Consider the following 72,089-nt stretch of genomic DNA (forward strand, 5'->3'; position numbering starts at 1 on the left):
AAAATCCACTATCCTCTGCCCTTCTTCATTCCTCTCCTTGACACCATACCTACCCATCACCTCCTCGTCTCCACTGTTCCCTTCACCAACATGTCCATTGAATTCCGCTCCAATCACCACTTTCTGTCCCTTGGGTACATTGTTCACTTCGTCCAACATACTCCAAAAATCTTCTTTCTCGCCCATTGCACGCCCAACTTGCAGTGCATATGCACTAACAACATTCATCATCAAACCTCCAGCTTCATAATCATTACTCTGCCTGACACTCCACCAAAACACTCTTGACTCTGTCGGACACTTTTCACCTCCAGAACACTCTTCACATACTGTTCCTTCTGAATAACCCCTACTCCATTTCTCCTCCCATTCACACCATGATAAAACTATTTGAATCCACCTGGCCTTACTCCTCTTCCACTGCCACCATTCAAAGTTCCTATCCTCAGTTCCACTCTCTTTGCCTTCTTCCTCTCCTCCTGCCTCCGTACACGTCTCCCCCCTTTTCTTCTCCTTTTTTGGCCAACAGTAGCCCAATTTCCACCAGCACCCTCATGACTAACGGTACTGGTGTCAGTCGTCGTTGACTCAGAGCTCGACCGATCCGGTATGGAAATTTGTATTGTCTGCATATTAATTTGGCAAAATTTTACACCGGATGCCCTTCCTGTCGTAACCCTCCCCATTTATCCCGGCTTGGGACTGGCTCAAAGAAACACACTGGTTTGTGCATCCCCTGTGGCTGGGTTTAACTAGTATTAAATACACCAATACAATAAGCTTTGAAGTGTGCAATGCCTTTAATAACCATTTAATACTGTACTGGAGCCTCATAAGTTTTTTTTAATCTTGCGCATATGGTACATATCCAAGACTTGTTTAGCAAGGAAGTGGCTGTCTAAAATGCCTTAAAATGTGTGTGACTTTTTTCAGATAACAGAACATGAAAGCAGTGTTCTTTTTCTGTTTCCCAAAAGGCATGGTTGATGTCCTAGAGGACAAAAATGGAATGTGAATGTAATGTAGATGCTGGCCATCTGTCAGTGACTAAAAATGCTTTTAAACAAAAAAAGGAATGCTAGTCACCACTCTCCAATTACCACACCACCAGATACTTGCATCCATATCCATTAGCAAAAAAGAGAGAAGTATTCAGAGTGGGTCAAATTAATCCTGGGGTATCATTCCTTGTGGCCTTTGTGTCCATCTCCACTAGAGCAGCATACACTAAGAAAAAAAGTGTTTGTGCCAGTGCAAAAATAAATGTTATAAATGTATGCTGCTATTCATCATGAGGGTTAGAAAACTCATGTTTTCTGCTTTACCAAATCGTTACATGTAAGATAACTGCATCAAAGCCTTAGTTTTAGTTATAAAAGTGTTATTGTTATGTATTAAATCTAACAAATATGTATAGTTCTTTGTTGATTAAATTAGTGGGTTATTGTATACAGGTGAGTTTCCTGATACTTTTGTATTCTTTCTTTTTTCAGTAATTACCTGGCTATTTTTTTCCATTTTTTGTTTAATTATTAAATATAATCTATGTTCATGCTGTCCATAACACGATTTCTAAGGCAGAGTTACAGTTAGGATGAAAGCTTTAAAAGCTGAAGTGGTTGACAACTTTAGCTGCAGTGAATTTAATAATCTACTTCATGTTTAATGACACCTCTTGCAATGCTGTTCTTACACTTAGCAGCAGCACCATGTGGTTTACTTCTCTTTGTATCAGTTGTATCATACATTCCCCAGGAGGTAGCCTGGTGGTGCAATGGTTCTTCCCAGTGAGTTCATATAGGCTCCTTCCACCATGACTCTGAACTAGATTAGATTGGTTTGAGTATATTTGACTCAAGTATATTTGACTCATTCATGGTCAGAACTGAGCACCTGTGAACCTCTGAACTGTGTTTTATGAATCTATATAATAAGATGAACATTTTAATATAAATTCTGTTGCTATTTATTAGTCCATCACTACATGTCAGAGATGTATTTTGTAAGAGCTAAAGTCAAGAGTTTACCTGAAGAAACTGCTTGCATATCTTGACCAGAATGCCGGTCCTGATGTAGAACCTTAAACGAGAGGATTATCTGTAAAATTATGCACCTGTGACATTTTCCCCGTTTTTGAAACTGAAGAGCCCCCAACAAGTCCCAGAAGTGAATTTCAACAAAGTGTCAGTGTGTATTCCTGCTTATATACTTTATCATTCACATTCTTGAAAACAAAAAACTGAAGGATGTATAACTGTGAATAGAAGGCTTTCTTTAATTTGGTCAGCTTTTATACCTTAGAATCAATGTACATTTTTATATTGATACCATTATCTTTGCCACTTGATTTTTCACTTCTGCATTAGGATGTAGTAGCAGTAAGGACAGTTTTTGATAAAACTGAGAGGTTTCTCCATGTAGAATGAAGTATAAAGAATCCTTTTTAAGTTTAAGAATTTCTGTTATGTGGATAGAAGCCTCCGAGTCCTTCAAATTTCCAACAAAGGTCAATGCTCGAACAAGAACCTCTGTGTTTGTGCAGCTGTCAAACAATAAAATAAGTGATGCTGGTGCCTGAAAAAACAAAAACGCCAACACATTAATAAGGCTAAAATTGTCCTTAACAGTTAATCAACAGCAGATTCTGAATCATGTACATAATGAGGCATTTCAAAACAGACTGTACCACATACTAATTATAGAAAGTATCTATGATTGTGCAGTGCAGGTTAATTTTGCCACTAAGAACAGCTTGGATGGTCATTAGGGACTGACTAAACTGGTTCAGGCAAAGCAAAAAAGCTAGAAATATAGACTTACTTAATGGTGATATCAAAGTTAAGACCTGTTGACAGTTTAGTCCTATATTGCAAAATTTAATCAGAGTTGTAACTATATGCCTGGCATACTCAATTTAGTAATATTACTTGTTTTATTTTTATAAAAGTGAGAACAGGGACCTGTGTCTAAAATGAAGCTGTCAAAAAAATGAATAACTGAAAGTGGCTTTCAACACCTTTATCATTCCACCATGGATGATGTGGACATTCTCCAAGAGAATGGGATTATCCCACTACTCAATTCAAGTTTATTGTCCCAGAATCTGATGTAGCTACGTATTTATCTTCATAGATGTATTTTTAGCAAGCAGTATGATGGTGATGCTTAGGTTGCCATTTCCCTCCCCACTTCTGACTTGGTGTGAGACCCTTAGCAAGTTATTTAACCCATAGTAAAGCGAATGTATGGTATTCTCAACGTGCAAGTCACTCTGGGCAAATACATCAGTTTAAGGTACAGTAAGGAGAATGTTTAGCTAATATCTTGTGGTATTCCAGAAGTATTTTGAGGAAATACATTCCAAGTAGTGTTGCAGCCCCTGCTACCTTGGGATGTTAGATTAAAATATGGAGGCTTCGTAATATAGCATGGGCAATACACCAGGGAAAAATGTAACAATTTCCAAACATCACTATTTGAACACACAGTCCGATCCAATCTATCATTATATAGATATAGTCAGATCCTCTATGATTATGTTGACGGCCAGGATTAACTTCTGACAACCTCCAGTTCTTGAACCTAAACAATGCATATCAGCCTGCCAAGCTTAATGGGTGTTCACCTGGATTACAAAAGCTCAGAGTCTGTGACCTGACAATACATACTTATAGGGTAGCTGTTACTTATAACATATGGTGGTTAATACAAGTTTATTTTCATGATTTCCATCAGGATGAAAAGAAAACCCCTAACTTGTTTGTGCTTATATCAAAATGAGTCTTCACTGGATTCACAGTAAATTGTTTTAATTCAATATATAGTCTCTTGCACAGCATCCTAATCTCTTTGAATTACATGTACCTATTTATATAAAAAAAATCTTAGTCCCAGAAAGTCAAATCTTTTACATATATGAGGTTTTGAAATTTATAAAAGAAGAAAATCACACACACCATACTGAAAAAAGTAGGTATAAGTGAAGCTGATACATTATATGAAGAGAAAATTTTTTTATTACATTCCATTGTTGAGTTATGTGGCGTTCCAAAATTGGAACACTAGGCAAATCCACTTCTTACATTATACATAACATATGTTACTCCAACGTGACTGTCGTTCCAATAATGGAACATGAGGCATAAATGGGTTAATAAAGATTCTTTGAAAAATCCAGAAAATTTCTACTTTGTCTGATTACTCTCTCGTTTGCTACTAAAGTAAAAAAAAATTATAATTAGGTATTTCTCATTTTCAGGAGCTATTTTGCAATCAACTACCTAGTATTTAGTCACAATCGCTGATGATGCAGTGGTGCCAGTGTGGATCAAGAGCATACCATGTGCCGTAATGAGAAGATTAAACGATTAAAAGCAGGAAGGCACATGCATTGCTCTGGAATGTTGGTTGTGAACAATACACTAACTGCTGAAAGTCACGTCTCGCTTGCCTAATTACCATATATTTAGGATCATGACTGCATATTTTGAAAACTGTCGTGCTAACAAGAGACTTATCTTTCACTTATTTTTTTAAGCTTTTAAAATAATATTGTACAGTAGTATTTATGCTTCATTTGCAATAACAGTAATCAGTATTAAAATGCAGAAAAAGGAAACTTCATCCAGCCTTTAGTAAGCATATACTGTAAAGGAGATTTATTAATTTAATAAGACTTCAGCTCTTACCTGGGCTTTGAGGATATCCTCCACCAAGTCTGGATTGGCAGATAAATTCACCAGAACTTTTAGCACTTGAATCTGTATGCAAGACAAAATATCATGTTTAATGTATTGTAGAATATAGAAATTGCTAATTCTCTGACAATATGTTACACTATGTATTATGGAAACGTAATCATTCCAAATCCTACTACAGTATTTAACTTTCTAATACCAAGTCCATTTATTTCATTTTCATGTTCTTTTTCAAATGAGGCTATTCCCGTGTTGTATGGTGACACAGTGGGCAGTGCATAGCTTCAGTTTCAGCTTCTAAAATGCTTAAAGTGATACAAAATATGAAAAACAATGCAGGATGTTGTTCAACAAATTGGATGAGGTCTCACTTTTATTCATTTCCAAGCCAGAGCAGCAGAATCACTTGGAGAGAGATCTCAATTTATGAACAAAGTTCATAAATAGGCAAAATGGCCCATGAACACTTTCACTTCCTCTGCTTTGTGGTTTAGTCAGACTATTTTTCCCACAAAAACTCTCAAGTGGCCTCTTTAATAATAAAAAAATACTACCATTTATACAGAACACAAGGATCATTATAAAGTGGATATATGTAGGTATATACGGTGCAGGTACTGGACAATAATCAAACAACATGACATAAATCTAAGTTGGCTTGGTTTTGTTTCCCTCTTATGCGCTTAATACAAAGGGCATAAACGTAAAAATTACGCATCTCCTTTCTTAATTATTGTCTAAACAGTTGCCCAGGAAAATGTTATGTATTTGGGCACATCTTAATATGGTTTGAGATTTCTGATCTATTAACCTTCTAAATGGGTACATGTTTCTTTTAAAGGTTTCTCAATGCCTGCATACATGAATGTAGAAGTGCTTGTTTGTGCAGGAGTGTAAAATGCATTGCATACAAGTTTACATTCTGTGTGAATGGTACCGGCAGCTGGGGTCTTGCACTCTCACAAGTTAGCTTTTCTATGAAATTGGAGGGAGAGACTTTCTGTATTAATGCTAAAGATTATCCAAACACACCATTTTACTCAATTTAAGTAACCCCAAAAAACAGAAATACACCTGCTAATATGTTTGCTTCTAGATTATAAGCACTATTAGCCTCAGAATCATGCAGTGATGGTATTTCTTCTATTGTTTGACTCCTGCCATCTCAAGCGATGGAGCTGATGCTTTGTCTTGAAGTCTTCAGGGCCTCAAGGAAATTTTTACTGGCAATAAAAAAAAAAAAAATAGCACACTTTGTTTCTTTGTCCAGGTCTCTCTGCGTTTGTTCACTCTTTGTGGTGGGCTGCTGTATTACAGCTACAAAGGTTCATGTAGTGAGCGTGTTTTAAAAATAACCTGTATAAAATATTTGAAATGAAAAACTAAGAGGGCAATGCCACTTTGTCCCACACTGTGGAATTTGTATGTGTTTGTGCTCTGTACTAATAGTTCAATATTTATAGTATAATAACAGCAGTGTTATAATAGGGACTCAAAGGAAAACTGCATCATCCACTGCACTTTGTATTGAAGTAGATGCAAGATCAGTAGCCATACTGTATCTGTGTTTGTACTCCACTTGAATAGCAACATCTAAGGCACCACAGTGGCACTTTTGCTGCCTCACTGCTCCAGGAAACTGGAATCAATTCCTGGCCCGTCTCTGTTTATGATCCCCCTCATGACTAAGATGCGTAGGTTTTGTTGCCTGACATGGTATTAGTCATTGTACAAGAACTCCTCTGGTAATGGACTGGTGCTCCAGTCATCGTTTCTGCCTTGTTCCTGATGTGGCCAAGATGGGCTATTGTCTCAGTAAACTTTAGACTACAATAAACATAGCATTCTCAAACCCCCTTAATCCAGTTCATGGTCACAGGAGGCCACAGCCTATCCTGGTAGCACAGGGAAACATGCAGGGTGACATTTTATCATAAACCCCATTCACCAGTTCTAGAAAGCAGCTGGAACTTGAATTAAATATTACTATATGCACCTTGCAAACTTTTCACAATCTGTTGCTTTAATTCAAACAGAGATTAATATTATTGTACCTTAATGTGCCACATGCCAAACAAGACTTGAAATTTTTAATGAAGAGAAAAATGCCTCCTGCATATGTTACTATGATAGATTTAAATATTAATGTAAACGGGGTTTTTTTTTCATGCATGTATTTGTTGAACTGTAGCATTATGTCTGTAAACTAATGTAATTTGAGCAAGCAAAAACAAAACTTATGAAAGACTTGAGTACATTAGTAAGGCTCTGAACATTTTTTAAATTTCAACAAGGGTAAATATAGCGCTTGAACCACAATAACTGAACCTCAGACACCATTTCAAGAATAAGATTTGATATCATATAATAGACAAAAGGATACAAAACCCAAAAAATATTGTAAGTTGTTATTGAGCAGAGTAATAAAATAAGCATTGCTGCTTTGGATAATACCTTTTCACTAAACACTCAATGCCTTTGCCACCTTCTGGTTTAACGTCCATTGTTTAGAAGATTAACATATTTGCCACTATGAAAGGCAAGACTGTTCCAGATATGCTGAATGACACATTTTTGCCATGTTTTATGAAACTGTGAACTGCTGAGAAAACAAAAAGCACTATAAACGTATCTCGAGTTTATCTGAACCTATCAGAAAGCTTTTGCTGTCTAACTCCCATATAACTATGAGGAACTCCAAATATCAATATTATTAGGAAAGGGGGAAATGCAGAGTTCTAGTCAATGCTAACCTGACATTAGTTTATAACAGCGTGGCATAGGGCCCGCAAGAAATCACAGGAAATGGCGTTAGCATTTTATTTACAAATGATAAAAATTTCTAGTTGTAAAATAACACAAAGGAAAATGTTATCACAATAATATTGTGCATGTATAAAAATATGCAAATTTAATGTAGAATTTGTAACAGTTGGGCTTCAAATTATGATTCCAAAAATTGGTATTCAACATCAGGGCATAATGAATCCTCAGCAGAAACAATCTGGCCTTGTACAGTATTTGAAGTGTGTTTTCACACCATGAAGACATTGCATGCCACCCTTCTGCAAGTCATACTGTATAGATTGATGGGGGTGATACATTGTGTTTTACTACTGAACGCTATACATTGTGATTGTTTCTAGACAATAGGAATTGGGATGTTAGTCATTGTGAGTCTAGTTAGTCAAGATGTATACTCTGCTCTCCTGTATATAAGTAACCATTAAGTTAAATGTGAGTAGTTTACAAAATGCTAATTCTATGTAGATTAATGTGTCACTCTAGTTTGTGCATTTAACAAACTTTGCATGGATACATACGTAACCTGCTTATAAAACAGATCAGGTCAGATATTTACATGAAAACTTGTCATTTAAATTTCATGTTTAATTTTGAAATGTGTGTTTATTGTGATTCTGAATGATTCTGAATGCATAAGCCATATTTTGAGTTTAGTTAATTTATTGAAAACCATTGTTTTTAAGGAAAGTATGCATGTGTGCTTGTGTTTTATTTCTATTAATTACTATTTATTTTCAATTATATAAATGTTGTATAAAAACCCTATATTTTGTTTAAAATATGCACAAGTAGTTCATTTTTTAACAAATACATTTTGGAAAGATTTATAGAAATCTGTTTATTTCGAGAAGTACTATTTCATGAATTTTTGTTTTTAATTTCAAACAATTTTTTAAAAATCCAACTAATCAATTAATCAACAAAATAATCGACAGATTAATCGATCATCAAAATAATCGTTAGTTGCAGCCCTAAAGGCCAGAATCATAAAAATAGAATACTACTATTAGGAAAGAAAAAAGTTTATAATTTTTTTTAGATCCGGCCTATTCAAATGGTGGCCCAGAAGCAACCTCCAAGTGGCCCAGCCCATGGTCTCACCAGAAACGCAGGCAAAAATCGAGAAAAACACATTTCACGAGCCTTCAAAAATTCCTACATAAACTCCTACAGTAGTACAGTCCATGAATGCAACACTCCACATAGCCGAGCAACATTCAACCCACAATGCAGCATGTTGTTGTGTCTACAAGTGGTGATAGTAGTCTATGATAGTGATTTTTTTTTTTGTGACAGTACGCGCTGGTATGTTGTACTGGCACCTCGGCCACAACAGCTGGTCGTGGCATCAACTATATATTAACTGATTCTATAATCAATTCTGTCCGGAGACTTAGTTGTATTCCAGTTTCATCAACTGAATTTGAAGGTGAGTTTTCACAAATGAATCTAATTGTTACTCCAATAAGTGCCTCATTACTGACAAGCACTGTTTCTGCACTTCTCTTCATACAACTGGTTGGCCCTCCACTCACACGCTTTGATCCTATGGATTCATGGATATTATGAGGACAACGATCAGCCATTAACAGTCAAAGTAAAGAACAAATTAGAAAGACTGCATTTGATGAAAACATGCAAAAAGTTTGGAAATTTCTTTAAAACTCAAATTAAGTACTGATTGTTTTACAGGACTACATAACTTTTTTGTAGAATGTAGAGCTCATTATTAACCTGCAATTAATAATATTCTTCAATTTGGGAAGTTCTGTCTTTGTAACTTTAAACTACCAACATAATATTACGAAATAGAGTACAGTGATCCCTCGCTATATCGCGCTTCGCCTTTCGCGGCTTCACTCTATCGCGGATTTTATATGTAAGCATATTTAAATATATATCGCGGATTTTTTGCTGGTTCGCGGATTTCTGCGGACAATGGGTCTTTTAATTTCTGGTACATGCTTCCTCAGTTGGTTTGCCCAGTTGATTTCATACAAGGGACGCTATTGGCAGATGGCTGAGAAGCTACATTGCTTACTGTTCTCTGTCTCTCTTGCGCTGACTATCTGTGATCCTGACGTATGGGGATTGAGCAGCGGGGCTGTTCGCACACCTAGACGATACGGACGCTCGTCTAAAAATGCTGAAAGATTATCTTCACGTTGGCTACCTTCTGTGCAGCTGCTTCGTGAAGTGACATGCTGCACGGTGCTTCGCATACTTAAAAGCACGAAGGGCACGTATTGTTTTTTTTATCTGTCTCTCTCTCTCTCTCTCTCTGCTCCTGACGGAGGGGGTGTGAGCTGCCGCCTTCAACAGCTTTGTGCCGCGGTGCTTCGCATACTTACAAGCCAAACAGCCCTATTGATTTGTTTGCTCCTTTGATGAGGAAGATATGTTTGCATTCTTTTAATTGTGAGACTGAACTGTCATCTCTGTCTTGTCATGGAGCACAGTTTAAACTTTTGAAAAAGAGACAAATGTTTGTTTGCAGTGTTTGAATAACGTTCCTGTCTCTCTACAACCTCCTGTGTTTCTGCGCAAATCTGTGACCCAAGCATGACAATATAAAAATAACCATATAAACATATGGTTTCTACTTCACGGATTTTCTTATTTCGCGGGTGGCTCTGGAACGCAACCCCCGCGATGGAGGAGGGATTACTGTACATCTACTCAGGTGGCGTAATGGTAGCACAGCTGCTTTGTAATAAGGAGATAATGGGTTATTTCCCAGGTCGGGTCCTCCATGAGTGGATTTTGCAAAGCGCTTTGAGTAGTGAGTAAAGAGCTATATAAAGGTAAAGAATCTATATATATATATATATATATATATATATATACAATTCACTAAGGCAGCCGACCATGGCAGGCAAGACGCAAGACAGGGCCACGTCCACCAACAATTCACTAAGCAGTCAACCATGGCACGCAAGACAGAGACCATGGGATCCGCACGACAGGGCCCTGCCCGCCAAATCTAACCCTCTTTCTGCGTCCACCCTCGCTCTCGAGGCATGCACACTGCCTGCTCATGTGCCGGCATGCAAGACCTCACCAAACACCGCCTCAATCGCTTTCGTCTCTGCTACAGTCCACTTGCACCTCTGAGCCACGTTGACTTTTCATTGTTCTTTTCAGTTCCGGCTGCTTTTCTATATATAATCCACCAAGTCGCCTGACCATGGGATACGCACGCACGCACGCAAGACAGAGCCCCACCCGCCAACTCTAACCCTCCTCCCGCGTCATGGGATACGCATGACCGCGTCCACCCTCGCAAACTGTTTTACACTCTGCATACAGCGATTCCCATCCGCGACAAACATGCTTCTTCTTAGATGGTTCTGCAGGAATGGGGAAAACCTTTGTCTACAAAAACCTGATTCATACCATACTAAGAGCATAGTGTTTTTGTTGGCTTGCCCGCCTGCCTGACTGTTACCAGCATTCACCACAATGTACTGGAGTGTAAAACTATCGCAGCTGCTACCTCACAAACTGTCCTTATTCCCCGGATTTCCCTGTATAATTCACTAAGCAGCCGACCATGGCACGCAAGACAGAGACCATGGGATACAGGATGCTAAAAGCAGCCGGAACCGAAAAGAACAATCAAAAGTCAACGTGGCTCAGAGGTGCATGTGGACTGCAGCAGAGACGAAAGCGACTGAGACGGTGTTTAGTGAGGTGTTGTGTGCGGGCACATGAGCATGACGCGGGAGTGGGGTTAGAGTTGGCGGGCGGGGCTCTGTCGTGCGTATTCCGTTTTCAGTCACGGACAATTGTATGTTGCTCTCTCCAGAGTTCCATCTTTTCATTCACTAAGTTGTATCCTCAAATCCACCCCATTTGGACAACTGTGTCTTTCAGGAAGTGTTCACCCATCAATAAATAATTATGCGGCGTATGCTACGCTGCGGGTTGGCTAGTTGTTATTATTTCACTTGATTATTTGTCAATTTCAAATTTTAACCATTTTTTTTCATCAAATAGGCAAAACATGTGGCACCAGGACTTTCAGCCTCTATATACCTTCACAGTACCTCAAACTTGATCCAAATGCAACGTTATGCGTACCACAACCTTTTTGTATGCAAAAAAGGCACAGCTAATCACATGTGATTTAAAACAAATCAATGTTTCCTCAGTGTAGTAGGCGTTGTATTCATGTGGGTTAGTTACTGTTATCACTTGTTATGGGTTTGTGCACTGATAGCTTTGATTGCATTGATAGTTCTTTTTTTATTCTGTTAAATGCACTTTGTGATGTGCCTGGGTCATATATGACCAAAATATCTATATTAATTCAAAAGAGAAACAAATGCCATTGCTAACACTGTGCTCTATTTTGTTTTTATGTACTTTGAGATATGCATAGGTCTGTTATGACCAAAATGTTTTTTTTTTTTTTTTACTTCAAAAGTGGAAAAACAAAGTATTGTTAATACCTCAGATTTTGTTAAGTTACAGCTTTTTTATTTATTGTTTGTTGATTTTGATGCCTATGTCAGATGTCACCAAATTTAAAAGGGAAACAATGAATAAATATTACTTGTTTATCAATACATTCATTTGTGTTAGTTTAAAATGTACTGCCTGCTGCTTACCGGCTGCTGAATATGTCTGGCCCACCTAGATTTCTTGGTTTGAAAATCTGGCCCAAATGAATTTGCAATTCAATAACCCTGTTTTAGATTATGGCAGGATAGATGGTGTGTGTGCATGTGCAGATAATAAGAAAAGAAAGAAAGGAGGACAAAACAGTTAAGGATTGGAAGATGGGCAAACCACAGAGGAACAGTGAAGTACAGGAGAGTAATGAGAAAGCTGCTTATCTGAGCTGATAGTTGTATGATTTAGAAAATTCTCAACAGGTGGTTGGGATAAGAATGCAACACTACATGAGCAAAAACATAAAGTTTAAATTCATACATTGTGTAAGGCATGAAGCTAGAGTAGCAACAGGTCAAATAGGAGACAGTGTTGCAAGATGTAATAAAAACAAAAACCTTACTGGACTTAAGTTTAAATAGCACACAACATGGGATTTGCGTTAAGGAAATACTATTATGACATTATATTACTGTATATATGTTTCAAGTTCAAAAAATACTCTTTAACCTCATCGGCATTAACCCTGAGCATGGAATTCTATGTTAATTATAGTTGAGCCCATGTGTAATGATCCTCTTTTACAGTGTAATGACAGAATCACTCTTGGGTCAATACAGTATTCTACTGCCATATAGAAGATAAAATAGCATTATGTTGCAAAAAATTATTAATATAAATTTGTGCTTTGCCACTCTAAGGTAATTCATCAATATTCACGAGTGGGGCAGAGCCTTCAACCAAAACACAATAACATGTAAATGAGAAACTATAATGGTGTTTTTAGTACACACTGAAGCTGAACTATTAGTTGAATCAAGTGAAAGTGATGACAATGTGAATTGGTTAGACGTTGACATGGATAGTGAAACTGATGCATATGGCACTAAACAATCAAACCTCCATAATATGCCTGGTGAAATTGGTTGATGTTTGTATTAGAAAAAGATTGTGATCAATTTAAAATACAAGAAAGACTGTCACTTGGGTCAGGGAAATTATAAAGCTTTGCACCATGGTAGCCTACAATAATATAAGGGGCGCCTCAATTGTGCATATCAGGCACTGTCATCCTACCAGGCTCAAACAAAAGAAAAAATGTAAGAAATGTGACTAAGAAAAACACTTCTGTCCCTGCTGTGTGTTGGTGACTGTTTCAAAACATGAAAAATGTGTACTAAATCTGAATCAGTACAACAGTGGACACTAGACATACCTTTCCTACTGTAATTATTTTGATATTTTGATATCTGCACATTTCTGTTACACAACATTTTTTTAATACTGAAAAATAGTCAAAATTTTTAACTTGTTTTTCTGAGGGCAAACTAAATGCTAAAAGGGAGGCTACAAAAAATCTGCTCCTTGCTTTTTATCATTGTTCCATCGAGAGTGTGCTCACGTATGGACTGTGTGTATGGTACGGCAGCTGCACTTCCTCAGAAAAGAAAGCGCTCCACAGGGTCGTCAGGATAGCGGAGAGAACAATTGGTTGTACCCTCCCCACTCTGGAACAAATCTACACCTCCCGAAGCCGCAAAAAAGCAATAGACATTTCACAGGATGCATCACATCCCGGTCATTGCCTCTTCCAGCTTTTGCCATCGGGCAAGAGATACAGAGCTATGAAAACTAGGACAAACCGCCTTAAAAACAGCTTTTATCCGAAAGCAATCATGGTCCTGAACTCAGAATAAAACTGCTCCATATTATTCTTCCAATGTGCAATATAGACCTTAAGTCAACCAGTGCAATTTGTATATTTATTACTATTCGGTTTGTTATTATTTTCTCTCTTCTTGTCTTTTTGTCTTTTTAACTCTTATTCCTCACACTGAGTCGATTGCACCTTCAATTTCGTTGTTCCTTTGTAAAAGTGACAATGACAATAAAGATCTATCTATCTATCTATCTATCTATCTATCTATCTATCTATCTATCTATCTATCTATCTATCTATCTATCTATCTATCTATCTACTTGTATACATATGTGAATAGTTCATATAAAGATTTTTACATATTACCTAAGGAAAAGTGTCATGTTGGGAGGTACATTCTATAATGTATTCCGTGGCCACAAGCAACATGTCTACATGGATAATAAATAAATACATCTATTGAAATAATGATGCTTTGCTTTCAATTGCATGTCACTATTATCAAGCACTTGTATAGCAATCATCTGATACTGATTTTTAATTCAAAGTTTAGGTTTAGAAAATAAATACATTAAATGGTATATTCAAGAAGATGTAGAACAATAAACAATAATGTAAAATTTAAAAAACGATTGCAGATGTCTATGAATTTACCCTCTGGGATCAATAAAATATTACTAAGCCAGAAATTTGTTTGCAACACCTGATTCCATTTTGTGTTTGGCAGAAGAAAGAAAGACTGGGGAAGAATCAAGCAACTGCTCCAGGTTCAAATTTCTTGGCAATGTTATTGTTTCAATTCTCTATAATAGTAAACTACCAAAGCAAACACTGAAATACACTTGCATTTTGCAAAGAAATTACTGTTTATATGCATATGAAACAGAAATACTCAAAGATGATTATAATAATTATTGTTGTAAAAGAAGCCTAAAATAGATTTTTAAAAAAGGAACTACAAAGCAAAGTCCTAGGATTGTTCTAATTATAACCTTTTCAATCTCACCAAAACTGGTTACATGTATCAAAAATTAGTTAAAAAATTTACTACTGCTGCAAAAAGTACACAGTAAAAGTAGGAAAAATAAAGTATACAAAGAAATTACACATTTTGCTTAAAATATTATATTAAACCACCCAGTGGTTGCATCAGTACTAAAAAATAAACAGTAATTTGTTGAGCTGTCCAATAGATATCTATCTGTTGTCACATTGTCCATGCCAGTTTTCACTCCTATCCATATTACTAACTGAGAATGCTAAACCGGATGGACGCAGGGACATCCGGCCATGGGCCGTGGCCACAAAAGACGTACTGCGCAGGCGCCCCACAAACCCCCCCCCCTCCAAGCAATGGAAACTGGCCGGATGGAATGCAACGTAAACGCACAAAGCCATTGCACACGAAACGGGACACACACAAAGAAGAGGATTGAGACCCACGACACCCAAAACCCCCCTCCAGTAACTGAAATAAGAAATGAGGCCACGCGCCACTAGCACACCAAAAACAAAGGAGTCACACGCAGGCACACATAGCACACGAAACGGTTCGCACACAAAAAGGACGATTCAGCCCCACGACATACAAACACCCCCTCCACTAACAGAAATAAAAACTCAGGCAACAAGCCCCCAGCACACAAAAAAAAACAAGCCACGAGCGCCACACAAAGCCCATTGGACACGAAACGGGACAGACTACGGACATAGCACGCGAAACGTACACAAAAAGGACGATTCAGACCCACGACCACACTAACGATTGCGCCAGTTAGCTGACAGCGCGTTCAATAATAAGTCCACTTTTCATGAAAATTCATTGGGATTAATGAATGTCATTTGCAATCATTCTTATTCACTTAACTTCCCTGAAGAAACAACTGGCAATACAAGTAATGAATTTACACGTTGTTGTCAAAAAAGTCAAATTACACTGCCTCCTTTACATTCATATCCTGCATATCTACAGAAGCTTCTAACTAACGAAGTACCTGAAAGTAAAAACTTTATGAACTGCATTACATCCTACAATAGTTCATTTGATTTTGCATCTACCGGAGTAAATATCAGGTCACCAAAAGGCAATGACCCATACTGCTTTCGCAAATGTGGACAAATATTACATCGCATTGGAACAGTGCACCCTGAAACAAATCAAGAACGCAAATCTGCACAAATCACGTCGGCACCTACAAAGCGCTTCTGAAACCGCGGAAGAAAAAATGTCTCGGCTCCAAAAACACATGTCACTCCTTATTCCAAATACCGGTCCCAATCACAGAAACATCGGTATCCACTATGACAATGCACAGTAACAATACACGTGACATCCGTCTTGCCACACTATTAATTATAGATGAATGTACAATGGCATCCAGTCACTTACTCAACACCATTGATAAACTTCTACAAACGTTGATGAATAATAATATTCCCTTTGCGGGAAAGGTACTTTTATAAGGAGGAGATTTTAGACAGTGCTTAACTATTACTCCACTTACAATGCGCTCAGCTATTGTTCAGTCCACCTTAAAATACGCGGACAATTGGCATTGCGTTGATAAACAATAATATTCCCTTTGGAGTAAAGGTACTTTTATTAGGAGTAGATTTTAGACAGTGCTTACCTATTGCTCCACATGCCATGCGCTCAGCTATTATTCAGTCCACCTTAAAATACGCGACGACGTCATATAAACAACACGAGACCGAACTACAATACATATACAGGCGCGAGACCTGATTGGTGATAATACGAAGAAACGAACAGTCTGCATATTAACAGTAAGTTCGATCCTACTTATTACTTATCCATATTCCTAACGATAAAGATCAAACAAGTCATCAATTCACGATCACGGATACAAAACTAGACGGCTCGAGTAACGGGACCACAAACACGAACCCGCATCAAAAAAAAAAATTCACCTCGGCGCGCTTCTAAAACCGCGGAACAAAAAATGTTACGCGAACAATTGCCATTGCTTTCTAAAGATACACTTGGTACAAAACATGCGATTTCCAGATCCCGAATATAACAATTGGTTATTACAACTAGAACATTGTACACTCACCAATACAGATGGACTTCACCCAGATATTATTACAATTCCTCAACCCTTCATCTGCGACGACTTACTTACAGAGATATTTGGAACAGCGGTCTCATTAGACCAAATGCCCTTTTTACACAACGAAGTATATTATGTCCAAAAAATATTACTGTTGATCACATTAATAACCAGGTCATTTCATTACTTCCTGGAGAGTCACACCTCTTTCTAAGCTCTGACAAAGTTGACTCTGATCACGACAATGACCATCTTAATTTCCCCTTAGCATATTTGAACACTATTAACCCAGCCGGATTACCACAACACAATCTTAGCCTTAAAAACGGAACAATACTCATGCTATTAAGAAACCTTAACACTAAACAGGGTTTATGCAATGGTACACGTTTAGTCGTCTACACCATAACACACAATGTTATTCAAGCAACAGTTCTTACAGGATCACATGCTAACAATACTGTTCTAATTCCTAAAATTGACCTTACAAGTTCTGACCTGGAATTACATTTTACACTGTGTCAGAACCCTTTGGGGGGCGGGGGCGTTAGTATGCATCAACTGCGAGAATGAAAAGTAAATTAAACAAACAAAAAAAAAAGCTAACCTTTACCAGTATCATAGGTTACACCGGCTGTTACAGACTGAAATTAAATTTATGTTGTTATTCTAAAATTGTAAGAATAAGAGCAGTTCATTTCTCGAAGTGGAGCCGTGCAGGAACGAACTCGCCACCCTCTGATCCCCAGTCAGGAGCTGATACCATTACGCCACCGCGGCAGTTGTAGTAAGAGTGTCAATGTGGCATGCTAACGCGGCTTTTTTTTTTGTGCAGTTATACTTTTGATGAAAAGCGCACGTGTTATCTTATTTGTACCTTTTGTGAAAGTGTTTCTTTGATATATGGACCTCAGGTTTCATACATTATATAGTTTATGCCTACATTTTGTCATTTACTATTAGAATATGAAAAACGTTTCTGTTTTAAAAATGTGTTTGCACAGACTACTACTATACTGTAGAAACGGAACACACATGAAATGCGTGTATTCCAAATAACGCTCGAATTATTTCCACTGTAAAACTCCACTTCAATCCCAAATAATCAAAACAAGGCAAGGCATGAGCTAGGAGTTCATTCTAAGTCGGTGGGGGGATGGAATAGCTGGCTGCTAGTAGCTTTTGTTTATCAGCAAATTTAGATGACAAAAGACTCTGGCGGAGATGTGCAAACGGCTTTAAGACGCGATTTAAGGTGGGACGGATTTACGAGTTTTTTCGTAGGCTCTGGTAATTCTAGTGTTAAATGGAAACAATTCCCCATTAAACCTGCCTTTGCCATGACCATCAACAAATCACAAGGACAAACCATGCGCAAGGTTGGCATCTACCTATCTGAGCCCGTTTTTGTACATGGACAACTTTATGTGGCCTTCGACATTCATCTGACGTTAAAGTTAAGGTCATAAATGCTCCATGCCAAGGAAAACTCATTCAAGGACAACACACCATCTTTACTACTAATGTTGTTTACAAAGAAATTTTCCAATAAACCTTTACACTATGCCAAACACTTTATTGTTGTCTTCCTATCTGCGTCATCTACACCTTCACACTATGCTATATCTCATTCATACATCACGCTCTTTGTAATTCCCAACACCAGGGGTTGGCGAGCGAAGCGAGCAGGGGGCGGAGCCCCCTAGTCAGCTAAGAAGAGAAAAAAATGAGGGTACTGTGGGCATGTAATCACAAAACGCAAATAACTAAAAATATTAGGAAAACTTGCCTGGCCTGAATAAGGTATTCTAAATTGGCCCTAGTGTGTGCTTGGTGTGTGGGTGTGTTTGTGTGTGTCCTGCGGTGGGTTGGCACCCTGCCCAGGATTGTTTCCTGCCTTGTGCCCTGTGTTGGCTGGGATTGGCTCTGGCAGACCCCCGTGACCCTGTGTTCGGATTCAGCGGGTTGGAAAATGGATGGATGAATGGTAAGGTCAGGCATACTTTGGCATAAACAACATGGATTGAACCTATGTAACAATACAGGCTGGTCATGGTTGTGAAACAGTGCAGGGAATGTTTTCTTGGCGCACAATAAGAGTCTTAACTTTAATCAATGACTTCACCTACCCAAACATTGTGAACGTTACTTTATGGACACAGCCTACTCTTTTTCAAATGCATACTTTCATAGTAATGACTAGATGACAGAATTAATGAAAAAAAAAATAATGAAGGACATAAAATGTTAAGATGTTGATTGTTGAAATACAGGATCAAGGTAGCAGGCAGAACACATTAAAAAACAAGGTAAACTTTAAAAAGCAGAGACTAAGGTAAAAAGTTCAGGTAGAAAATGAGCTGCAAAATGTGCACAGGTCCAAAACAAAAGATACAAGATACCAGAGCATGAGAAGCTAGAAGTGCACTTAGTGACAAAATACAGAATTGTGAAAAGAACTGAAAAGTACTGAAGTCCAATGAAGTTGGACAAACTTTGTTTTACAGCATAGTAACTAAAGCAACCAGGCAAGAGACGAGATAAATATGGCAAACATGGTCAAGGCATGCTGTAAATAATAAATGTCAGTAGTATCTAAGGTTAAGTGTCAATCACAGAACACCATCCAATAAAACCAGAACTTATGAAGAATATACCTGCAATGATTCACTTCCTACCACCAAGAGTGAAAGGAAGAGAGTAACTGAAGTCTTCATCATGTATTGGTAATTATTTGTAACAGACATGTTTGTCAGCATTCTTAGTCCTGCTAACTGAAGCTCTGAGCTCAAAGGAGCAGTCTCTATGATATCCAAAGTTTCCCTTACATACACCTACAATATCAACAGCAGAGAAATAAACACCATAATTAAAATATCATACAGTACATTAAATTTAACACATACTGCATATACAAAACTCTATCAGTCTAAAAGTGTGAATGCCCTATACTATTTGCCACAATAGAGGAGTTCAGAAAATTGGCTATACAAGATAACTGAGGTATTTAATAATACTGTTTGCTTTTTTAAGGCAACATGCGTTATACAGCATATATCCAGGACAGAAGGGAGCTGTTTATCAGTAGTCTTTGCTGCCTTCACATTATTTGTAGTTACCAATATTTTGTGGTCCAGAGCTGATCAGGTACCATGCCAGGATGTTATGCAGGTTGGACACAACCATGCACCTGTAGAAATTAATGAGATTAGGTATAGACACCCTCTCTTACCTCAGATGAATAAATAAATAACACCAATAGCAAAATAATTTTAAAAATAAACATTAAGTAGATAAGAACACTAGAAATTTAAAGCTTTATTTTTGCCCACTACTACCAAACTGTTCAATTGTTTGCACTGACTAACCTTTCTAATACATTTCTAAACCTTTTTTAAATCTAAATGGAATCATCCAATCATGTGACACATATACTGAAAGACACTGGCTGCTGCACTTTCCTAATTTTGTAAAATGTTTCAATACATACTGACAAGAGATTTTTATGTATGTATTTGTTAATTATAAATATTCACTACAACCTCACATACCATATTCAGGCAAATTATCTTTTAAATCTAAAATGACTGAGCGATACAGAAAAGGGTGAATGACAGGCTTGAATGCATTTCAGTATCTAGAACATATTCAAATAATTTCCATCCACTTAAAATTTTAATTCTCATAATAAATATAAGGACTTCTTTTGTAAATCCATTTAAAACTGAAGTGTATAAAATTGTAAACTTGTAAAGCACCTCAGATTTACCTTTAATAACTCTTGGTTTTTCACATTCATACTTAGGTTACTCAGGGCATTCAAAGCCTGAACTTTGATGTCGGAATCATGATCTGATAGAAAGCCTCCAATGATATGAAGACCACCCATTTCACGAATATAGTCCTGTAAGTAAAATCAGAAACCTATATTAAAATAAGGAATAAAACACTTCCAACAAGGTATATTGCTGATTATTATTTCAAACATCTGAAATCTTGTAAGAAATGACCATTCATTTGAAAGAAATACCACACATTGAACAAAATATAAGATACGATGTAGTCAGTTTCAGCAAACAGTCTTGTTTCTTTTAACTGAAAGTTATATACAGTATTTTTTAAGGCAGTCTGATTATATATATATATATATATATATATATATATATATATATATATACACACACAGTGGTACCTCGGTATACGTCCGTTTTGGAATAAGTCCAACTTGATTGGGCGTGAAAAGTTTGCTTGGTATATGACATTTGTTTGGAATATGATTCGCGTAATAGAACACCGCATGCTACCCTTGTTTACCTCTCTTGAGACAAAGCCACGACTGCCCACGAGCGTCAGTACTCCAGTTGCTACCATTCAATGAACAACCCACACTGTAACTCTGTGAATTTTCACGTGATTTTGTGTTTTTTTCACGTACATTTTTAAAATTCATTAACCATGAGCTCTAACAAAGTTAATGAGAAGAGCCAAGCACTGAAGAAAATGGTTATGATCACCATGGAGGTGAAAAAGGAGATTGTTGAAAAGTATGAAGGTGGCATGCGCATCCGGGACTTGGCTGCTGCATATCGTATGCCGAGAACGACGGTATCTACGATTGTGAAAAACAAAGACGTTATTAAATCGACTAACACGACGGTATCTACGATTGTGAAAAACAAAGACGTTATTAAATCGACTAATGTTGTGAAGGGGGTGAAATCGATTACCAAACAAAGATCAGGGACATTAGAGCATGTTGAAAAATTGCTTTTGATCTGGATAACAGAAAAACAGTGTGCTGGCGATAGCGTATCGGAGGCAATGATCTGCGAAAAGGCAAAACTGATGCATGCCGATCTTTTGAAAAACAAGTGTTTAAAGGCAGCCATGGCTTGTTTGATAATTTTAAGAGGAGGACTGGCATTCACAGTGTTGTGAGGCATGGAGAGGGAGCCAGTGCTGATAAAGACGCCTCCAATGATTTTGTTACAGAGTTTGGGGAATTTGTGGAGGCCGAGGGTTTTGTTCCCCAACAAGTTTTTAATTGTGACGAAACAGGCCTGTTTTGGAAGACATTGCCTAACAGGACCTATATTACACAAGAGGAGAAGGCATTGCCAGGGCACAAGTCAATGAATGACAGGCTAACTCTCTTGTTCTGTGGCAATGCAAGTAGGGATTGCAAACTGAAAGCCTCTACTGATCTACCACTCTGAAAACCCGAGGGCCTTTAAGAAACATAACGTGCAGAAAACTCAGTTACCTGTGATGTTAAGGTCAAACAGCAAGGCTTGGGTAACCAGAGAATATTTCAACAAGTGGTTTAATGTTTTGTTTGGGCCAAGTGTAAAAAGTTAGAGGAGAAAAACCTGCCTCTGAAGGCCCTCCTCATAATGGACAATGCTCCAGCTCACCCTCCAAGCCTGCAGGACTATGTGCTGCCGGAGTTAGACTTCATCATTGTAAAGTTCCTCCCACCTAACACGACTCCTCTCATTCAGCCCATGGACCAGCAGGTCATCAGTAATTTCAAGAAACTACACACTAAAGCACTATTCCAGGGGTGCTTTGAAGTGACCTCTGACACAGAATTAACCCTGAGAGAGTTTTGGAAAGATCACTTTACTATCGTCCATTGCATAACCAAAAGCAGTGACTGAAAGGGACTTTGGGAGCTTTGAGGCTGTGCCTGTAGTGGAGGATATTGTCTTTCTGGGCAGGTCCATGGGTCTGGATGTGAGTGATGGTGATGTGGAGGAGTTCGTGGAGGGGCACAGGGAAGAGCTGACCACTGAGGAGCTGCAGGAACTTGAGAAGGAGGAGCACAAGACTAAGATGGATGCACTCTATTCAGGCTCGTCGGAGGAGGAGATAGAGGAAGCCCCTACTTCATTAATCAAGGAAATCTTTACCAAATGGATGGATGTCAAAAACTTTGCAGATAAGAACCACCACAACAAAGCCCAAACAAGCCATAATAGTACTGTCTAGAATGACCAGACAATGTCACATTTCCGAAACATCCTGAGGAGAAGGCAGAAACAAAGTTCTTTGGACAGATTTTTAGTAGAAGTCAAACCTGGTGAGCCTCAACCAGGTCCAAGAAGGGAAAAGAGAAAGAGAAAAAACACCAGAATTTCAGATTCCTGAAGTTTTATTGGAAGGGGACTCTTCTTCCAAACAATAACATCTCCTCCTCCTCCCTTCTCAGCACCATCCTAGTAGGCACTCGACTCTTCTCAGCAAGGTAAAGTGAGGTTAAATTTTCATTTATTTCATCTAATTGCTTTTGTATTTATGTATTTTAGTATTAAGCAGTGTTTAAATTATTTTATACAACCCCATCAATGTATAATATGCCAATAACAATAGGATTTTTTTTCATGGGAACAGATTAATCATTTTCCCTTTATTTTTTATGGGAAAAATTCATTTGATATAAGTCCTGTTTGGTATAAGTCCAAGGATACCGAGGTACCACTATATATATACATATATAAAAATATATATTAATTTTTCTCCCTTTGTGGATCTCCAGCTGCTAATATATATATATATATATATATATATATATATATATATATATATATATATATATATATATATATATTAGCAGCTGGAGATCCACAAAGGGAGAAAAAATTAATCACGTATCATAAAGTACTTTTTATTCCTGAGCTTTCAGCCCCTACCAGGAGCCTTCATCAGAGGATAATGCTTAGACTTACAAGAATCAAAGGCAATATATAGCACAATTTGTTGGGGGTGGCAGGGATAGTGGGGGGGAGGGTACAAGTCATAACGTTTTATTTATTATGAACATTAAGTTTGTATATGCTGGGTTTATGTCCAAATGTCTGTTAATGGTGTTTTTGTCTGATAGCCAAGATTCAGCCAGTTCTCTGGCACTTTTACTACTGGCCTTAAATCTTACTTGTACACTGTCCCAGTTAAACGTATGTCCTGTTGATTTTGTATGTGTATAGATCTGTGATCGTGAGTCCTTCCTTCTAACAGCATTGCGATGTTCCTGTATGCGAGTTGTAATTCCTCTTGATGTTTGTCCTATGTATATCACAGTTCTTGCCCATTATTATTAAAAATAAAAAGGGAAATCTTAAATTGCACATGTAGCTTATTGGGCTTTACACAAGAAAAAATGTATACACACATACATTTGAAGTTGAGTTGCTGTCATTTTGACTATCTTATACAGCATGTACAGCCTATTACTATTTAGTTCTTAGTTGAGGGTCTTTGAGATCCATTCTTTGTTGAATGCCTGGACAATCACTGAGGGGTACCCCCCTTTCAGAATAGTGGGCGATTGTAATCAAGGATACCATGACCCCATTACCACTACATACAACGGTAACACGTGGCCCAATGGCGGTAACCGACTACTGTCCAATTGTTTAAAAAACCCTGATATATATTATTACATAACTACTGCAAACAAAGATTTCAAAAGTGTAACTGCAAGACAAGATATTAAAATAGACTAGATCAGTGTTTCCCAAACTCGGTCCTGGAGACCCACTGTGGCTGCAGGTTTTTGTTTCAACTGGATTCCTAATCAGTGACAACACACTAATAACACTGAGCTCATTTAATTAGCTGGTTTTTTTTTTTGACATTCAGGAAAGCATAGCAGCATTTTTACATTTATAAGACATTTAGAAATAATTCTCCTTTTGCTATAGATTTAAATGATTAACTCTCTTTTGTTGATTTCATTATACTTTGCCCTTTCTCTGTGTAGTTTTTCCCCCTTTGTTGTTTCTTATTAATGACAATTTAAAATGAGCAGATCAGACACCCAGGCAAACAACACTTAATAATCAAAGGCTGCAACTACTTTAGAGTCAGACCCACTAATTAGTAAATAATGGATTAATTAAACAATTGGAACAGCTAGAAAAGCAGAATGAAAATCAAGATGAAAATACTGTTAAAAAGAAAAAAATACATTATTCCTATATAACTGCTTGGTACATTTTCATATTATGTTTATTTATTTATTTATTTTGCAAACTTAGTTTTCTAATTTCTATATTGTTCCCTAAACACAGAACTTGGGAAATATCAGTTCACTTAATTAGCCCAGGAGTTCAATTAAAAACAGAAGCTGGTTAGAACAAAAACCTGCAGCCACAGTGGGGCCACAGGACCGAGTTTGGGAAACACTGGACTAGATACTTTTGGACAATTTAACTCAAATATTTATTTTTTGTTTGAGCCTGCAAATGACACGCTACTTGACTGCCAAAATGTAGTCAAAATATTGTTGCACCTTAACCTCCACACAGTTACAGAGACTGAAAGACTGCCTCAAAATGATTAAAGACATTTTGAATTTTATTTTCTAACAATGAAACATTTTCAAGTATTCAATTAATTTGTAAAAGCTCTGAATTGAAGCATGATAGTGCCATATACAGTTTTTTTCGGCAGTTACTGACTGCAATATTTGGAATAAATGTAAATATGTTTTGAGAATAACTAGTGAATCCAAATTAACCCTGTATGAGTGAGAGTGTGGGTGCCCTGTAGTGGAGTGAGACAGGTGAGAACATCTGCTCAAACCTTGATGGGATTGAATAATTTCATTTTTATCAAACACTCTTGGGTTCATATACTGTCATGTAAAATGTAAGCATACTCCATGAAATATATTTTCTTTTTTTAACATATGTGGACATTTCAAGATTTGATCTTCATTTAATCAGTACCTATTGGGTGATATAATATAGCAAACATTATGCCACATTTACATTATACAGTCCTTTATATAATATAAATGAACATAAATGCAAACTTTGTATATGGAAAAATGTAAGTACATCCATACATTTACTGTATCACTATCTCAAATACCTGAAATTAAAATCAGGTGTTCCAGATTAAGTGGAAATGATTAGAGCCTCATTACAGAGGATCTTGGTGGAACCTGTTTTATTTAAACCTCAGATATTTAGTTTGTTTTGCTGTTGTTTAAGTTTGTGTTATCACCATGCCTAGATCAAAAGAGGTCTGTGAGGCCTTCAGTTGCCTAAGAGTCTGGGAAGGCATTTAAAAACATCTCCAAACAACTGGAAATCAAATATTCCACTGACTAGAAGATCATCTACATGTGGAGAAGATTTCAAACAACTGCCAGCTTGTCCAGGCCTGGCTGTCCCAGCATGTTCTGCCCATGAGCAGAATACACGATACTATAATAAGTCTTTAATGACCTCAGAATTTCATCACATGAACTACAGGAAGCTCTTGACACTTATTCAAGTCAAAGTGTAGGTATCTACCAATTGAAAGAGGCTGCACAAAGAAGAGTGTAGGTATCTACCAATTGAAAGAGGCTGCACAAAGAAGATCTACATGGAAAGTGTGCTGGTAGGAATCCTTTGCTCTTCAGAAAACATCAGGGCAAGACTAAAGTTGGCCAATGAGCACTTGCACAAAACCCAGGCCTTCTGGAACAATGGGCTCTGGACAGGCAAGTTAGTTATTTCGCCACAGTACCAGAAGTCATGTCTGGAAAAAACCAAAGACAGCATTTGATCAGAAGAACCTGCTACCAACTGTAAAGCAAGTTGTTGAAAATGTTATTTATGGTTTAGAGCTGCTTTTCTGCATCAGGGTCTAGGCAGCCCACCACCATAGAACTCACCAGAAGGTTCCTTGAAGAAAATGTGAAACCATACATCAGAAGACTGAAGCTCAGTCAGGAGTTTGCAATACGACAGTGGCCCTAAACATACCAGTGAATCCTCCAAGGAATGGCGTAAAAGAAATAAATGGAGGTTTCTGGAATGGCCAAGTCAAACCCTGGATCTGAACCTCATCAAAATGGGATTTGAAATGGGCTGTAAATGCAAGACAGCACTTAAACTTCACATAGCTGGAAGAACTCTTCAGGAAGGAGTGTAAAAAACCTTCTTACAATTGAATGCAAGAGGGACTGGTAGACACAGCAAACACTTACATGAGGTGGTTTCATTCAAAAGGGGCAAAATTATTACTTGTTATTTGGCAGATGCCTTTTATCCAAGGTGACTTACAACATAAGAGATACGACTGGTTAAATTTCTTTGTTTTTACAATTGGAGCACAGGCAAGTCAAGTGACTTGCTCATGGTCACACAAAGTCAGTAGAAGGATTTGAACTCACAACCTCTGTGTTTGAAGTCCGGAGTCCTAACCACTACACCACATTGGTTGCCTTCCAATTCCAGCTATTAGCTTACTTTTTCCCACAGTCAGAAGTGGCAGATCTGTTTTGCATTAATGAAATTATTGCAAAGTGAATTTTTTCCAATTATATCACCTTTATCTGAAGATACTTTTTAAACGAAGATGAAATCTTGTTATGTCCATATATGCTGAAAAAAGAAAACATCATTCCATGGGGTGTGCTTACACTTTCACTTGAGTGTAATTACTCTGGGGGTCATGATTAATGATTAATCTATCATGATAACCCACACAAGGAAGTTGTATCTTACTCAATTAGAAGAACCCTAACTCATCTATCTACTGTATCAGAACATAAAAAGAATGTTATATATTTTACTTAAAATTATGAACAATTTAAATCCAATTTATAAAGAACCATCCAAACCATTCTTAAGAATCCTGAATGCATTTATTAATGCTTTTTACAATTAACTCAATCACTGTTGAAATGTACATATTTTGTGTGTTTATTACTTCACATTAGAACTTTCTTTCTCTGCTTTTTCGATGGCTAGGGGAAGAAGCTTCTGACCTGAACTAATCTGATTAAGATGTTGTGCTATATACTGATCAGCCACAACATTAAAACCACCTTCCTAATACTCTGTAGGAATTCCTTGTGCCACGAAAACAGTTGTCCAGGTATGGAATCTACAAGACCTCTGAAGGTGTAGCAGTAGATCCTTTAAGTCCAGTAAGCTGTGAGGTGGGCCTCCATGGATCAGACTTGTTTTTCCAGCACATAAAACAGAAATCTGTGAAATTTAGAGGCCAAGTCAACACCTTGAACTCTCTGTCATGCTCCTCAAAGCATTCCTGAACAATTTATGCAGTGCGGCAGGGGTGCATTATCCTACTGAAAGAAGCCACAGCCATCAGGAAATACAGTTGCCATGAAGAGGTGTATGTGGTCTGCAACAATCTTTAGTGAGGTGATATGTGTCAAAATAAACAAGGGGGCTCCGCCCCCTGCTCGCTTCGCTCGCCTACCCCCAGCGTTGGGTATCCTGAAATACATTAGTTGAGCTCGTTCGTTTTGGAGCCGTGCCCGCTTTGCCCGCGGCATTTCAGACGCACGTTGTAGGCGCCTGCGTTCATTGATTTTATCCAGGCGGGCTCGTGTTTGTATATCCGTCAGTCAAGCTCGTTCGTTTTGAACCCATGCCTGCTTTGCTTCCGCAGTTTCAGACGCGCGTTGTAGGCGCCTGCGTTCATTGATCTTATCCAGATGGGCTCGTGTTTGTATCGTTGAGCTGTATTGTGTTTGAATTTGGTGTAAAGCGTTCAGCAGTTTGTACAATCCCAAGCAGCACATTATTCCTAACTTCACTCCGCAGTAGTGCCACTCACAATATGGCGGTGACGCCTGCACCTTCACTCCGCAGTAGTGCCACTCACAATATGGCGGTGACGCCTGCGCCTTCCGTACTATCTTTGTGGACCTGTGGGGCCTCCGTAGCCTCTCACGTTTGACTCTGGGGTGCAGCGCAGAATCCTCTTTTGTGTGTGGCTGTGTCGTTAGTCGTTAGCTATGGGCACGTTGTTGCTTCATTTCTCATTCACGTTAGTTGAGCTCTTTCGTTCTTGGGCCATGTCTCCTTCATTTGCGGTGGATAAGACTTCGCTTGCGGTTTATGAGACGCGCGCCTGCGCAGTACGTCTCATGGTCCCATCGCCGTGTACCTCCGTCCATATCCGGTTTATTCTCGGTTAGTAATATGGATGCCAGGACCCAAGGTTTCCCATCAGAACATTGCCCAGAGCATCACACCTCCTCCTCCAGCTTGCCTTCTTCCAATAGTGCATCCTGCTAAAATCTCTTCCTCAGGTAAATGACGCACATACACCGAGCTGTTCAAATGACCTGAAAGAAAACATGATCGATCAGACCTGGCCACCTTCTTCCACTGCACCATGGTCCAGTTCACGTGTCTGATGCAGGCACTTTAGGTGGTGGATAGGGGCCAGCATGGGCACTCTGAATGATCTGCAGCTATGTAGCCTCATATGCACCAAGCTGCAATGCACTGTACTGTGTATTCTGACGCTTTTTTTTCATGACCAGCATTAAGCCGTTTTGGAATTTGTGCTAGTAGTAGCTTTTCTGTGAGATCGAACCAGATGAGCTAGACTTTACTCCCGATTTGCATCAATGAGACTTGGATGGCAATGATACTGTCACCGGTTCACCAGTTGTCATTCCTTGGACCACTTTTGGTAAGTAATAACCACTGCACAGTGGGAACACCCCATTAGACCTGCTGTTTTGGAGATCCTCTGACCGAGTCGTCTAGCTGTCACAATTTGGCCCTTGTCAAAATTACTCATATCTTTACACTTGCCCATTTTTCCTGTTTCCAATACATCATGTTTACTTGCCTCCTAATATGTACAACACCTTGACAGGTGCCAGTGTAACAAGAGAATCAATGTTATTTATTTCACCTGTCAATGCTATAATATAATATACAGTAAGTGGTCAATGGTTGTAACATTGTGGCTGATTGGTGTCTTACTTGTAAATTAATTTATGCGCTTTCATGGAATACTTACAAATGTCAAAATTAAAAAGAAATTAATTAAAAAATAAACATGAAACAACTATTTAGGAGATAAAACTACATCATTTTGGGTATTCAAGAGTTTACTGTTTAACAGAATCATAATCTAAAGGCACATAGGTTTACAAAAATACAAGCTTCTAAACATCAACAGACACATTGCTGTTATAATCACTGACCTGATTAACAGAGAAAGCTGCACTGTTTCCCAAAGTCACTAATGCCTTTTTCCTACTAGATGGGTCCAAACTGGTCTGAAGCAAAAGTATCAGCATTTTTAGATGCTCTGGTTCCAGGTTGCTTGCAGACTTAGAAGTAAATGCATCTGTAAAAATGTAACGTTGTTATTGAGAAGAATGGACAATAATACATTATCTTATCTCTCTATTATTAAAAAAAATCTTTGTGAGGGAGATTAGGGAGTCGAGACATGATCTTCTCAGAAGACAATTTGAAGTCCCGCGAGAGACATATTAACTTGCTTCCAGCTCTTAAAACGACAAGCAAAACACGCAGCTCACCAGCAGCAGAAGCCCAGCAGATGATCCACCCGCTTCTCCTTGCGTGCGTTCAGCCACCCTAACCCCCTCCCCTTCACAATGCGAGCGGCAGAGAAGCGAAGTGGCAAAAGGACAGCTGCTGTACAGGCTTTAAAATGATCGACGGGCAGCGCAACAGCAGCAGAAAGACAGCAGATTATCCAATGGCATCTCCTTAACATGCGTTCGGCCACCCCCCCTTCACAACGCGAGCAGCGTTATACATCCTGCGAGAAACAGATTTAACCACGCCAGGGGCCGGAAATAAAGGACAAGTATTGTTTTTACGTCACATGAGACAAAGCCGTGAGCCATCATTTAAAACAAGTCCACGAACATCTAACCTAGCAGTTGTTGGATTGCTGTTGGCAGACACACTTCATGTGCTCCCAGCTCTTAAAACAACGACAAGCGACATGCAAAACACGCAGCTCGCCAGCAGCAGCAAGCCATCAGATAATCTGACTGCTTCTCCTTAGCGTGTGTTCAGCCGCACCTCCTTCACAACACGAGCAGCGTTATACGTCCTGCGAGAAAGAGATGTAACCATGCCCAGAGCCAGAAATAAAGGACAAGTATTGTTTTGACAAAAGTTTTAAAGTAAAAGTTAAAATAATGCATATGTAATAATTCCCATGAAACTAACAATCTCTTTAAATTGTATATCTGACAAATGTGTAGTGTTAAGAATTTCTAGTGACAGAAAGTTAGTATATCTTTTGTTGCTATGTTCTCAATGGAAAAGTGATATACAGTGCATCCGGAAAGTATTCACAGCGCATCACTTTTTTCACATTTTGTTATGTTACAGCCTTATTCCAAAATGGATTAAATTCATTTTTTTCCTCAGAATTCTACACACAACACCCCATAATGACAACGTGAAAAAAGTTTACTTGAGGTTTTTTCAAATTTATTAAAAATAAAAAAACTGAGAAATCACATCTACATAAGTATTCACAGCCTTTGCTCAATACTTTGTCGATGCACCTTTGGCAGCAATTACAGCCTCAAGTCTTTTTGAATATGATGCCACAAGCTTGGCACACCTATCCTTGGCCAGTTTCGCCCATTCCTCTTTGCAGCACCTCTCAAGCTCCATCAGGTTGGATGCGAAGCGTCGGTGCACAGCCATTTTAAGATCTCTCCAGAGATGTTAAATCGGATTCAAGTCTGGGCTCTGGCTGGGCCACTCCAGGACATTCACAGAGTTGTTCTGAAGCCACTCCTTTGATATCTTGGCTGTGTGCTTAGGGTCGTTGTCCTGCAGAAAGATGAACCGTCGCCCCAGTCTGAGGTCAAGAGCGCTCTGGAGCAGGTTTTCATCCAGGATGTCTCTGTACATTGCTGCAGTCATCTTTCCCTTTATCCTGACTAGTCTCCCAGTTCCTGCCGCTGAAAAACATCCCCACTGCATGATGCTGACACCACCATGCTTCACTGTAGGGATGGTGCCAGGTTTTCCCCAAATGTGACGCCTGGCATTCACACCAAAGAGTTCAATCTTTGTCTCATCTGACCAGAGAATTTTGATTCTCATGGTCTGAGAGTCCTTCAGGTGCGTTTTGGCAAACTCCAGGTGGGCTGCCATGTACCTTTTACTAAGGAGTGGCTTCCGTCTGGCCACTCTACCATACAGGCCTCATTGGTGGATTGCTGCAGAGATGGTTGTCCTTCTGGAAGGTTCTCCTCTCTCCACAGAGGACCTCTGACAGTGTGACCATCGGGTTCTTGGTCACCTCCCTGACTAAGGCCCGTCTCCCCCGATCGCTCAGTTTAGATGGCCGGCCAGCTCTAGGAAGAGTCGTGATGGTTTCGAACTTCTTCCACTTACGGATGATGGAGGCCACTGTGCTCATTGGGACCTTCAAAGCAGCAGACAATTTTCTGTAACCTTCCCCAAATTTGTGTCTCGAAACAATCCTGTCTCGGAGGTCTACAGACAATTCCTTTGACTTCATGCTTGGTTTGTGCTCTGACATGAACTGTCAACTGTGGGACCTTACATAGACAGGTGTGTGCCTTTCCAAATCATGTCCAATCAACTGAATTTACCACAGGTGGACTCCAATTAAGCTGCAGAAACATCTCAAGGATGATCGGGGGAAACAGGATGCACCTGAGCTCAACTTTGAGCTTCATGGCAAAGGCTGTGAATACTTATGTACATGTGCTTTCTCAATTTTTTTATTTTAATAAATTTGCAAAAACCTCAAGTAAACTTTTTTCACGTTGTCATTATGGGGTGTTGTGTGTAGAATTCTGAGGAAAAAAATGAATTTAATCCATTTTGGAATAAGGCTGTAACATAACAAAATGTGGAAAAAGTGATGCGCTGTGAATACTTTCCGGATGCACTGTATTTAAGCAAACTGGGAGACCTTCACTAATTGCATACAAAAAGAAGTTTAGTAAGTGCAGAGTAAATGAAAGATCCATGTGTGCTGTAAGCAAGCACTTGCAAAGAAAAAAAAATAAGCACCTAATAAAACTGTAAAGCTAAAAATATTAGATACTGAGCAACCGATTTTAAAATGTGCTGTACATATAAATTCTACTCTATTTCTTGCATTGCATTTATTTATACATTAATTATACACAACAGTCTTCAAACTCTTTTTGACACCCCTTCTACAGGAGACTATCTGCTTTCTATCTTTTTGACACCCCTTCTACAGGAGACTATCTGCTTTCTAGCATTTTTTTTCTTTCTGCATCATTTGCTTTTAAATTTAACAAGAAAGAGAACTCTAGATTACAGACTCCCAGAATGAGGTGACCATTTAAGAGAATCAGCCGTGAATAATACATAAACAGGCCAGTTGACAGGCCCATGAAATTACTCATTAGCCAGCCAGACAAATATCTCCATGGACAGAATTGCCATGTGCACATTTGTAAATTCTTCTGCCATAATATAAGTATTCTATTACGCCAGAAAATATTGTCCTACTGCAAAAGACACTGGAGCCGTTGGCTGCAGTAGCAAGTGCAAAAGTGAATGTTTGTTAATTTTACCAGTAGAAACTGTTTTCCTGCTGTAATGTAATCTGTAGACATTTCTGGAGGAGAGGTTTGTATTTTGAAGGAAAAAAAAAAGTTTGCTAAAGACAGAAGAATACACAACTGTTAACTTGGTGTGTTCTATATCTGTTTCCTTTTGAAATTATGTGCAGTTGTCTTTAAAAATACCAGAACCTGCTTGCTTTCTTAAGTGAGACAGTACATACCCCTAAGTTCCACATGTGCTTAATATATTTCATAGTTAATTACCCTGTTAGTGTCTCTGTGAAAAATTATGACCAAATTAGAAGTGAATAAAGAAAAAAAAAGACATTTCCACCTGGGGTCCTCACATTTCAACAGCTTGATCAATGACTGGTTAAAAAGCTTGCCTATGGTCACAAAGTGTGCCAATGTCAAGTGCCACTCCGTTAAGGCACACAAAGGGACACACTGAAAATCCCCTTCATCTTGGGCCAATTTAAAGAAACATGAACAAGTAACTCATACGTCTTTTGTGATATGGAAGGCAACTGCTACACCTGAAGTTGGAGTAAAGTAGCACACTTTACACAACCATGACTTTTTAAACATTATTTACTATGTGTTAATACTCAACATTATTAAAAGAAGAAAAATTACCTGCAAATGCAACATACAAAATTACACTTAAAATAAAAACGTTTTTTCTATCATAATTTGATTGTTAGAGGCCAGTATTTCTTAAATGCAAGCATTATATAATCATAATAATTTTGATCCACTAAATGTATTATTTCAAACTCCGTAGGGTGTGGAGTCCTGGAGCATTTGCCAACGTACAACAAACTTGTATCAAATTATTTTGTGTAATCGATGTTCTGATACTAGGACTAGAGCACAAAGGTTTAGAAAATTGATGGACTAAATGTACAGTTATAAAACATTCAACACTTTAACACCTCTGTTCGTTGTTTTCATTGAAATCACGCTGCAGCTTGACAAGTAACATACAACTGTAAGGGTAAAGGTTCGGATGCCGTTATCTCAACTACACTTAAACCCACGCGTCCACCGAGTGGTTGCCTAAATAGTAGACCACTGCCCTAAAATAACAATTACCATGTGACTCGTCGCTAGGAATTACAGACAAACCCGACACTTTATCCAGCAAACCTCTTTCCTGCCGTGCAGCTTCAACAGAACGGCCGTCCTGTAATGACTTTCTTAGACAAGAATTGCAGAAAACCAGTTTGTACAGTCCGTAAGAAACGCCTGCTCCGGCCAGCACAGCCAAAGCCACTTTAGAACTTGAGAGTTTCCAGATACCACCGCTGTTTTCACCCATGGTTGTCTATAGGATATCCTTTGTTTTATAAAATGGAATTGTAAATATTTCTATTAAACAGTATCTGTCAATTCCCGCTCCATCCTTTTACTGGGAGCGGATGCGCGGCATGACAATTCTTTACTGCGGCAGAACTGGACGACTACAATCTTTTCCGGAGTTTGCTTGAACTTTACCAAACCAACCCAGAGACGCAAGTCGAGTGCGCGGATGCAGATTATGCAGACTGAGGTCATAAAGGATAAAAAGAACAAAAGCCTGTGAAATACTGAAATGGTATTTATCCATCTTCCAAACCCATTATAGATCTTGTAAATAAGTAGCAGGATTAAGTATACATAAAGACGTGTGTCAAGGAAAATGTGGGGACTGTAGCTCTTGTTAAACACATCGGACGTCTTGACAGGATGGTGTAAATTAATTTTTTATGTTTTCCGGTACCTGCTACTGGGCATTTAACAATGACCGTTTTCAAAGCGCCCCTCGCCTTTTGTGTTGACTTTAAGTTTAGGAAAGGCAAACTGAGAACAACTTATGTTACTGAAACCAATCCAAGAAAATTACCTTAACCACAAAAATCAGACTTTTGATAAATAAGGAATTTGGTATAATGTTGACATATCTATTATTATGGCTGTCTCCGACCTCTTGGGCCCTTATTTCAGTTCCTAGAGATGGTGATTTGCAACTGCAAATTGTGGGTAGAATTGTTCACTGGTGGTTTATTCTTCCCTAGTGGTGTATGTAGTGATGGCTAGCACCTATGGCCCTAAACTGGTGAAATGAGAACCTTCTCCAAAATGGCATCCTAGTCTATTGTAGCATTGCATCATGTACCAGCTTAGTCTAGGCCAATTTACTGTTGCCAGTTGACAACAAAGGATGGAACAGCAGTTGATGCTACTGCTTCATGGCTCAAAGGACCCAAGTTTCATTCCCACACAATTGAACCCAAGCTGTACTGCGCATGATTTTGAGAAACCTATGCACACACCCACACTCAAGTCATAACAGGCCCTGATTTTGCAGATTAAAGTAAATTTATGCCTTTGGGACTTGGGAGGAAAACCCATGCAGACACAGGGGAACATGTAAACTTCCCCCAGACATGTCACTGGAACTATAAGACAGCATTAAAATTTCACATAATCTAAAACTTTTAGAATTCTTCAAAAAAGATAATCATACAAGCTCAGTTCATTGTCACTTGCTCAATTAGGCATGTTGAGGAAAAAACATTCCTCTATTTTCAATGAAGTCATTCACAGAGACCAGATGCAAATGCAGAGCAATTCCTTATTTACACATAGATATGCACAAATATCTCAGTCTATGGAGTGAGCAATCAAGAAAACATTTCATTCCCTTTTATACTTTCCCATTACCACTACCTTATCTAATACATCACATCATCTGACTCTTAATATGCAGAATTCTATCATCTTAGCCAATCAACTACAGCCACTAGCAGATTTGTATACATGTTGATTCTTTATTCTAAACACCACTTCATTAATATTGGTGTCCAACAGGTTTTCCCATTGATTTTATCACTGCTTCACAACAGGGGTTTTTGGGCTCACTAATTTAAACTAAAGCACACATTTTAATATTTTGAATATTTGACAAAAAAATTGTTTATTATACACTCCTTCCTCATGAAATAAATCATTGCATTTGTTATGAACACCTCAAAATTAGGGTGGCTTATGCTAATTCAGACTTTTTTTTTGGTTAATATCCTAACTTGACCACTCAGTACACAAACACTTCTCATCAGGTTTAGATTCAGTAGAAGACACAACTAGAGAAGAAATGTAGAATAATGATGAAGATATCAGTTGTGTTAAGACTTGATGCTTAATGCCATGTGCTAGTCTCTCACTGCATAGTCAAACCACTAATTGTAAAATGCTCATACACCCAGAGGCAATTTTAAAAACTGTGGGGTCCCTATGCAAAAAAAACTCCACGGGGGCCTCCCCAACTCACTCTCCTCCAAGTCTCAACATGGTACAATTTATTACAATTATTTTAGCACAAAGTCATGCGAGACAAGGCAGTGAGACAAAAGGACAGCTGCTGTACGGGCTTTTAAATGATAGATGTGCAGCTCGCCAGCAGATGATCAGAACGCATCTCCTTAGTGTGTGTTCAGCGCCCCCGCCCCCCCCCCCCCCCCCCCTTCACAACACGAGCAGCAGAGACACGAAGTGGCAAAAGAACAGCTGCTGTGCAGGCTTTATAATGATCGACTCACAGCATGACAAGCAGAACACGCAGCTCGCCAGCAGCAGCAGCATGACCGCAGCTGATCTGACCGCATCTCCTTAGCATGTGTTCAGCCCCCCCACTTCACAGCGCGAGCAGCGTTATATGTCCCGCAAGAAAGAGATTTAACCATGCCCGGGGCCAGAAATAAAGGACAAAGAGTAGATGACAAAGTAGAACGTTGTAAAGAGTTCATAAATGTTGGTGCGGTACACATGCACAGCTGGTTGGAGATAATGGAAATATGAAAATTCAAAAGTCTCAAAAAAGGATAGGAAAGATTGCATTAGCGCAAACAAATGGAAATTATTACTTTGTGAAATAACGGAACAGCGAAAATAGATCGAATATATTGTTCGGATTTAAACTTTTAAGTCGGAGATTTGTAGATCATCTAATTCATGTTGCCAGCGAGAATTAAAAGATTAAAAAAAAAATTGTTGCGTATGAAGTCCAGTGAGACGGAGACTTTTAACATGAGATTCTTTCAAGTCACGCCCTACTTACAACTATTTTCAAACAAGACCACGGTCATCTAACCTCTCAGTTGTGTGAATGTTTTTGTCAGACACACTTCCTGCACTCTCAGCTCTTATAAATTTTGACAGGACAATAATTTTATATGTTCTAGATGACACATCAAAGACAAAGCGAAGAAGAAAGAGCAAGGACAAGCATTTGAGAAAGTCGTTTTATTTATTAGAGAGAAAGAAACGATATTCACTCACAGGCAGATATATGTTGCGTTGTCATTGTCCAAACATGGAATCAAAATTCAATACGATCTTGAAGAAAAGTTAATTCCAAATATTGTTTTTACAAAAGTTTTAAAGTAAAAGTGAAAATAATACATATGTAACAATTCCCATGAAAATAACAATCTCTTTAAATTGTACAGTATATCAAACCCGGGGTGGGCGAGCGAAGCGAGCAGGGGAAATAAAACAGCAACAAATACAACATTTTTACAGAAAACAGAAAACCAATAATAATGATGTAGATTTTAAAAATCTAAATTAGTGAGAAAGTTAAATAAATTCAAATAAATAGTGCACATGGTGATTAAAAACATATACAAATTGCACATCTTAATATTTAAATGATAAAGTAAAAGTGCAAATAATAGAATTTTTATTTTTAAATTGCACTAAAGATATTACCCTAACTTTCAAAATTGCTATTTGCAGGCTTTGGCTAAAGCACATGCAGCCACTGTGTTCCTCCTGGTCCAAAGACCTTTGAACACTGCTCTGTATTGAAAGTATTGGTCGGGCTGGAAGCCTCTCGTGACACATGGTTAAAGATGAAAAAGTTCTCTTTCCTGAGGTAACAGTGATAAGAAGAGTCAGGACTGCTGAGGGACTAAATTTTGATTTATCACACCCCCATCTCACTCTTACCCATTCACCCTATGGCTGCATTGGTACTGCTGTTTTTCTCCATGCACTGAAGCTGAATCAGAAATGGCTGAACTGTCTAAACAAACTTAGTCAATCCAATTTTTCCTTCTATATATCCGCTCCATGCTTTATGAAATCACTCTCTTTACAACCAATTTTTACTAAAAAAGTAATGTTCATCACATTCTGTACACTCTTGCATTTGGGCCCCCTTACTGGGGTTTCCAATTGTGTCTTTGTAGTGTGTAGATACTATTTCTATGCTTCAAGGGGGGGTTCCTGCACATTTGTCATTACAATGAGTGCCTATCTAAATGGAACACATTCGGGGGCCCTCTCCAATTTCGGGGCCCTAGAAAATTGCCTGTCCTGTCGTAACACCTCTGCATACACCCTTCTCAATAAAAATGGATCTCACCTTGTTACTGTTAGTATCTTTCTCTAACCCTGAGTCAGTTGTGCTCCAACACCATGAACTGTAACTTTGTGCCTGGTGGTGAAAATGTCTGAGATTGACTTTGCTCCTGTTTTATCCAGGGGCGTTGTTAGCATTAGCACTTACTGTATTAGGGACTTGATTTTGAAAATGGGGACGCATGAGATTTTTGTTGAGGGTTTTAGGGTTGGATGTCCCCAGTGGGTTTTTGCGTGAATCATTTATACATTTCAGAACAAAGGAAGAGAGGAAGAGGGGCTTGGTTGTCGAAAATCAGGGGCTGGACACCTGCGATAATAGAAAGGGGGAGTGCTGTGCTGATGATCCAGGGCTGAAAGCTTGAGATTAAGGACTAAAGTCCTGGGGCCTCATATATAAACAGTGCGTACGCACAAAAATGTTACATGCGAACGTTTCCACGCTCAAATCGTGATGTATAAAACCTTAACTTGGCGTAAAGCCACGCACATTTCCACTGTAGCTCATACCCTGTCGTACGTAAGTTCTCTGCTCGGTTTTGCAGACTGGCAGAACCCAGCGTCAAAGCAGTGCTACTGTTCCTGTGTGGTCACCCTTTCTTTCTTAGATCCATATTCCTGACGCGGCTTTATAAATACACTGAAACTAACTGCATATTGTTTATTAGTGTAATGCATCTGATTGTAATTAACCTGTAACAATATAATGGTCCAGGAAATAGCCATAGTATTCCAAATACCATAACTGCTTTAGCGTTGTTACTCTCACTGCACCTTCTTTTTCTTCTTTCAGCTGCTCCTGTTAAGGGTTGCCACTGCGGATCATCTTTTTCCATATTACTCTCACTGCACCACTCGGAGTATTTATATCACTGTATCTGAGTTTGTAATCACAGCAGCAGCTGATCGGAAAGAGAATTATCGGGATACAGCATCAAGCACACGTTGCCTCAGCCATGGCAAAACGCTTCAGAGCCTTTCCTGTACGGACCTTGCGGTTCAGAAACAGTTTCATCCCAAGAACTTTAAACGCACTCAGTCGGTCCATCAAGTGCTCCTTGTAGAACTGTTTGTACTTATTAGTACAATTACCTTACTGTAAACTTGTACAACAGTTATAATATTGCACAACCTGCGCCACTTTATAAAGCGCGTATTTACATATGATGACGGTATCATTTTTAAGATGAAATGCAGCAAAATATGTTTATTATATTATACAGATAAAACTTTAACTTCATTTAAATAATCTATATTGTTAATAATCAAACATGTGAGGACACAGTGCTGCAGCGCTGGCTAGTTCACGGATTATTCTATACCTCGTGCTTTATTCTTGCTGGGCTGGCGCGACACTGGTAGGATAGATAGATAGAATAATTAAACACGTACTATGAAGATATTTCAATGTTCCTTAAACGTTTTGAAGAATCGTCGTTCTAAGCTTACAGATGGCTTAACGTCTATTACAGAACTGATTGTGTGGCGATTGGGTATTTGGAGAAAGAAAAGTAAGGACAAGAATTGGAGGTTAGTATGTTTGAAAGAGACAGTACTGCTGCGATAAATTATTTCATTGAAGGTCACACATGGCGCAGCAAGCATCTTGCGTGAGACATGAACAAGCACTGCGCCACCGTGTTCCCATGTTTAATAACATGCTTTCATTCCTATCATCATGATAAAGATATCCCGTATACATCTCATTATTCTAATTATTCTGAGAGCTGTAATATCATGAATATAATGGATTCTGTGTCCTGTCGGAGAAAGAGAAAGCCCGTTTAAGAAGCAAATAGTGATTCACACACATAGAGTACATAGAAGATCAAATACAGAACAAAGCATTTAATGTGCTACTTTAGTTACGATGGGATTTGAGAAACTAGTAAATTAAACGATGTTAAGATGAAGTTTATGATGTTCTACTTTAATGGCAAAATAAACTGCGTGATTAAAGTGGAAATTTCGAGATTAAAGTTGACATTTCGTGCTTTTTTCCCACTGTGTGCCTATTTTTTTTATCTGTACCCTAATAAGCTTTCATATGACACTCAGACGGTGGGCTGTGACTCGCCTTTTCACGGCGACTTTGATATTTGACAACTTTTTTTTTATTTCGGGAACTGTGCGACTTTGTGAACTTGAGCTTTTGAGTTTCTCCAACACTCTGTCACTTAATCAACTTCCTTTTGTTGATTATACCACTGTTTAAACAAACAAATAGTACTTTTTTCTTTGCCTCTACTTGGTATTCACATAAATTCTTATATTTTCCCCCGTGTTTTTCCCATTGTCTTTTCACAGAAGGCTGAGCTTAAGGGCTATTTATATTGATTTGCATATTCAAAGAGGCATAATTCTGGGAGGAGTTGGGGCAGGACAGCAGGTGTGTGCATGTGCATTACTTTTCACGCTGATCACGATTTATGTAGCGGAAGAACGTGGAAGTTGGCGAACGCACAGATTCCTGTATCTGGATTTTTTTGTGCGTAAGTACATTTCCGCTTTTGTGCTTACGTCATGTTATAGTGCGAATTCTGCGCACGGCGTTATGCATGAGGCCCCTGGAATCTGCTCCCTTTGCCACCCCCAACTCTGATGTCACTGGTTCCATCACATCAGATTTTGGTAGTCATCAGTCTTCGGTAGTAAAGGCTCTCCCTTGGGGTACTGGTTTGCTTGGTTTTCAGATAACTTTCTTGTTACTGTTTCTAAAATTATTTAATGCCCTGGAATACGCTTAAAAAAAAACAAAAAAAACTAAGAGACTGATGGTACATTCTTCAGGTCTGTTTCATCTTTTAGAAGTTTTTCATTTTTGCATTTTGCTTGCTCTCCACCAAGGTGGCTTAGGATTATATGTTTTTGTTGCTTATACTTGCAGCCCAGGACATATATACTTGCCACTCACATCTACTGCTCAGTTTACAGGTTTACAGGGTCATTATTGTCATGGGTTCAGAGTATAGTAAAATTCTTACTTGCATGTGCTAATCAATACATCGTTACTTTCTGGTGTCATTAGTGTTATACTGTACCTACCTTAACTCAAAACTTATGTCTTTCTTTCCCAAAAACTCGCAGAACATGTTTATTATAAATGCATACAATATAAATTACAGTCAATTATGAGGTGTAGAAGGGTATTAGTGGTGTACTTTTATATATTTGTGTAGCAGCCAGGTATAACTAATAATTAATACGTAAGGTCATGCCTTCTCTGCTTTAACTGATGATGGCAATGATCGTGTCTACTTTATAGACTCAGTCCACTTCTTTCCCTTCAACAGCAGTTTATATTTTTGTGGATTCTGCTTAATGAGAACATAGGCGCTGTGAAACCTTGCCCTCTTGATGGAAATCCTCTGAAAGTAACAAAACGGAAATAGATCTTGGAAAAAGTATGTATTATGCCTTCTCCAAGATACATTTAATCATGTCAGCGCTAGACAAATAAAAAGACATACACTCTAATAAAATAAAGGTGTCAGAGGAGAACCATTTTTGGTTGTCTAAAAACCATCCACAAGAAGGTTTCAGAGAGAAGTTTTATTTATTTCAGTTGGTAACAGGTTCCATAATTATAGATATAGATTTTAAAATAACTCTTGCAACATACAAGAACACAGGCAAAGTCAGGTTTTCTTGATCTGTTGGTTTTCGGCTAGGTAGCCTCTAGACATTAAAGACTTCTTTTTTCACATATTAGGAACCTTTTCATACCCCAAAGAACCAATTGCATCTACAAAGAGCTCTTCCCATAATTAAATAGTTCTTTGTCAAGTAATAGTTCTACCAGGAACCAAAAAACTCAGTAAAATGTCATTTGAAAACCATTATTTTTAAGATTGCATCAGCACAAGGCAATGATGAAAACAGATAGGTTTGTTATGATGCAGTATTACATTATTTTATGACACATCTTGAGTTCTGTCAATTTTGTGCTTTTCCTTTACATACCATGATCAGATTATTAAATACATCTGTGAAATTAGTTGATGGAACATGCAGTAGAGAAGGAATGAGTCTTTAATTTAGCCAGTGCTGTTATAAAGACTGAAAAGCACTGTATGGTTCAGGGTACCTAGAGTTCTTAGTCCCTGCAAGACCCCTGCAACTGAAATATTACCTTGCAGGCCCAAAAACTATACCAACTGCGTATGGGTTCAGCCTCCGAATCTGAATTGTTTTAATTTTCATGAGGACCCTGCTGACTTTTGGGCCCCTGGTCCTGGGCCCAACAGGCCTGTTCAGCAATCCATGGCTGCCTGTAGTAGATCAGTGACCCATCCAGAGCTGGTTATTAATTTTAGCTCTGGCCCCCTCGACCTTGAATTGCATTAAATAGGTTTGAAAATGTTATTATATACAAGATACTCTGGATAAATATTATTACACAGTCTGGCTTTCTCATTTCCTCTAATGAGTCATACTGTCTGTCCAAATGGTTTCATAGTCTTCATATTATTTATGCGATCAATTTACTTCTATATAGAAAGTTTTCTGGGATGAATATAATGTAAATAAACAATCCTGTAGTAAATATATGCATTGGTCTATTATGGTGGCACACAGGTTAGATTTGCTGCCTTTTGTTTCTCTGGTTCAAATCCTGGGCCTGACCACAATCTGCATGTTCTCCCAGTGTTTGTGTGGGTTTTCCTACAATGTTCCAAGGCTACTGAAATTAAGTTACTGCCAGCTCTAAACTGGCCTAGTGTAAGTGAGTGTGCTCAATTTCAGCAGTAAATCCAGTCCAGTGAGAATAGGCACCAACTGCCTGTGACACTGAACAAGATAACAGGATGGCACCAGAGTAGAACGGACTTAACAAATATTATGTCCATCCAGCCATCCATTATCCAACCCACTATATCCTAATACAGGGTCACGGGGGTCTGCAGGAGCCAATCCCAGCCAGCACAGGGTGCAAGGCAGGAACAAATCCCCGGGCAGGGCACCAGCCCACCTCAGGATCACACATACTCCAAGCACAATTTAGGATCGCCAATGCACCTAACCTACACGTCTTTGGACTGTGAGAGGAAACCGGAGCACCCAGAGGAAACCCATGCAGACACGGAGAGAACATGCAAACTCCACACAGGGAGGAGCTGGGAAGTGAACCGTGCCACCCCAAATATTATGTCATTTTACAAAAAGGGTGATCTGTCTGATCTGAGTAACACAGGCCCAGTAAGCTTAACTTGCATAACAGGTAAAATGGAAGGAAATATTAAAGAAAATATCAAGCAGCAAATGTCTAGAACAGGAGAATTAGCAAAAATTCAACATGGGTTCAGATGAGGAAGGTCATGTTTAACTAATATGCTAGAATTCTGTGAGGAAGCAACAAAAGAATACAATCAAAGAGGTTTATATGATTTTCAGAAGGTTTTTGATAATGTGCCACATGAGCAGGTATTGATCAAACAAAAAAGTGGAAATTTAGAATATGGCAACTGTCTCTCAGGGTTCAGTGCTGATACCGCTGTTCTTTTTTAATATACATAAACAATCTGGATAAGAATATAATCAATAAGCTGGTGAAGTCCGCAGATGATAGCAATCTAGATGGAAGGGGAGTTGAGGCAGAATCAGCTAAATTGTTACAGAGGGACTTGGACAGCATACAGGCTTGGGGAGATTTGTGGCACATGAAACTAAGTATAAGTAGATTTAAACAATTTCATGCAGGAAGTAAAAATGTTAAATTTGAAAATACAGTGGGAAATCTGAAACTTAGCACAGAAGTGATCAAGAAGGCTAAGAGGATGTTAGGTTATGTATCACAATGTGTGGTGTACAAGACAAGGGATGTTATGCTTAAGTTATAAAACTCACTGATGAGTCCTCATCTAGAGTACTGGAGAATGTCCAGAGAAGAGTGACTGAGACTAAGAGGCATGAGCTATGAGGAGAGATTTAAGGTGACAAACCCTTTTCAGTTTAAACACATGGAGTTTAAGAGGGGACTTGATTGAAGTGTTTATAATTATAAAAGGAATTAGTAGAGTAGAACCCAGATGTTACTTTAAAATACATTCTGCAACAAGAACAAAAGACATATTTGGAAGATTGTTAGGGATAGATATTGCACAAATGTTAGAAATTGTGTTTCTTCACACAAAGAACCATAGACACATAGAATAAATTAATAAGCAGTGTGGTAGGGAGCAGGAATTTAAGGACCTTCAAACTTCAACTTGATGTTATTTTGGACAATCCAGTGAAAAGGATGGATGAGCTTGTTGGGCTGAATGTAATGTTGTCATGTTATTACTGTATACTTTAATTCAGCATTTAGGCACTTGAAATAAACAATGGTGTAATTTAAACTTTGTTATTTTTTGGCAGAAGCCCATCAAAGTAGTTTTTATAAGGAGTTGAACTGTAAAAGTAAATTATTTTTGTTGAGCTGTTTACATTTAAAGACACAAAATAATCACTGATTGATATTTGCCCCCTTTCTTGTGTATGACATTGTCCTTCAAAGAAAAGTCGTAACTTTACTAATTTTACTAACTTTAACTACTTTATTAATGCTCCTGACGCGTAAGAATTAGTAAAGTTGCTGTTACCGACTCATAATTTTACTCACAGCAGACATCATTTCGAGAATCATACATTTGTTTGCTAACGTGTAGGTATCGGGGAGCCAGTATGTCTTTTATTTGAATTCATGGTTAAATTGTTGTGTCATCAAGAGAATGTACAAAATGAATTAATCTAAGTATCCTACGCATTTGAGTGTATACAGTAGTTGATTATCGCTTCTACGAGTATACAGCAGCCAAGTCTTACTATAATTTACTACTTTCAGAAGTGTACTATCTAAAATAAAAAAAAAATCATCAAAATAAATTTTGGTTTAAAGTGTGGGAGCGTCGTGTTGTAGAATACAGCGAGAATCGCCAAACTTTAACCCCGCATTATTTTTCGCTTGTCCAGAAGGCCAGCGTTCCTTGTTGCCCAGTAACAGCAAAACAGTGGCGTCTAATTTTCAAGAAGCGTTGTAAATCTCAGCCAGGGAGAGATGGTAGCATGGCCTCTTTACAGTACAGTGACCCTGACCTCAGAAACTACATCAGACGTAAATCACTTCCCGAAATTTACGAGGTAATATCTCATTGTTATTACTTTTACTTTCTTTAAATATGTATGTAAGTTATTTTTTTTTCGGAGCGAATTGGTTGCTTTCGTACCACTGGAACTTTCAGTTCCATTTTCGGAGTTTGCATTATTATTTGATCGTATTCTACCAGAACTATTCATTACACTTTATTATTAGTATTTTTAATTGTTACATCCCGGTGTTCAGTTCCTGTTATCCAACTGTGATATTTTTAAACTTGAATTCATTCCCCAGCAGGAGACTCGTGTAGTCTTTGGTTTAGCCGGGTCATAAACTCTCATTAGTTTATGATGTCGACATACTGTATGTTAGAATGGCAAAACATATATACAGTTCAGGAAATGTTTTAGTACACAAGGTTCTCTTCCCTTAAGTTTATTGATTTATTTTTTAACTGAGCTCTTACCATCAAACAGCTGATTTGAAAAATATATGCCTAAAACCATCTTCACTGATTCCCGTCATGTAGAGTGAGTCAAAGATCCCACTCAGGGACCTCAAAAGCGTAGTGAAGCCTCCATGTGAGCTGACTCCCTGCAAGGTAAGGGGTTAGGGATGATTACAACGCCAATGAAGTTCTACGCTTGGGGAAAAACTGAAAGAAGTAAAAGAATAAAAATGTTTGCAAGTTATATTAGGAAAAGTAATTTATTCTTGTTTATACACTTTGAAGTAGTTTCTTCCATCCATCCATTATCTAACCCGCTATATCCTAACTACAGGGTCACGGGGGTCTGCTGGAGCCAATCCCAGCCAACACAGGGCGCAAGGCAGAAAACAAACCCCGGACAGGGTGCCAGTCCACTGCAGTGAAGTAGTTTCTTTCTGTGGTGAATACAATTTATCAATACTTTACAAATAAACAGTTAAATAGGTCAGTATGCTTATACAATATAAAACCTGGTTTAGGTGCCAGTCAGTTGCTGGGTTCTTACTTATATTGTGAATTTGATTTGATTTGATTTTCACACAAAGATAGAAATTGGTTTCTTTAAACCAAAGATATTTTATTATTATTTTATACCTCTAATGATTTGTCACTGTAGGCCTATGGGGAATGCGCTTTATTAATGTAAAAGTTGATAAACTTTCATGATGCATCCTTTTATTTTGGTGTCTTTAAATCCTGCATGGCATTTCTTGTTGTACTGACAGGTCCTGCTAACTGGAATATGCATCATGTGTCCAGCTGACCCTTTAAAATTCCTAGAAGAGAAAATTAAGGAAATGCAGGAAAAGGGACATCTGAACATTATTTGGTACGTATCAATGCAATCTTTTCTAACAGAAGGTGGACTGTGTATATGCAGGCTGATTTAAGAAAATAATCAGAGTGGCAGACTGCTAGGAAAATTATTTTAATTTATTAATATAAACAATGGGTTGACAGTGCATTGCTGGTTAGCTTTGTAAAGAGTCCTGGTAAATTGTCTGACAGCTTGCTGTATATAAATTGGTCTTTATAATAATTTCTTTTATACACTAAATTTGAGTATATGCTGTGATAATTGGATGCATGTTTTGATTATGTTTAATTTTTTTTAAACCTCATTGTCCTGAACAGTGTTGCAGGAGTCTGTCCCAGCTACCATAGTGTACAAGATAAGAACAAACCCTAGACAGAGTGCCAGTCCATAACAGGATGAACAAACACACACACACCTTTACAACACACTAAGGCCAGTTTAGTATTGCTGTGCCACCTAACTTGTATATCTTTAGAGTGTGGTAGGAAACCAGAGAACCCAGGAGAATCCCACACAGACACAGGGAGAACATGCATACTCCACACAGGGAGGTCCCAGGACATGAACCCTGGTCTCCTTACTGCAAGGTAGCAGTGCCTCCACTGCGCCACCATGCTGCACATTTGATTATATTTTTGTTCTATTAATTCATTTAGATCAATTATCTAAATTCTATTATTACGTTGAAATAATCTTGAAAAACCATTACTAGTGTCTTATGTTTTGAAGTTCTTTTCAACTAAGTTTGTAACTGAAGTCAGATATGCAGTTAACAAGTATAACAGCAGATGGCACAAAATACACATTTATTTTATTTCTTCAAGTAAATTCACTTAGGCTTTAAAGATAAGAGCCATGCATGCTCTTGATGCTGCGTAAGTATATTTTTGAATGTTTTTTTTGTTGGAACAAAGATAAATCTCAGATTACAAACATGTTTTTAGCACTGCAGCATAATTTAATGTAGGGCGGTATCTTTTGTGCCTGCTAATGGTCATTCTCTGTTGAGGATCAATCCTTAGTCCTTGTGCTATCAGCCCTCCAGTACACTACACATGTAGGGAATCAAACTAACTACAGCCTGGATGGATAGAGGTGGGTTAGCATTTTCATCTTGGGGGAAAATATCATTATCAACACTGTAAGAGACCTGCCTACATTGATGGATTAAAGGCCAGAAGTCCACATGACTGTCACCATCTAGTTCTTCCATGAGAACCCTGAATACAATGAGGACTGGTCATTTATGTTAGGTAGAATGCCTAGAGGGGGCTGGGTGGTCTCGTGGCCTGGAACCACTGCAGATTTTATTTCTTTTTCTCCAGCAGTCTGGAGTTTTTTTTTGTTTTTTCTGTCCTCCCTGGCCATCGGATCTTACTTTTATTTTATGTTAATTAGTGTTCCCTTATTTTAATTCTTATTTATTTTGTCTTTTTTCTCTTTCTTCATCATGTAAAGCACTTTGAGCTACATTGTTTGTATGAAAATGTGCTATATAAATAAATGTTGTTGTTGTTGCCTGTAAAATCCTGTGTATTTAAATTAGTTGCACCATATAACACTGTGGTGGTGGAGGTGAGCCTTGCTGCTCCAAAGAGACAAACCCCATTCTGATTTACTATGTCATGCTTCAGCTCTGTTACCACTTTTTAACAAATAGAAGCAGCAGTCAGTTAATATATGCCATCTCTCTTGGAATTAAACATCCATTTGTAAACATTTGTGCTGGCCTGCAGAGGAGACAGCCTCCTCAATCTAAACTATATAAAGCAGTAAATGCTTCATCTGTATATACCTTTCTAGGGGAATGGATTGTTTCTAGGCAAGTTAACTTGTAAACAGATTCTCCCAGATTTGCCTTGGTAAGGAAATTCAATTACTTTTGTCTCTATTTGCTTAAGGTGGCTGCAAAACGAGCACTTGTTGTTAGTTACTGTTTTGAACATTACAAGACACTTTTCAATACTCTTTATTCAATCGCTATCAATACCTACTGCTCATAAAGATGAAGACGATAATAAAGAAAGAATAATGATTAAGAATTTAGGAATGTTATTACTGTATAAGATTGCCAGTTTCTCTATGAAGCTGAAAGTTAATTTAAGTGGGCCTCATTCCCACATTCCTTTATATTATTCATTTAAAGGTGTTCCATGCCATTAATGCACTAGGTTTGCCTTCAGGATTTCTAAATTTATGAAATGCTGTATAATTCTCCTAAATTACACACTGTAATTGCCTTTTTAAAAAATGTTCTTGTTTTTTAGTGCTTGCACAGAACAGTGTGTAAGGAACAGGGAAGGGTGCCAGAGAAATGAGAAAAGAAATAAGTAAGAAATAAAGCTTGACATACAGAAGGTATGTCAGCACAATGTAGAGGCAACAGGAAATTATTCTAGCCAATCAAGCCAACGCTGCCAGGTAGCAAGAAACAACTACACTCAGCATTACAAACTAGATATTTTTGAGCCATTGTTATACAGTAGTATATGTACTGTACATTTTAGATAGCCAGAACAAACACATGATGGGGATAAATTCAGTGCAGAATCTTAATCCATCACAAGGATACACTTGTAAGTACATACCCACTCCCAGACATATTGGAGAGAAGACTTAAACACCATGTAGATAATCCTATTCTTTCATTTAAAACCAGGCCTCTGCATCTCTGGGGCAGCAGCACTAAAAACTGTGTAAGCATGGTACCCTACAAAATACATCATGGTGTGATAAAAGAAGTATTCTTTCTCTTTGTCTGGGTTAAACCACAATCTGTTTGTAACAATTTGAACCAGTATTCAATCTCATTAAAAGTGATAACATTGCTAAAATCAACATTTATTTTTAATTTTTAAGAACACAGCTCAGCACATATGGATCTGCAGGTCTCCTGTTACATTGCTTAAGTACATTTATAGCTCCACCATCAGAAAGACTCACAGGCATCTAGGATCTATGGCATAGTAGCAAGGTGGAAGCTAAGAATATCAGTGTTTGCCACAGGCTTTCCAAGATGAGATCTGGTCATCTTTAGGAGTTCTGAAACAATCATCTATGGGCAGAAGGATTGGAAGTTGAACTTTGTGGCCAATGTGGACATTTTTTAGTTGTGGAGAAAAGTTACAGCTGCAAAAACTGCATTCCATAGAGGTTGGACCATGTAAGTAAGAATTTCAATGAACATAACAAATTTATTACTCCTACTACTACATGACAACCAATTTTGAGTCACCTTTTAACCAAACATACAGTTTTTTGAGACATAGCAGTATGGCTCATTATTTCAAATAATCAGCCCAAAGTTTTCATTTACCAATCTAATGTTAAAAAGACACATTTTAAAGTAAATAAAACAAATTCACTTTTGTTCCTTTGAGTGCTGTATCATCACTGTAGTTAATTGTCCATCCCTTTTCTAATCCATCTGATTATTTTTAGGGTCAAATAGGATCGAGTTTCAGTCTACTCTGACAGCATACTGTGTTCATAATAATTACTTATGAACACTTTGAAATCACTTCAATTTTTTTTTTATATCTGGCGCCTCCTGACTTACTGGAGAAAACACCACCTATGATATACTGTTTGATTTGTTTTGATATCTAGCTATGCAAAATGTTAAACTTTTTGAGGTCCCCCATTTTCTAGGCCCTCTAGTCCTGAAAAAACTTCATTTTTAGACCATTTTTGGATCATATTTTCTTCAGGAAATTACACCCTTATGATTAAATGTAAACCCTAATAGGTGTCCTTCAGAAGAACTTGAAGTTGTGCATGCCATATCAATCGGACTAGGGGTTCACCCACTAATGGGGCATGGGGATCAAAATAACTTCTCTTCACAAAATTTTTAAACAATGGGTATTGGTAATATAAGAATGTGGAGTGCTTTATAACATTTCAAGTTTGCTGATCACAAATATGATAATATTTTTGATATTTGATGTTTTCCCGGTGGTCCTAGTCCTCAAAGAGCCACTCCCAGAAAGTTAAAAATGACAGACTTCAAATATAAACATATAGGGTATCATCTTAGACAATTTCAAGGTCAGTGATTATGAATATAGCATTATTTTTTATCCTTTACTATCTTACTGAAAAAAAACTTTCATTGTAACAATGCCCTTTACTTAAGAGCTCAATTTGATTTTTATAATGAACTATTGAAATCTAAGTAATCAATGTAGACCTCAGCATTTTTGTTTGTAGTGCACCAAGCAATGCATATGTCTCTGTTAAATGTCATTTGGTAATGGATTCATAAATGCAACGTTAATTCTTGTGATGCTCCATCTATTGGAATGACAGATGAAATGTATTTTATTACTAAAGGTGTTTGTGTTTCTCTTGGAATGACAGAGACATAGCAACTGTATGGATACACAGACAGACACACAAACACTTATCCTTTTATTAAGTTGGATATGCCATAAGTAAAATATTTTCTTTTAGTTAACTCTTATTCATATTTGTTTTCTGCTGCAGACAGAATTGGCTTCTGCATTGTACCCATTGCTGTTGTTATCAGGCACCGTCTTTCTGAGATCATCCATCCATTTTCCAACCCGCTGAGTCCGAACACAGGGTCACGGGGGTCTGCTGGAGCCAATCCCAGCCAACACAGGGCACAAGGCAGGAAACAATCCTGGGCAGGGTGCCAACCCACCGTAGGACACACACAAACACACCCACACACCAAGCACACACTAGGGCCAATTTAGAATCGCCAATCCACCTAACTTGCATGTCTTTGGACTGTGGGAGGAAACCGGAGTGCCCGGAGGAAACCCACGCAGACACGGGGAGAACATGCAAACTCCACGCAGGGAGGACCCGGGAATCGAACCCAGGTCCCCAGATCTCTCAACTGCGAGGCAGCAGCGCTACCCACTGCGCCACCGTGCCGCCTGTCTGAGATCATCTGATGAAAAATTAAGTTTAGAAATAGGATGGATAGTTTTAAAAATAGGGTTTGTAAAAAAAGACAAAGATGCATTCTTTTGCTTCTGAAGCAACTTTATTAGCAATTTCTGCATTTGTATCTTGAAGAATGTCATTCTTAATATTTTATCATAATGGGCTGTCAGTCTCAGTTGAGGGATTGCTCCTAGCTCTGTAAATGCTCATGGGAATTGCAGTCCCTCTGTGGTACTCCTTGTGTGTTTTTTCACTCTTTTTAGCATTTTCCTATATTGTTTTCCTTTTAAAATATTTTTGCTGCCTTGCTCTGTACTAGCCAAGGGTTTATAGTTTTCCTTTCCCAAGTGTGGCAATTTGTGAGTATTTTGGGACATTGCAGAGTATATTTTCAAACATTCAGAAGTAAGCACATTTTAGCCCTTGTTGACCCAAGCCAGTCATTCATGTGGAAGTCAGGCTGCCTTTTGGTGTATCTTTTCTAGACAGGCTGCAGGAATTCAGGCCTGCATCCATGGCTGTTTTTGAAGGCTTCATACCTCTGTGACTATTTCTGGTGAGAGGATCACAACACAACTGATGTTTAAATGCTGTATCTGTAATGCATTGTGTAGACTTTCTCTAGATAGCCTTGCCTCTTCAGTTGATACCATTTTCTCATTAGGAAATATTTCACACACTGGGTGCACTTGTTAACATCTGAGACACTTAATCTCTGTAGTGCTCTATCTTATTGTGGTTTCAGCTCACATTTCCAGATTCTCTAGTATTTCTCCTACTGCTTGTATTTATCAATGTTAAGTTTGTGTTGACAATGATTTGACATTGTGAGTTTATTCCCAGCTGTTACTATACTGTCCTTTCCAGGCTACATGTCAGCTTTGTCCAATTTGCTTGACTGCTGTACCCATATGAAACCACATAATAGCTGGGAAGACCATGTCCTCTAAGCTGAGCGCGTGTGCAGCACATATTACATTGTTCCTCACAAAAAAGACCTGACATTCAAACAAAATTAAACTATAGCAATTAATTGAAATTTAATTAAATTAGATCAATTACCAGCACAATTTAAACAAGTTTCAAACAAAATTGCACTATATGAAATGGTCTATGCAGTTGTTTCTTTGTTACTTCTTTGTTGTTTGTTTCTCACTTTGAAAATCTAAACAAGAATGTGAGACAGAAAATAATGTGTGCAGCAAAAGCAAAGGATGAGGTTAAAGCTTTAATAAATAACAGTTTGTTGTCTGTCAGAATAAACTCTTCTGTGATGGCGGCCCAGGATATTCATGATATGTTGCCAAATATGTGAAAATACCAGTTTAGTTGATGAAGTAGAATTACACCTTTGAGTCCACTGAGTGCATAAATTCAACAATCAAAATGAAATCAGCAAGTCGACCTACCACACTAGGATAGTCGACAAATCAACTGACAGAACTGTTTCAAAAAGGTTAATTTTATATAATTAATTCTGGAACAAAAGTGAATTCATTCATAAAACTATGTTTTTGCTGGCATTATAAAATTAACAGAATTTGACAGTTTATCTATTCCTGGAGCTATTCAACAGTTTTTTTATTGAAAACAAGTTACATTTAAATCAGATGGTAATGTTTTACTCGGACAGTGCACCAGTCATGCTGGGTAAATGAAAATGTGTAGCTGCTACTTTGTGGCAGTCCATTCCACACCGGTCAGAGTAACATTGTGATGCACATTGTGACGACTTCGGTATAGAAGATGCTTGTAAAGACATTCCCCTGATGGGTGACATTGAGAGTTTCATAAGAACTATTTACACAATTATCTACACAGTTAGGTTATTTACACAGTTAGGTCATCTGCTAATAAGGCGAAATTTGAAAAACTTGTCAGGGTTGCAGAGGCAGATGTGATTGTGTTTAAACCACTGAACAAGGTCAGGTGGCTATCCAGATATTTTGCAGTAAATACTGTTATTAGGAACTACATCATATTAGTGGAATACTGACAAAAAATTGTTGAAGACAATGATCCTTTTCAAAAATATTGCATGGATAAATAAAAATGTAGAACACAATGCTGCTATCTCAGCACTTAATGACTTTCTAGCTGAACTGCACGAGCAATTTCCAAAGCCATTGCCTCCTTTTGTATTGCATAAGCTCTGCCTATTAAGAAAGTTCCTTATGATAAGTACTCAGAAGACCAGCCCATGGAGGGTTCATGGTACCATTAAAATAATCAGCAAATTATAAAAATAATGTGGATTTTTAACAACAGGGGTGTTGTTGAGACCAAACAAGGTAAAAGAGGTGGTCAGGGATAGAGGCTACATCAGATCATGACAGCTGTTGGTGGAAATAACAGTATCTCATGGATGGCTTAGGCAGGTGGTTAAACTGTTAGTCAGCTGTTGGTCTTATAAATCTTGACACTATTCTAGAGAGCACATTTATTAAATTAAGTATTACAAGAGTCAGAAAGGACCTGAAAAATGGTGTAGTAAAATTTAAGGCTTCACACAAACTTTCTTTATCTCTCTCTCTGTCTCTTTCATTGCCCAGGTTAGCTGTCTCATAAGCTAATAAAAGTTTGTTAGAAGTCAGATTGAGGACTTCTCTGGTAAATATGACTTTTTCTGACTTTGTCACTGCTTAAAACATTTTGTTTTGATTTCTTGAGTATTCTCATCTCATTTCTGTCTTTACCATAACTGTAGTAATCTGAAATGTGCAGAAATAAAAGTTACATGTTAGGATGTGTAATACTGATTTCACATTTCCATCTTGGCGGCACGGTGGCGCAGTGGGTAGCGCTGCTGCCTCGCAGTTGGGTGACCTGGGGACCCGGGTTCGCTTCCCGGGTCCTCCCTGCGTGGAGTTTGCATGTTCTCCCCGTGTCTGCGTGGGTTTCCTCCGGGTGCTCCGGTTTCCTCCCACAGTCCAAAGACATGCTGGTTAGGTGGATTGGCGATTCTACATTGGCCCTAGTGTGTGCTTGGTGTGTGGGTGTGTTTGTGTGTGTCCTGCGGTGGGTTGGCACCCTGCCCGGGATTGGTTCCTGCCTTGTGCCCTGTGTTGGCTGGGATTGGCTCCAGCAGACCCCCGTGACCCTGTGTTCGGATTCAGCGGGTTGGAAAATGGATGGATGGACATTTCCATCTTCATCTCTCTCTGGAGACCTGATATAATATCATCACAAGGTATTTTGCTGTTTCAGTGCTTGCCAATAGAGATCTCAGTACTTATGCTAAACAGTATACATCTGAGCTGTGTGTATATACTTATAACCCAGATAAAGAAAGTACCTTCACTTCAAAGATTAGCTTCTTAAATATTTTCTTTTATCAACTTAGTTTTGCTTACATTAATAGAATTTATTGTGTTACCCTACCAGGTGTTGTTCCTTTTATGGAAGAGATTATGCTTATAGTAGTTGATGATTTGCATTGCAAGCTGCTAAAATTAGAAAGTTTCTTCATTTCAGAAAGTAAGGTGATAGTCAATGTGAATCAAAACAGTCGCAAGAAATGTATTATGACCACCTGTATATGATTTAACAGCTGTTAAATATGTGGATATTGTGATTTTGTTCCATCCATCCATTATCCAACCCGCTATATCCTAACTACAGGGTCACGGGGGTCTGCTGGAGCCAATCCCAGCCAACATAGGGCGCAAGGCAGGAAACAAACCCCGGGCAGGGCGCCAGCCCACCGCATTTGATTTTGATTTTAATTTTAAATGATCAAGACAACTTCTAACAAAGGTCAGGCCTTTGCCAATCCATAAATAAAAGCATAACATTTGCTGCATGTTGATATTGTTTCCAGGTAGTGAAGTGTAATGGCTAGGACACTAGATGTAAATCACCTGATTGCCAGTTTATTTTCTGCCTCTCTCTAACTGTGCGACCCTGATGAAGTCACTTAACCTGCCTGTGATTTAACTGTAAAAAGTCTGTAAACAGCTATAGAGTATCCTAATTTTATAAGTCACCATAGATGAAATCATCAACCAAATACACAATAGTAATAACAACAACAACATTTTGATTGAACCAAACAACTTTGGCTCATTATACTTGTATCTGTACATGTCTTGAAAACGTGGAATCAATCATCTCTCATTAAAACCACATAATCCAGTTCATATTTGTGAGGTCCAGAAAACAGTGCTGGATGGTGTTGGTATAGCGGGTCTGTAGCTAAAAGGTGGCTATTTTTTAATAAATAAATAATTGAATGACTAGCTTGATCTCCGTAGGTGTGCATGCTCATGCAGCTGCAGGGAGTTGGTGGAGTAATTCGGACGAGATGCACCTACATGTGAGGTTGCGGTCTGTCTCAGTTCCTTCATCAGCTTTGCGCAGTTCGCGATTGAGGCTCTATGCCTATGGAGCCAGATAAAAAGGGAGCTGGCACAGTAAAAATGGGGGGAAGAAACAGGGGAAAAAAAGGAGGAAAATTAGCCTGGCCATCAAGAGAAAGATGAGCGAGAGGTTAAATGGAGAGAAGATTTACATGTTAAGAGAGAGCGAGAGTGCCCATGCTGCAGGGAGCGAGAGGCAGGTGGCTGAGAGTGAGCTTCATGGCTGCAGGAGCCTGAAGCTGAAGAAAGGGTGTTCTTACTGAGTAATTTACCCGGGGAGTAGGAGCAGCCCGATTGACAGTGTCTCCTGCAAGGGCCGAGTGTGAATGGCAGGAGAGGCGTGTGTGGCTTGACAGGATGCCTTGCGCATGCTGATGGAAGGGTGGCAGGGAATGGAGCCAGGATGTGAAGGTTGACTGCACCTGTCGAACGGCGTCTCCTCCTCCTGTGAGGTCTGAATGGGATAAATGGGAGGAGGCGCCAAGTTTAAAAGGGCAGTATTTGGGGTTCAAAGTTTTGTGGACTGTCTCTGGCTTTTAACCTCAATATATTTAAAGGCTTTATTTATTGGAACTGTTTTTACCCTCCACTATCATTCATTTTTATGAATTATTTATTTATTGAACCCTTCTGCACTGCACTTTTGTACACTGTTCTTTTGCTGGATTTTAATAAAAGCTTTAATAAAAGCAGTGGAGCACTTATACACCTACCCCTTGCAATATGTGTGTTCTGCCCTCATCCATTGGCTCATCCTCAGGCACGTTATTGGCAGTAGTGGGTTCAAGAGGCTCCCGGGATGTAACTGGTAGCGTGGAGCCAACCAGCACAGTCACAGATGATGAACTAGTCTATTATAGAGCTCTCATGCAGCATGAATATAAGGCCTACTAACCTAATCTGCTTATCTCTGAGTGTGGTAGAAACCAAAGAAAACAGTTCAGAGAGAACATACAGTACAAACTGTACGTGGACAGTACCTACCTGGGATTTGAACTAAAGATCCTGAAGCTTTAAAACAGCATTGCTAACCTCTGTGCCACTTTGATTCCTAAACTTTTTCATGATCATTATTTTTCTGTTTCAAATGTCCATAGAAGAAATGTCACAGAGTCTCTGGTGGTATTGTTTGCTGGAAAATAGCATTATTAACAATTGATGTGATCTTAAACTGAATGGAGGCTAATTTTTCATATGCTTTCATGTTTTTAATTTTCACCTTAAAATTATTAATAGGTTTTTATACTTACTGTTCTTTAGTTCTGAATGTCTGGGCTTGCAGGTATCCTGGATAAAAACCAAGATCCAGGCTTTTAATGACCCCTTGGGTACAGCCATCAGCAGTGTGTCTGTCTGCGGAGAGAGTGTCGACCACATTAAGAGGTTTACTTACCTCGGCAGTGACATTCATGTCTCTGGTGACTCTTCCTCTGAAGTCAGTAAATGAATAGGGAGAGCATGAGGGTCATGAGATCGCTGTAAAGGGGTGTGTGGCGCTCCCGATATCTATGCAAAAGGACAAAGGTCCAAGTCTTTAGAGTCCTGATGCTTCCTGTCTTGCTATATAGTTGCGAGACATGGACATTATCCAGTGACCAGAGACGAAGCCTGGACTCCTTTGGTACTGTGACTCTTTGGAGAATCCTTGGGTACCACTGGTTTGACTTTGTGTCAAATGAGGAGTTGCTCATGGAGTCCTGAGTGAGGCACATTACCTGCATTGTGTGGGACCGTCACTTATGGCACTACGGCCACGTGGCACAATTCCCCAGTGGTGATCTGGCTCGCAGAATCCTCATTGTCGAGGACCCAAGCAGCTGGACCAGGTCAAGGGGATGCCCACATAACACCTGGCTGCGGCAGATAGATGGTCATTTCCGGAGTGTGGGACTAGACTGCATGTCTGCTGGAGGGTTGCCAACCAGGATCCCGAGCTGTTTCGTCGTGTGGTGGAGGTGGCAATGAGCTGTACCAGTGCGTGCTTCCCAACCTGACCTGACCTGATTATTTAGTGTTTTGACTTTATTATTAATATAGTTGTACCAGCTTTGCTTAAAACAAACTTTAGTCTGAATTTAGTCATTTCAACTTACATAATACAATATTTTCTTCTCTAACTTAGAGCTATGCCTTTCTTCTCCCTTTGATTTATAAATATCTTATTCATTCAACTCTATAATTAATATAATTGCTTTTTTCCTATTTATTTTGAAGAAACCTACAAAAGGATTAACCTGTTCATTTGACAGTATTGTAATACTGCTGATACAGTATATATTCATCAAATGGAATGTTTGCCTGCTGTACTGACAGTAGATCAGAATAAATGGGATAATTTATTTGTAATTATTAGCTTATATTTTTTAAATAATTGTGCCGATTTTGTGGTGTTTTTAGATATGCCATTTTTATATAACATTATTATTTACTAAACAAAGTCTTATAATTAGACTGTTGGTATTTTCTTTCTGTCATTTGCAATTGATATTTCTCTGAATGCTTTCATGAAAAAGTGTTAACCTCTTTTCTAAATGATCTTGGTTTGAAAATAGAAAATGACCCTAATTAATAACTTTTTAAAAGATGTCTATTTAAAGTAACTTTTTAAATTCACAATAATATGTTTGTTAATGCCCTAAGAGTATGTATGCTCATGGGAGAGCACTTTGACCTTAGTATCAGAGATGCTGATTCTCATTTGTATCACACTGAATATACAGTATATTGCATGTTTTTATAGATGACTCTCTACTGCTTTCCATTGATTTGGAAATAAATAGTTAATAGAGCCAAGAGAATGTCTGCCAAAAATTAAATTTAATATATTTCTTTCCTTTTCACTGAGGCTTAATTAAAAGGTGACCTCATTTATTACATTTCTGCTGCACTGAAGGCATTGAAATTGAGAGAACATATTTTTGTATAGTTTTTAGCCTTTTTTTTTTTTTGAGGCCAGCTTATAAGGACAGGAGCATACAACACACCAGCTAAAGATGATATCTTAGTGGCAGATTTAAGTGGCATATCTAGAATCAGAGCAGATTATTTTGAAAAGACAGCATAAGGTTGCTTTTGTATTGGTAGAACTACCAGTTTTATTATGTCATGAAAAGTCACTCAGACAAAAGTGAGGTTGTGGGGAGGCTCAAGGACTTATACGTGCCCTATAACCCGGAAGCACGCTGTTCCTTCTGGTCATGTGATCAGGATGCACTTCCGGGATGAAGAAAAGAAATTTTAATCTGACCCGGAAGTGATAGCGAATCATGGACTGCAGGGTTGCAATCACTTCCGGGTCAAGGGATATAAAAGGACTGTGGGAAAGCCCAGACAGTGAGCTGAGCTGGGAGGAAGGGTGGCTAAGTGTCTGGGAGAGTAGGATTGGTGTTTAATCATTTGATTATTGTATGTGTAGTGTGGAGTGGAGGGTGCTTAGTGCACATTATTATTATAAAAATAAAAAGTCTTGGACTTTTACCTGGTGTTTGGCATGGTACCTGTGGGTTCAAGGGAGCTCTAGCGCCCCCTACTGTTACAACAGTATAAAGGTAACATATTTAATGTTTAATTTTGTTATCTTCATTTTTTTTAGTAAATATACATCCATTCTTGCCATTAAGGCAATACATTCCAAATAAAGTTGGGTTGGAGCAGTTTATGGCCAATAATAATTCAAATTAAAATAATAATGTGAGTTGAAACAGATGATTTTCCACAGGTGGTTATAGTCATGCTTTTGGTATAAAAGCTGCTTCCAGAAAAGATCTAGTCCTTTTGGAGAAAATATGTGCTGAGGATCATTAATTTGCCACACCAAAGAGCTTCTATACTTCTATTAAATAAGTGGATGTGATGCACACCTACAGGGACTTGTGCGTGAATGGCAATGACAGATTGGACTGGTCTCTGAACATAGAGGAACTAAATAAAATAAAAAAGCAGAGTAGTCTCTTTTTCCTTAGGGCACTGTGTTCTTTCACTGTGGGAAGTGACATCCTACACATCATCTACATCTCAGTGATGGTCAGTTCCATATCTGTCAAAATGTGTAAGAAAATCATTGAAAGGTTTATAAACAATGTTTCTCAAAGACAAATTGGAATGAATTTGTGTATTTAACCTTAACAGTGAATAATATAATTAAAAGATTCCAAGGAATCTGGAGAAATTATGGTGCATAAAGTGAAAGGATACAAAACTAAGATGACTGCTTGTGATGTCAATGTGGGAAGTGACATCCTTCAGATCGTCTACGTCTCAGTGATGACTAAAGACATATCTATCTAAATGCCTAAGAAAATCATTCAAAGGTTTAAAAATAATGATTCTCAAGGACAAATCGGAATGAATTTGGGTATTTAACCCTTAACAGTGTATAATTTCATTAAAGGATTCAAAGAATCTGGAGAAATTAAAGTACGGTACATAAAGGCAAAGGATACAAGACTAAGCTGACTGCTTGTCTTGATTTCTGATCCCTCAGACCTCACTGTATCAAGAACCGATATTCATCAATAAGTGATATAACCAAATGGGTTCAGCAGTATTTTGGAAAACCTTTATCAAGTAACACAATATGTAGTTACATCCACAAATGCTGGTTACAACTCTCGTTCAGTCATTTTCTAATCTGCTAAATCCTGAATAGAGTCGTGGGGGGTGCTGGAGCCAATCTAAATCAGCACAGGGTGCAAGGCAGGAACAAATCCTGGACTGGGCGCCAGTCAATCGCAAGGTGAACACATATAACCCAACTACACACTAGGACCAATTTATTATTGCCAATGCACATAACCTGCATGTCTTTGGACTATGGGAAGAAACCGAAGCACCTGGAGGCAACCCACATAGACATGGGGAGAATATGCAAACTCCATTCAGGGAGGACCCAGGATGTGAACCCTGGTCTCCTACTGTGAGACAACAACGCTGCCACTGTGCCACCATGCTGCCTGCTGGTTACAACTGTAGTGTGTAAAAAGGAAATTATATGTTAACAGTGTCCAGAATCACTCTTGACTTCTGTAGGTTCGGAGGCATCTGGGATGGACCATCACACAGTGGAAACATATATTGTAGTTGGGCAAATCAATATTTCAGGTCTTTAGGGTAACTTACGCTTCTCTGAATGCACCATTGATGCTGAAAAGTATATACAGATATTGGAAACATATGCTGCCATCAGGATGACATCTCTTCCCTGGGCACCCATACATTTTTCAGCAAGTCAATGCAAATCCACATTCTGTGTGCATTACGAAAGTCTGGCTGCATAGGAAGAGGGTTCAGGTGCTCGACTGGCCTGCCTGCAGTCCTGTCCTATCTCCATTTGAGAACATGTGGTTAATTTTTAAACACAAAATAAGACAACAAAGACCCCATACTGTTGCACACCTTAGGAGTTGTTTGCAAGAAGAATGGAACAAAAAGTACACCTGAAACACTCAAAAAAAATTGGTGTAATTAGTACCTAGAGGTTTATTAAGTGGGCGGCGGCACAGTGGTGCAGTGGGTAGCACTGCTGCCTCACAGTTAGGAGACCCGGGTTCGCTTCCCGGGTCCTCCCCGTGTGGAGTTTACATGTTCTCCCTGTGACTGCATGGGTTTCCTCTGGGTGCTCTGGTTTCCTCCCACAGTCCAAAGACATGCAGGTTAGGTGCATTGGCGATCCTAAATTGTCCCTAGTGTGTGTGCTAGGTGTGTGTGTGCCCCGTGTTGGCTGGGATTGGCTCCAGCAGACCCCCGTGACCCTGTAGTTAGGATATAGCGGGTTGGATAATGGATGGATGGAGGTTTATTAAGTGATGTGAGAAGGAAAGACAGCTTTACATAGTGGCAAATTCTTTACTGCCCAAACGTTTTTTTGAAATATATGGCAAGTATCAATTTTACAATACATTTATTTTTGAAAAAAAAAAATTTAGTTGTAACATCAAATAGTGGGCTGTTATACTATTTTCACATGAAAGATCATTTACTAATCACTGTTTTCTGTTTTTATTTGCATTTTCTATACCATCCCAACTCTTTCTAAGTTGGCTTTGTAAATTTGAGTTATACAAAGCATGTTACACTAACATACACTAACCAAAATTTATTTGCACAACACAATAATCAGATTTTCCACAGTAACACATTCATTTTTTGCAAGACAGGTGGGTTCCTTACAATGTGACTGATTCTAGAATATAACAGTCTGAAAATGTATAAGGCTGTCATTGTAATAAAAATCTTTTAATGTCTTAGAAGAACACAAATTTGAATCATGAATGATGTCTATAAGTTCACATTCAGGTTCAGTTTTATTGTCAAATGTTCCCCTGTGTTTTATCAGAAGGTTTCTCATTCATATCAAATGGGTCTTTACACCCCAGAAAAAATAATCTCTCTAATTTAGAATGCATTCTTGTGTCACTTGTTATTAGAGCCTTTAATAATCAAAATTGGATGAGTAATAATTGTTCTTTTGCAATGTTGCTCTGGGACCCAACATCTAGTAATGTTGCATCAAATGTTCTCATTTCAATTCCTTTATTTATCTGTGTGACTTTCCTCTGCATATTTTAGCTTGCAAACAAATCCCAAAGCTATGCATATTGCCTTAATCAGTGAGAATCTGTGTCCCATTCAAGGATGGTTCCTGATTTTTTTGGATACACATTAAATGTCCAGGGCCCCATGGTGGAAAATTGATAGTAGAGTGTATTTCGCTTTGAGTACTGAGAAAAGCGCTATATAAATGTAATGAATTATTATTATTATTATTTATGCATTTATATTTTCTTAAAAACAATCTTATACTTGCAAAAATATGGAATAACTGAAAAAGCACTTAAGTCCTGAGACAAGACAACTGTAAATGTTGGTGTACATTAATTTGTAATTTATTGTTTTGATCATAGCTTTTTTAGTATTTTACTAAAAAGCAAACTGTTAAGAGCTGTTAAAAATGTGCAAAGTGTTGCTGATGAGGAATCCTCTCAGGGTGTCACCCTTGCTCTCCCAGTGTGCATTGCTGAGATACTCAAATTACAAGGAGCACCCTGAGTGAATTGCTCCACAGAAACAAATGGTGCTGTGACCTATATTTGCTCAGGGAGAAGGCAAGTTTAAGAGGGAAAGCCCCAGCTGCAGCCAGAGCCATAGTGGATATCTCCATTTGCCTGCTTGTTATTCCAGCAGCCTATGTTTGATTCTAACTGTTGCCATCTCACAATGATTAGCAGCTGCTTGTGGGAGGGGTAAGGAGGTGGGTGACACTTTGAGTAAATTCCTCAGGAGAGAAATAGAGATATCACATTATATTCTGAAAAAATGTTTATATTTTAATGCAGGGACATGTTTATTGATGAAAGTCGAAAAATTAAAGTAAAAAGAATGACACAGAGCTGTTTGGCTCTCCTTTTTGGATACGAGGAGGATATGATGGTAAGAAATCACTTTTTTGTAATTTACTTAGTAGGATATATACTTAGAATACTCATATATAGATAGATAGATAGATAGATAGATAGATAGATAGATAGATAGATAGATAGATAGATAGATAGATAGATATATCTGTGTATGTAATATTATATAGGTGTATGTATCTATACATGTAATATTTGTTTTAGCAGAGGCCCCGTAGTCCCTGCAACTGCTGACAAAGTAAGATAATGTAGAACAGGAGTCAGATCATACAATTTATCGCACAGTGGCAACATTGTGACACAAGACCATCATGTGGCAGTATACTTTTGTATAATGGACAGTATCCTAGACTTAAGTATTCCAGAGAAAGTTTATGACTGGACAACAGTGAGGGACAACAGAGCGTAGGTGTGTAGGCCCCCAGGCCATTAAGTTTGAACCTAATCTGAAGAATGTGAATTTCCCATTGGGATTAATAAAGTATCTATCTATCTATCTATCTATCTATCTATCTATCTATCTATCTATCTATCTATCTATCTATCTATCTATCTATCTATCTATCTATCTATCTATCTATCTATCTATCTATCTATCTAATCTCCACTATAGTGCCTGGAGTGTGGCCTGGCCTTTTAAGCAAGTTGTAAGGTTTAGTATCATTGTCAGGTAAGGGTCTGTACTGGAGAGTTCTATGAGGAAGACCCCAGGAGTTTCCAAAGGTCATTTGTGAGCCCAGAAGTGATCTATGAGTGTCTTCTGGATACATTTCCAAGCCAGGGCTTAACATCCCCTTTCAGGTTTAAAGGTTTCAACCCTTGTATATATGTGCGTACAGAGAAACAGATATATATCTGTGCGTACAGATAATAAAAGTTGTTTACTCCAAAACAATTTTTATGTTCTGTGAATGCATTGCAAAGCTGTGTATATTGCTCTAACCAGTGAGGTGATGTATGTCATTCATTATTGCTTTATGCCCAGTACCTGATATTTCTGGGATACCCTTTTCTTATAATGTAATTTATAATATATTTTTTTTGTATATTTTAGCCTTTTTATATTTCTTTTGGATTTGGTGGTAGTTCAAGAATGCTCCTTTCTGGCACATGTTCCTCATGTAACCAGAAAACTAATTGGTTTTACATTTTGACATTATGCATATCAAAATATATGAACAAATACTAAATCTTTTTTTGAATTCTTTGTTTTTTAGAAATATATTTATTTTAACAAAAAATATATATTTTTTAGGTATCATCACATTTATACGAGAAGGCATATTTGTTTTACAGAAAATGCTTAACCAGAATGTGCTACAAGTAAGTTTTACACTCCATCTATTAATTTTCCTAACATCATTTTTCCATCAGTGGGTCACAGGAAGCTGGAGCCTGTCCTGTTAGCTATAAATGAAAATTGAAAATAAGTTTATAATTTTTTGTTATTTGTAAACTTTTTTGTGTACACATCATATATATATATATATATCCATCCATCCATCCATCCATCCATTATCCAACCCGCTGAATCCGAACACAGGGTCACGGGGATATATATATATATATATATACAGTATATATATACATATATATACATATATATATATCCATCCATTATCCAGCCCGCTGAAGCCTAACACAGGGTCATGGGGATATATATATATATATATTAGAATGAAGAGACAACATAGACTATAAAGGGTTTGTTTTACTGCTTATATTATTTTAAGGGTTTTACTGTAGTGATGATAGGACCTTGCCACATAATTGGGCCACCAGTTGCACTGGGTTGGTTGGAGTGTGGAGCCTTCCCATGCAACTGAAGAGTTATGGGGGGAGGAATGTTTTATAGTGGGTCTGTGGTACGTGCGTTTTAAATGAATGATTGAGTATCACATTCAAGTTTTTGGGTCGGGCATAGGTAGTGTGGCAAAGTGGCTGTAGAGTCTGATGTGTGAAGGGGTGATCCTGCATTCACATGTGCACGTGTGGGATTAACCAGTTCCCTTGTTAGTGCCGGAGTCAAGATTGCAACACCTGCGTCCCATAATAGTTTAAAAGAAAGCCAAAGTGTAATATAAGAAGAAGATTAGCATGAAAAGCTGGAGTTTGAATAGAGCCCTTTAGGTACAGTGTGGGGGCAGGTGGTTGGGAGTGAAAACAAGAGGGATAAGTGTGAGGCTAATGCTCGTGAACGACTGAAGAAAGGCGCTCCTGCTGATTTACTTGTGAGAGTAGGAATGGCCCATCAGGCGGTGCCTCCCACAGGAACTGACAGAATGGCAGCGGGAAAAGTGCGAATGGCACAATGTGGTATTCCATGTATGCCGATGGACTGCCGATGGTGGAATCCGAGCCGAAGAATTAAAGGTTGACTGTCAGTGGGTATCTCCTCTAGCTGAGCTATGAGGAAACTGGAGCCTGGAAGAAGAATGGAGGGTCGTGATTGTTTTAAGATGACTGCCTTGGTTTTAACCTCAATTTTATTGGAATGTTTATTGTCTGTCTTGCAAAACAACAATAGACTGGTATGTTTATCAAAAAAGCAGTTTCCATTTGGCCATTTTTTAAATCAGAACTGAGCTTTAGGAATGCCAGTGTCTTGCAACTCAAGGACAGACAATTTACTTGCTTTATTAAACAGAATATTTTTCAACAGTGCTAACATAGTTACAAAGGTTTCTCTAAAAAACAATTAAGATTTAAACATTACATTATTAAGAATGGAGGCTTAAATAGTGCTTTGCAATCATATATGAATAATATATTACAAATAGGTAATATCAAGCAGTTATAGCCATTTGCAACATTAATAATGTCTTGGATATGTTTTAAAGTCAATTTAATGGTATACTTTAAAAAAAAAAAGTTCTGAAGTTCTGAACGCTAGTTTACACATTTCTACATTTTCAATACAAATCATGTGTTAAATATTCTGGAAATTATTTTTATATCACAGTGCGTTTTATTTTTAATCTATGTAGATTCACTTTTTTTATTATTGTTAACATCAAAACTTTTTTATTTTTATATATTAATTCATAGCTAGTCATGAATGAAATAATTTGCATGAAATTGAATTTGCATCTAAACTTGGTGTTTTACATTATAAAACAATTTGAAAAACAAATTGTGTTTCATTTCCAGCTAAATGTGTGCCATTAACACAAGAAGAAAGGTGTTTAGTCCTGTCTGGAAGCATTTACATGCATTAATATGTCTGCTTGTCATTTCTTCTTCTTTTTCTTCTTCTTCTTCTTCTTATTTTGGCTGCTCCCGTTAGGGGTTGCCACAGCAGACATCTTGTTCCATATCTTCCTGTCCTCTACATCTTGCTCTGTCACACCCACCAACTTTATGTCCTCTCTCACCACATCCATAAACCTTCTCTTAGGCCTTCCTCTTTTATTTTTATCTGACAGCTCTATCCTTAACATCCTTCTTCCAATATACTCAGCATCTCTCCTCTGCACATGTCCAAACCAACGCAGTCTTGCCTGTCTGACTTTGTCTCCCAACCGTCCAACTTGAGCTGACCCTCTAATGTACTAATTTCTAATCTTATCCATCCTCGTCACACCCAGTGCAAATCTTAGCGTCTTTAACTCTGTTACCTCCAACTCTGTTTCCTGCTTTATGGTCAGTGCCACCGTCTCCAACCCATATAACATAGCTGGTCTCACTGCCGTCCTGTAGACCTTCCCTTTCACTCTTGCTGATACCCGTCTGTCACAAATTACTTCTGACACTCTCTTTTTCACCTCTCTTCCACAATCCCTATTACTCTGTACTGTTGATCCCAAGTATTTAAACTCATCCACCTTCGCCAACTGTACTCCCTGCATCCTCACCATTCCACTGACCTCCCTGTCATTTACACACATGTATTCTGTCTTGTTCCTACTGACCTTCATTCCTCTCCTCTCCAGAGCATATGTCCACCTCTCCAATGTCTCCTCAACCTGCTCCCTACTATCATTACAGATCACAATGTCATCAGCAAACATCATAGTCCACGGGGACTCCTGTCTAATCTCGTCTGTCAACCTGTCCATCACCATTGCAAATAAGAAAGGACTCAGAGCCGATCTCTGATGTAATCCCACCTCCACCTTGAATGCATCCGTCACTCCTACCGCAGACCTCAGCACTGTCACACTTCCCTCGTACATATCCTGTACAACTCTTATGTACTTCTCTGCCACTCCGACTTCCTCATACAACACCACAGCTCCTCTCGAGGCACCCTGTCATATGCTTTCTCCACAAAGACGCAATTTAACTCCTTCTGGCCTTCACTATACTTCTCCATCAACATCTTCAGAGCAAACATAACATCTGTGGTGCTCTTTCTTGGCATGAAACCATACTGCTGTTCACTACTCATTACCTCACTTCTTAACCTAGCGTCCACTACTCTTTCTCATAGCTTCATGCTGTGGCTCATCAATTTTATACCTCTGTAGTTACTACAGTTCTGCATATCCCCCTTATTCTTAAATATCTGCACCAGTACACTTCTTCTCCACTCCTCAGGCATCCTCTCACTTTCCAAGATTCCATTAAACTTCATTTTTGATAATCTGTTGCGCTTCCTGATTTACTGTCTCCACATCATCCAAACTTCTCTGTCTCTTGTTCTCTTCATTCATCAGCCTGTCAAAGTACACTTTCCATCTGCTCAACACACTCTCCTTGCTTGTGAGTATGTTTCCATCTTTATCCTTTATCACCCTAACCTGCTGCACATCTTTCCCAGCTTGGTCCCTCTGTTTACCCAATCAGTGCAGGTCCTTTTCTCCCTCCTTAGTATCCAACCTCTCATACAACTCATCATACACCTTTTCTTTAGCCTTCACCACCTCTCTTTTCACCTTGCGCCTTATCTCCTTGTACTCTTGTTCTGCATCTCTCTGACTGTCCCACTTCTACTTTGCCATCCTTTTCCTCTGTTTACTCCCCTGTACTTCACCATTCCGCCACCAGGTTTCCTTTTCCTCCTTCCTCTGTCCAGATGTCATGCCAAGCACCCTTCTTGCTATCACCCTTACTACATCTGCTGTAGTTGCCCAGCTGTCTGGTAATTCTTCACTGCCACCCAGTGCCTGTCTCACTTCCTCTATAAACTCAACCTTACAGTCTTCCTTTTTCAACTTCCACCATTTGATCCTTGGCTCTGCTCTCACTCTCTTCCTCTTCTTGATCTCCAACGTCATCCTACAGACCACTATCCTATGGTGTTTAACTACACTTTCTCCTGCCACCACATTGCAGTCTTCAGTCTCCTTCAGATTGATTCTTCTGCATAGGATGTAATCTTATCTGTGTGCATCTTTCTCCACTCTTGTATGTCACCCTATGTTCTTCCCTCTTCTTAAAATACATTTTTACCACAGCCATGTCCATCCTTTTGGCAAAATCCACTATCATCTGACCTTCTTCATTCCTCTCCTTGACATCATACTTACCCATCACCTCCTCGTCTCCTCTGTTCCCTTCACCAACATGTCCTTTGAAATCCGCTCCAATCACCACTTTCTGCCCCTTGGGTACACTGTCCATCACTTCATCCAATTCACTCCAGAAATCTCCTTTCTCATCCATTGCACACCCAGCTTGCGGGGCATCATCACATCTCCAATTTCCAGCTTCATAATCATTACTCTGTCTGACACTCTTTTCACTTCCAAAGCACCCTTGACATACTGTTCCTTCAGAATAACCCCTACTCCATTTCTCATCCCATTCACACCATGATAGAACAATTTGAATCCACCTCTGATCCACCTGACCTTACTCCCTTTCCATTTAGTCTCTTGCACGCACAATATATCAACCTTCCTTCTCTCCATCATATCTACTAACTCTCTTCTCTTACCAGTCATACTGCCAACATTCAAAGTTCCTACCCTCAGTTCCACTCTATTTATCTTCCTCCTCTCCCCTTTCCTCCGGACACGTCTCCCCCTCTTCTTCTCCTACTTTGGCCAACATAAGCCCAATTTCCACCAGCACCCTGTTGGCTAACAGTACTGGTGGTGGTCATTGTTAACTGGTGGCTCGACCGATCCGGTATGGAAATTTGTATTGTTGTCTGCATATTGATTTGGCAAAATTTTACACTGGATGCCCTTCCTGACGCAACCCTCCCCATTTATCCGGGCTTGGGATTGGTATGAAGAAACACACTAATCTGTGCATCCCCTGTTGCTGGGTTGTCTGCTTATCATTTAGTATTTAAATAAAGGTCTTTAGTGAAAAAAAGGCCACCGGACTCAATTACTGTCACATGTAGACATTTTGTTGGGTCGTCAGATGTGTTCTGGTAGTACAATCCCTATTTTACCAATTATGATGACAATTGTCATCACAATTCTAAAGATGCATCGGATACAGAAAGAAATTTGAAGCTCCAATGTGTGTGGATAATGCAAATCGCTTACCACTCCTGCAGAAATGAAGAAGCAGTTGTTAAGTAATGGTGGGGTTGGGGGGAGAACCTTCCTGTATACTGAAATTTTTCTGTGGACACAGTAATATGCCCAAAGGTGTTTTAGTATTTCTTTGTGTTCAAAATATGCAGCATGTCACAAAAAAAAAAAGTTCTCTGCTGCTTTAGGATGACGTGAACAAGAGGAGTAAACAGAATTGATTTTACAGGTTTGTGACAGATTACTTGTATTATGCAGATGCACAAGAAACACGGGTAAACACAGAAGTGTGAATGAGGCATTAATAGTATTCTCCATTTTCCACTCCAATAAAAAACCTTAAAACCTCTTAAAAAACTCTTTTAGGGAGTTTTGCATATCACATTTGCAAAATGATATGAAAAATTAAGTTTTATATCAGTATTCTGGAACTCTATGCAAAATTAAACTTTCCTGATTCACTCACCACTGTTTATAGTGTTCTTAAAATTGTATTCATATTCGTGCCTTTATGTGAGAAATGTGTGCAGGCAGGAAGCAACCCTGAATGGGCTGCCAGTACCTTGGTAAAAGATATTAGCTCTATTTTCCTGTGTTTTCTCTGCCACTCTTTAGTATAAATCTCTTCTGTTGGCAGAAGAAGACTGATGTTATGCCTAAAGTTTAAAAAATCATTTGAATCCTGGCTGGGAGGAATGGTGAAGACCATCTGGGTTGTGCTAGCTTTAGATATTGTAGTTATAGTATTAGTTATATTGTCATATGTGCAGAATAGAGTGAGATTGTTACTTGCGCATCAAACCAACATGCAACATGATGCAATTCCCTCACTCCATGATAAACAATAACGCTTTAAAATGCAGAACTACAGGTTATTTAATAGGAAAGACAAATCAGTTTACCCGACATACTCCTCACTCCATTATCAGTTGTTAATTTATGCTTCTAGTTTCGTCCAGCTGGCGTCCTGGCCGGGTAATGGCCGCCCATCACAATGCATGGTACTTTTTCACATTATGTGGCTTGTAAATGAATACTGTTCAGTTTTTAAAAGCATATTTCTAATAGCCTCAGTCACTGGCTATCCTTACTGTACAAGAGTTAAAAGGATTACATTAGAATGAATATTTTGAACAGACTGTTGCTTAATCATAGGAAAACTCCCATTAGTCATTTACAAGTCAGATACCCAAAATGGCAAATAATCTTTGCCTTTAGTTCTGTCTCAGGTGTTGATTAAATAGCATGAAATACTCTCAGTGAAAATATTAAAATTGTTCCTAAGAAAATTAAGGAAGATGGCAGAAATTGGTATGAAATAGCAGCTGCAATTACAGCCTCCAGATACAGAACAATTGGATTACTCATACTTTTGCAAAGTTATGGCACTTTAAGAAAAAAGAGAGCACATAGACATAAAACAGTGTATGAAGGTTCAATGTGGTGAGATATTGTTTTTGGTAATTGTTAAAAATTAAAAAAAGATGATTGCAAATGCAAGCAAATTACTTCTTCTGACTTCCTGATTTGGAAAATGTATTTGTGTCTGAAAATGATATTTCCAGTAAGACATTAGCCATACCCTTTGACCTTGGTAGGGATCATTGTAAAAGGTGCTATATGACAGTCTCTTATCCCTGGATACAATTTTAATTTTTATATCTTTAATTTCAATTTTAAAATTTCTTTAAGTTTGTTTGTCTATTGCATTAAAGGTGCCATCAATAAAGATCAACAACCTGGAGACTGTACGGCAGACAATTGACTGCTTTTATTCAATCAGTAAATACATTGTTTTTATATTGCACGTTTTACAGAGAAAAGCATGTAAAACTGCTATAAACCTGTGGAATATCTGAGCTGAGCATAACAAATTTCAGTGTCTAATGCTGAATAACAGTTTGGAGATAAATGATAAAGATTCTCACCTAACATGCCTTTCCTATTTCTTCTCTAGTACCAGGGTGTTGCACCAT

General features: G+C 38.4%; 2 protein-coding genes across 2 annotated transcripts in view; one reads left to right on the forward strand and one right to left on the reverse strand.

Moving 5' to 3' along the window:
* Positions 1-2,251: 2,251 nt before the first annotated feature.
* Positions 2,252-34,648, reverse strand: armc10 (armadillo repeat containing 10). Its single transcript, XM_028811628.2, has 6 exons — positions 34,294-34,648; positions 29,830-29,975; positions 20,623-20,757; positions 19,511-19,687; positions 4,689-4,760; positions 2,252-2,574 (listed from the first exon to the last, which is right to left on the reverse strand). The coding sequence occupies exons 1-6, from the start codon at positions 34,517-34,519 to the stop codon at positions 2,317-2,319; spliced, it is 1,014 nt and encodes a 337-aa protein (XP_028667461.2). The 5' UTR covers positions 34,520-34,648; the 3' UTR covers positions 2,252-2,316.
* Positions 34,649-45,607: 10,959 nt separating this feature from the next.
* fbxl13 (F-box and leucine-rich repeat protein 13) overlaps positions 45,608-72,089 on the forward strand; it is a 238,244-nt gene continuing 211,762 nt past the window's right edge. The window contains exons 1-4 of the mRNA XM_028811676.2: positions 45,608-45,726; positions 46,898-47,001; positions 63,602-63,695; positions 64,935-65,002. Of these exons, the coding sequence (XP_028667509.2) occupies positions 45,652-45,726; positions 46,898-47,001; positions 63,602-63,695; positions 64,935-65,002 (341 nt within the window). The 5' untranslated portion in view covers positions 45,608-45,651. The remainder of the gene's footprint in view (positions 45,727-46,897; positions 47,002-63,601; positions 63,696-64,934; positions 65,003-72,089) is intronic.

This window comes from Erpetoichthys calabaricus, chromosome 1 (genome assembly GCF_900747795.2).
Source record: "Erpetoichthys calabaricus chromosome 1, fErpCal1.3, whole genome shotgun sequence".
In the NCBI taxonomy this organism is placed as follows: Eukaryota; Metazoa; Chordata; class Cladistia; order Polypteriformes; family Polypteridae; genus Erpetoichthys; species Erpetoichthys calabaricus.

Excerpts from the sequence above, each read along its gene's own strand:
- armc10 (XM_028811628.2), bottom strand. The coding sequence starts at position 34,519 with ATGGGTGAAAACAGCGGTGGTATCTGGAAACTCTCAAGTTCTAAAGTG. Across the intron at positions 20,758-29,829 it reads CAGCTTTCTCTGTTAATCAG|GACTATATTCGTGAAATGGG; the intron begins GTCAGTGATTAT and ends TTTTACTTACAG. Across the intron at positions 2,575-4,688 it reads AGGATATCCTCAAAGCCCAG|GCACCAGCATCACTTATTTT; the intron begins GTAAGAGCTGAA and ends TTGTTTTTTCAG.